At 41.2% G+C, this 72,089-nt stretch overlaps 1 long non-coding RNA gene across 1 annotated transcript; it reads left to right on the plus strand.

Moving 5' to 3' along the window:
* Positions 1–2,039: 2,039 nt before the first annotated feature.
* On the plus strand, positions 2,040–32,913 carry LOC123365231. The gene is made up of 3 exons (XR_006577486.1): positions 2,040–2,124; positions 29,972–30,062; positions 31,285–32,913. It is a non-coding gene; the product is annotated as an uncharacterized LOC123365231 (long non-coding RNA).
* The last annotated feature ends 39,176 nt before the right edge of the window (positions 32,914–72,089 follow it).

A 72,089-nucleotide genomic window follows, 5' to 3' on the forward strand; every position in this document is an offset into this window, starting at 1 on the left:
TCATTTCCTCCAGCTTAAAAAAATGACTCAGGTGATAATCAAGTAGTTTTCATTATCCATTGTGGAAAGATGGCATGTCACAAGGGACATAAATGTCTCACACTCATATGGGTGGAAGTACTCACAACCGAATGTGTGCATATCTCTCTTTCACAAATTGGGCATGATTTATTTCTGTGGTTATGAGAGATGTGGATGGATAAACCACTGGATTCTCTTCTTGCACATTTCCAGTCCTTGTTTGGATGCATCCACCTTAACCATTACCTCTTTTAAATATCATCCTGTACCAATATACCTCCCCTTGACAACTAGTTTCATTTTGGTGAAGACAGAATAATGATGACCATCCCATGGAAACTGAATGTTTTCTCAGGAGATCTCTTGTTTGTGTCAAAATTTCTACAAGGTGTAGTATAAACACGACAAGGTGTAGTATAAACATGACAAGGCTATTCCTCATATATTTCTAACTCAGCACAATACTCTGGTGGCCCCATCAGAGCGATTGCTGCCACTTTTCCAGCATCAGCTTTTATTTCTGTCCCTTAGAGAATATGAACAAAATACTTCAGTTGCTTGGAATAGGCATTTGTCCAGATTTAATCTGACTCCCTTTTCCACATGCTTTCGGAGCATGACATGTAGATTGGTTCATGTGTGCTGGGGGTGTTGCTGCCCCCTCCCCCTGGCTTAAAGTGGTTTCCATTAAATGCATAATTTACACTTTGGATCAATGGCTCTCAGCACCCCCACTATACAAATTGTTACAACACCACAGGATTGGCTTCATATTCTTTAACAGTAGCACCGACACCAATATATTTTCCACAATGGCCGCAACATCATGAAGCCTGTCATAGGTGATGTCCACTTTCTTTTGAAACACTAATTGGGCTGACTGAATACCACTGAGTACGTGGATGAATCTTTATCTCTTTTGGGTGTACTAAACCTGCTTCGCATTGAACCATTTTTATCTACCATATCTGGTATCCAGGATACTAAAAGTTTGGGCATTAGCCAATTTAATAATTTCATCCTCACACAGGTAATGCTCTCATTATATTGCTGTATTCAGATATCATGGACCTAAGCACAGTCCCAGCGCTGTTGGATGTGGTTTCCCAAATTGCGCCAAGTAGCTTTCCCACTCCATAGGACATCTGCATTTTTCAGGTTCGATACTTGTTTAGTCAATTAGTCTTACTGTGCAACTGAGATGTTCATAGGGTGTATTATGAGATCTATAGTGGTACTCACTTTAATCTTGTATTTCCCAGGAAACAGCTGTAATACACACAATGCATCCTTGTGCATTTTTCTTAGGTCAGATGTCTTAGTGGCAGTAGAATGGGGATGACTTGACCGACCCAATACATTTAAGCAGACTTTGATACCAAACACTGGTACTTATTTATTTATAATGTCCATTTTTTGTCCACTGTTTCGCATCCTCATTGTGCTTACACAAAACAGTGCATGTATCCTGCACAGCTAGCAGCTCAGCTCCTAAACTAAACAATTTCTGTGGTGGGTGTGAGACCTTCAGCTCTTCATGTGAAGTGTTTTGTACACCAGTGTACAATTTAAATTTGACTTAGTGATATTTCTCCTCCCCGGTAACCTCTCAAACACCTGTTGCTATTCCCACCCTTCCATGGGTGACTGCTTCCATTGAAATATCATCTGTGTTGTATTATGGCTGCTCATTCACCGAAAGCATTCTTTTGGATTTGTACATTTTGCATAAGAAAAGAGAAATTATATTTATGACAAATTGGTCCTATTTCTAGACACACCTCTGGCATGTGTGTTCTCCCACGTTTCCCATCGGCACGCTCCTTACTTACAAATCTGTAGCTTGCCTGCTTATGTGATTGCAAGGTATTGGTGAGGCTTTGCATCCTCTTCAGAATAATTACACAGGTGATCTAAGGGAGCAGATAAAAGCAGCAGCCAGCTGCCCCTGATCCAGTTGTGTGTGCCAGCTGTAGCATATGTAGGAGCTGTGGAATGCAATCTATGCCTGATTCCTTCCTGTAGTCCCTGATCACAAGGAGCTTAAGCCAGCTACCCACATCCAGACTCCAATCAAAATGGAAGGCTTGGGAGCAGTTAAAGGTAAGGACCTAATAGAAGAAAGGAGATTTTTAACACTTGGATGAGGTCAGAGGAGACAGAAAGTGTATTCAGAACTCATATTGAGGAATCCTTTGATTTTACAGAGAAGCTCCTGATTCGCTGGGGACTCTGGTTGGATCTAGGCTCTATTTAATCATAATTTGCTCATGGAGGAAAAGTAGCTGTATGAAAGCACTTTACTATTGTAGTCACCACTACAACCCCTCTATGTGCCTATAAAACACCAGAAAGCCCCAGAAAAATATCATGCAATGGTGTACAAGTAGTCATGCCACCATTATAACTGAGCAAGGCTAAGTACTATGGCATTCAACACTGTGTCATTCCTGCCATTGCAGTGCCAGTGAAGATAACAACCACTGACATAGAATCTGTACTGGTACTCCCAATGCAGTCTCATAATTCTCCTTCCCAAGCATCCAGGACAGCTTCAATGTCTCTGCCACCTGTCAAGCAACTCGCCTACTAACTGCATGCAGAATGATTCCAAATCAGGGGGATCCAAAGGTGTCTTACAGCCATCTCTGGACTTGCTTTAAGTGCTTCTTCAGTGGAGAATCGGGGCAATAGGCTGCACAAAGATTGACTGAATTAAAAGAGGATGCTAGTTGCTTTGTAAATCAGCAGAATAATTAGTGCACCGTCTTTTCAGACTGTGATATGAGGCTAGAAGCTGAAAGAAGTTTCTTCTGCTTAACCCTGATAACTTTGCATTTGCAATGTTTATAAGCAGCCATGTAGACTCTCCAGTTTCTGAAAGAAAATGATTTCGTACAACAGACGAGATCTTACACACAGCAAGTCCATCTGACAAGTCAGGGCCTAGTATTTGATCAAATTGTAGCTTTCTCCATTGCACAGTAACAGAAGTCATGGGGATGTTGATACAGGTTTTGTCATTTTAATGTCCGTGACCATTAAGTTAGCAATAGCTACCCTATTTTGAACAGCATGTGGGGTTTTAGAGTTGACAGTTTGGACTCTGGTGATAGTAATACTTTCTGAAGCAATTAATCTTTTAAACATAGCACTGGGCCCAAAAAGCACTTTAAAAAAAGTGAATGTAGTTCTCTCAACAGGTGGTGGAATAATAACCTTGAAGGCTAAAGTCCCCTCAAGTAAGTATAACATACACCTATATCAAATGCTTCAAAACTATGTGAAAAGACTATTAAGGTTGCAAAATCAAGCACTCAGATGTTAGGAAATGCCAGTATTTGCCTGCCTGTGCTACCAGTCCTGCCTATAATTAAAAAGAATAGCTGAGAGACAGGTAACAATTTGCTAGGTGCTAATCAGCACTCAGCTGAATCCTGAGCATTCCCATTTAGCTAATTTAAACATGTTGAAGGTTTGGCTCCTTAGCCAAGCAGCTGATCAGTGGTAGAATGCTTTCAAAGGCAGATGAGTGCTGGTTGAGCACTGTCACAGGTGGACTCCTACCTTCTTGTTTTTGCTGTGGTGCAGCCTTGTGTAGCACCCAAAATTTGCTAAGTAAGAACTTTCCAACTACAGAGGAAGACATAAGGCTAGATTCACAAGGTGGTGGGGGAGGGTTAGGAGCTTGCTTGCCTGTTTAGGTGCCTAAGTTCAATGTTTGTGTGACAGGGATTCACAAAACCACTGCTCAGCTGCCACCTAACCTTGAAGGGACCTGTTTTAAGTAATAAAGTCCCTCAGGTGCCTAAGCTGTGACACTGCCAAGCTGCTTGGTGCTTCACTCATGACTGAGCCCTAGTGGGATCCACTAATTAGGTGTTTCCTGCCTGTCTTGCTTGAGGTGTCAGCAGCAGAAGGAGCCACTACTTCCCTTGCCCTCTTGCTTTTTGCTCGCCCAGTGGTTACAGTACTCATCTAGGATGAGAGAGATGTGGCTTCAGATCCCTCCTCTGGATGATGTAGAGCAAGGACTGGAACCCAGCTCTCTGCCTCTCCCACAGGAACTAACCACTGGATTGCAGAGATGTGCTTGATCTCTTTCTGGCCCAACTGCACTTGGCAGTAGGGCGTCTGAAAGTTAGGTGGTGCAACATTGGATGCTGCAAGCAACGTTTAACTCCTGCTTATGAATCTTGCCCACAGTCTATCCCAGTCAGAGGATTTTTCAGGCATACTCCTTTCTGGCTGGCTGATAGTGGAAATCCCTGGACTGTGGGGATTAGTTACAGTCCACTTCTGTATTTTAGTGAAGAATGGCTACTAAGAGTGGGGTTAAAGCACATATTAATGTGAAACTGTAACAATGCAACATGTGTTTTAAAAAGCAAGTTAATGAAGCTGAAGGAATTGGTATACTGATCCTTCAGCTACCTGTATCTCTGTGTGCTGAAGGTATCACAAGTGATCTGATATGCCGGAGAGGGCTCAGGGTTCTATGGCTTTTGGGCTCTGCCAAGGGGCAGGCTCCCTAAATGTACCACCCTCACTAGGCTTTATCTCTGTGCACTTAAACAAAAATAACTTTCTGGTGCAGAAATGCACAGGCTGATTGAAGGCTCCATGTGGTTGAACTCTTCAATCAGTCCCTAATTTGGATAACCATATATTAACTAGTGATCAGCATGTAGCTAGCCAATGCAAACTATATAAAACTCTAGTTCAGCTTGGCATTGACTTTTTCCATCTGATATACAGTTGCAGTATAAGCATTTGCACACCACTGCACCAGGCTTTCTCAATACTGATTTATAGAGACATCACTAAAGGTAAAAGGGTCGATCAGCCTCCATTGGCAACATGTCTGAAACAAAACCCCAGTTCCCAACACTGGTCAACTTTGAGGGGGTTCAGATCCAAACTTTGTAGCTGGTTCTTATCTCTAAAATGGGCCAGGATGAAAACTCAAGATCTGAATGTTCCAGAACTATGAGAGACTTTGTATCTGGACCTGGATTTAACTGTACAGCACCTTGGTCTTTGACCTGTCTGTTAATACTGCCAAATAAGGTACAATTAACACTAATTATAGCAATAATGAAGTTTCCTTAAGGATCTGGAATGAGATGACCAGCTGTTGGTAACAACATAGAAAGTGTGGACCAGATTCTCTGGTCAATGCTGCATCCTTTATACCATTCTGAGTTCATTTCACCTGCTGCAGACTCCCTTGGTTTAGAGGAGTCCCTTGCAGGTACGGAGTAGAGCCAATTCATCCACCATTGTCCCTGTAGCTCTATGTGTAGGGACCTCTCATGTGCAGCCTGAGGGTACGTCTATACTTACCGTCCGGGTCGGCAGCTAGAGTTCGACTTCTCGGAGTTCGATATATCACGTCTAATCTAGACGCGATATATCGAACTCCGAACACGCTCCCGTCGACTCCGGAACTCCACCACTGCGAACGGCGGTGGCGGAGTCGACGGGGGAGCCGCGGACTTCGATCCCGCGGCGTCTGGACGGGTGAGTACTTCGAACTAAGGTAGTTCGAGTTCAGCTACGCTATTCGCGTAGCTGAACTTGCGTATCTTAGTTCGACCCCACCCCCTAGTGTAGACCAGGCCTGAGTGTGAGGTGCTGTGACTGCCCCCAGCTAGTGGTTTAAAACAACTCTAACTCCTCTCGGGCTGGGGTTGACATGTAGTTGGCTTTAGAAATTAGAAAGTCATAACTGGCTCTGTGACAGTCCCTCCTAACTTACCAAGAAAGTGAATAGACCTGATCTGCTTTAAGTGCTGCTCTTTTTTTTTTTTTTTGCTTCCAAATGCACAAAGCATTTTTTGTGACCAGTGTTGCTGTTTTGTGACTATGCAAGTGACTGTCTTCTATCTATTTTTGACTTCTGAAAGTCTGCACAGGGAAGGGAGTTGACAGCACAAATGTTTATATCCCATGCTGATAACACACCCACCCTGCTGCCTCGTAAAGCCACCTCTACAGTAAATGCATTTTATTGAAGAAGTTCCCTAGTCTTAGTCACACTGCCGTCTTTTATTATTATTATTATGTTACTGAGGCTGCAGTGACTTTTTTTTTTGCCTTATGGAGCCTGCAGCACAGTGTCCTTACTGATATCAGTGCTGACTTTCTTAGACTCTTCATTAGAAAGACTGAGCCTCAAAGCACAATACATAAAGCAGCTTCAATTCCATTTTTTTTATTTCTGCACAAGATGGATTATTTTTCTGAAAATAGGCTCATATGCTCCCCTCTTCTCCCAACTGTTACAGCAGAGGAATATACAGTAACTGTCAGCATTGGAAAGCTATAAATAGAATAAACTGGGAAGCAAAATAGGGAAAACTTCCCCTCCATTGAAATATACAGGAATAAGAAATTTCTGAAGACAGTGGAGGGGAAAAAAAGGGTATGTTTTTGCTAAAAATGACACAGTTGGTTTCTGTTAAATAAGGGTGGCTGCCATATAGTCAAGAGTATAACATGGTAACGGTGATGTAACAAACCACAGTGCTCCTTTCAAAGGCCCCAATCCTGGTAACTTTTACCCAGGAGCACTGAGTGGGATTACATGCATGCATTAAAAAGGGATCTGATTCTCTGGGGTGCTGAACATGTGCACTCCTATTGGAACAAATAGGAGCTTTGAGTTTGTAATCCACTGATGAGCATGTGTTCTCCTCTGTGTCCAATCCACAGGGGATGTGAGTCTGTTGAAGCTCTCGGGTATAGCCTGGCTCTTAAGTACAAGTCTTTTCAGCCTGAGCTAATCAGTCCCTGGTGCTGGCTAAGACAGCTGCTGATGTATGTGCTCGGTAGCTCTGAAATCTAGCCATTTATTTAGGTGCCTAACTTTAGGCACATACGTTTGAAAATGTCAAACCTAAGGGTATGTCTACACAGCAAAAGAAAAACTCATGCCTGGCCTGTGCCAGCCAACTTGGGCTCATAGGACTTGGGCTGTGGGGCTGTTTCATCGCTGCGTAGATTTCTGGGCTGGGGCCCAGGATCAAGGACCCTAGCAGCCCAAGCCCTATGAGCCCAAGTTGGCTGGCACAGACTAACTGCGGGTTTTTATTTGCTGTGTAGACATATCCTCAATTCTCTCTACTTCACTATCTATATTTGTACAATGAAGATTATTTTCCTACCTGACATTGTTGTGCAGCTAAATTAATTTGTTTCTTTTAAACTGTTTTGACACCATCTACAGAAGGTACCGTAGAAGTACAAATTATTTCTGAAAGTATTATCTATTGAGTTAAGGTCAGACCTGTTTAGGGTTTTTCTTTAATATTGCTTGATTACATAATGGTTTGGCCTATAAGATAAGAATATTACAAATGTTACAAAACAGAACTTTTTTTCCTTCAAGGAGCCTATACAATACATATTCAAGCGGTGGTCCATAGTGAATATTGTGAGGATGTGTGTACTGCTACTTTAAACTTTAGAATAAGAAATCAAGCATCAGAGTCTGGGGAAGGTTTGAGGCAATGGGGGAGATCCCTGCTCTGACTCCTTTATACAATGTAAAAGGCCAGACAAGCATAAAGGGAGCCCTAAAGGTGCCAGTTTTGACCACGGGAGGATTCTTTGATGCAGGCACTTGGGAGGAAGGGGAGGGGAAATAGCCATGAGACCTCTTCCTCTGACCCCTCCACAAGCGCTGGGGTAGGGAGTATACTGGAAGCTGGAGGGGCACATCCGGGGCAGGGCCACAGTACACAGCGCTGTGTAGATTCGGGGCAATGTTGCAGCCCATAGGGGCAGCTCTAGAATCCTGTCATAACAAGTCTCAAGAGGTTAAAGTTATTCCAGGGTCCCCAGAGCAATCCAGGATCAGGAGGGTGCAAAGGTGGTTTACAAGTAACTTAACATCCCTCTCTCTGGTATGCAAGTTCTGTGCTCCATGTCTTCCAGAAACTTATCCAGAATCTGTACAGTGAAGCAGAGAAACTGTACTGTTTTCCTTACTTTGATAAAGTTCCATGTCCAGTATTAGAAGACAGTTACTCTTTCTGTGATTCTTTACCATTGTCACATGGCATTTTGTTAGAAGTGAGATCATTCTGAGCTGGTATAAAAAAGAGGGGAAAAAATGCAAAATTTGAGGCATCTGCAAAGCTGTATAGTTTGGGATCTCCAAATGCAGTTGACTCAATGCAAAAAGTGCAGTCGCTACAAAGGCACTTTGAATAAAGAAATATTCCAAACACAAAACTGGACAGCTAACTTCAGACCGATACGATGCATGCTAGTTTTTGTCCTAAAATGTTCAACTTAAAACTAACCATTTTCTCCGTTATATAAAAGGTGTGACTGAGATTTGCCCTTTGGTCATTGGCTCAGTTGGATTTACCGTAGCTTAGCTGTTGGACTGCGTTCCTATGTTCAGACTCAGTGTATAGCAGATAACCAACAAAGCTTTACTGCACCTAGAAAAAAAAACTCTGCATCATTGGGCTGCCGCTGCACGCTGTCTTATTTAATGCACAACTTAATCGCTTTCATGGTGGGGCTGTGTTTGGTATACATGATTCCACTGCCTGTACTCTAACACACACTGCTTAAATTCTCCATTAGGCTTGACCAAAGCTGCTGCAGAATTGGTTCATCTGCAATATCTCATATATTTAGCCTGAATTATGGACAAGACTGACAAAAAGCCATCAGAGAATTTGGTCATCTGCAATACTTAATACATGTCATCTTTTAAATTAATGGCATTTCTATAATTGCTTCAAAACTACTGTGATGAGCTAAGTAGCACAACTCCTCAAAGTCTCCTGTGGCTATTGAATATGTAATGGTGCACAGTTACAGGCCTCAGTGGTAATGTTCTTCCACTAATGACTCTACTCTTTAAATGGGCAGCCTTTCTGGCTAACAGAGGACACCAAGTCTATCATCCATCTGAGTAACCATCAATACATTTACAAAGTATCATGGAAAAAGCATAAAAAACTGTCAGTAAATGTCAACCAATTGAATGTCAGTAAAATAGCATAATAATTTACAAAATTACTGCTGTCCAGTTGTTAGATCAGGGAACTGGGTGCCAGGACTGCTGGTTTTTATTGCTATATTTGCCACTGACTTGCTCTGTGACCATCAACAACTCATATCCCTTCATTGAGGTTCATTTTCCCCAACTGTATGATAATAGAGTCCCTTACATGGGGTATTGTAAACTTTCATCCTCTGCATATACAAGAAAACAAACTTGCAAGATTATGAACTTGTATTTTGAAGGCAAAGACTAGCAAGGTTAGATGGCTACCTGCATGTTTGCAGGAGCACAGGTTGGAGGAAGGAAGAGTTTTGGGAAAAGACACTACTAAGCCAGTCTGTGTGCACTGACAAGAATTCAATTGCACCTTGTTTGTAAATAGTTCCATTTTAGTTTTACAAGTATGGAGTTCTCTCACATTATGCAGAATGTGGTACATAAAACAACTCATATTCAGGTTACTTTGAATTCAATCTTCTATAAAAATTCTCACTGAAACAGTGATACTTCTATCTTGGGAAGATATGGCATTTCTCATAAAGTGTTTTCAGAAAATATTTGATAATGTACTAAGAAAGTTTGAAGCTTTTACAGAGTATTGGGAGTATTGAACATGTTGCATAGAGCCTAAAGTACTAAAGTCAAATGGACTAGAAGAATGAACTGTTCAAACTGTTAAAATATAGATTCCTATTTATGCACAAATTTGGTGGCTGCACATAAAATTGTTTGCAGGTATAACATAATTGCATATGCTAATACGCAAAAAAATTAATCTATGCACTAGAGGTGGACCTTAACCATTCCCCTGGTCAGAATACCTCCCAAACTTTAAGGAAGTTTTGGCTTTGGATTCAACATTCCATCTCAGGTCCATTTTTAATTTGCCAATATATCTATATATTTTTGTGGATACAGTTTAGGGACATATTTAAAAATTTGACCCAGTAACCCTATTTTATGAGAAACCAGGAGTGAAGCTTCTTGATCTTAGGAGATTAAAATTGGCCTTTGATAAAAATAAAGCATTAACACTCCTATGCCCCAGTAAGCAGCTTTATGGCCCACTCACACTTTTTTTTAAAGACAAGGCTCCACTTATTCCCTGCCACTGCCCACTCACTTCCTCCACTACTTCTTTCTTTTCTGCAATGGATGTGCCATGTTTTCTTTCCTGTCTGAAGCTGGAAGGGACTTTCTGTGCATGAAGTTGTTGCCTGATTTGGGGAGGGTTAGTAGGGACAGTGGAATTTATCCACTTAATTTGGTTGTATGTAATAATTAATTTTCTAATTAATTAGTAATGTTAGTAATAATTAATAAGTATTAATAATATGGGTATGGCTCGCCAATATGTGTGATCAGAAGATAAAAGTTCGTCTTGAATCAGGCTTCACAGAATTTAATACAAGGAGATTGGGTTATGTGACAGAAAAACTATACTGAGACAGAATTAGTCAAACAAGACCTTTTATTTAAAACCAATAAAACAAGAAGTAAATGTAAAATGTTAAAAGCAGTTTGATTACAAAGTTACAAAATATCACAGTTCTTTGAGATATGATATGATATGATATGATATCTAATGCACTTTGCAGCAAATAGTACTAGAGTGAATTTCACACCTCTGCTAGAGGAAGTATAGTTATAAAGAAACTGGTTATGAATTAAACCCTTCTTAGCATAGATGCTTTAGAGGTGAAGTAGAAATTAAGAATTATTTCATACTTACAGCTGTGAAAGGACAGAACACTACGACTTATCATTAGTTGACAGCTTTCGTAGGTGTAGGCAGGGTGAGGCGATGGAGAATAGAAGGATGGGTGTATCGCCTGCCCTAATGGTGGATTATCACACCTTTTATAGGGAGAAATCCTTCCTCTTACGCCCAAATTTGGCTTTCCCCATGGAAAGGTGAGGGTACCTGTTTTCATAGGCTGACCTTTGTATACGTATTAATGACAACTATCTACGTATCTTGTGGTGTACTTGTTAGGTCCTTTTGCACCTAACTAGGTGAAAGGTTAGCAGATATTCAGAAAGTCCCTAGACGATTTGCGTAGGTTTGTTTCCTATTATCACTTTTCTGAGTAAGGGTCTTAAAGGTTGCTTTCAGCATCACAGAGGAAATAGGCCAGGATGTCTGGTTTAGAAGCTTCTAGGTATCTTGCGTTTACAGCTATTGCAAATTCTATTAATCTATGCAGCCTACACACTTTTATCAAAAAGACATTTTATACAGACCAACAGATTAATCCTCAGGGCTACACGCCCCCCTTTGACGGGGTGGTTTACATAAAGAAACCCGTCACCTAGGACTTAACATCTGTGGGCCCTTTTTAGTTTCATACCTGGGCAAATTTTGGTAGGTATCAGGAATGGGCACCATATATATATATTCATCTTTATTCCCAGATGGTGCTCGTCTGTGCATTTGTTTAGGTGATTGTCTGGGTGTCTGTCTAGGTCTCTGCCTAGTTTTTGGCTTGGGTTTGTTGCGTTTATACAGCATATAACCTAATATAAGGAAATTAATCACAATTCCAATTCCTTGGATAATTATCCATACTTCTAATCCGAATTTTTCTTTAGAAGTTGTTGCAGGCTCATTCCCTTCATTCATTAATTGGGTAATAACTTGTTGGGCTTCATCCATATTATTAGTAATTTGAATGAGGTGAGTCTTTTTACGAGTCATTAAGGATTTCAGTTGCAACCCTAATGGTGGAATATAAGCCAGAAAAGTAGGTGTACTTTGAATAGTTAAATTCTGGTAATCAGGGTTAGACTGAATAATGGTAATGTTCTCAAAAATAGGAATAGGGGAAATAACTTGATTTCCTATTACCGTGGGTTGCTTTGGGGTAAAACAGAAATTTGGCTCTGTGACAGGACACTCCAAGGGACCATACTGGTACCTCTTTTGGTTGGTAACCACACAAAATTGGTTCCTTCCAGCATAGGTCACCCTCTCCATCGGAGTCTTCCATGTGGTCAGCCTCACCAGGCATGACGATGATGAATTCTGTGCTTTCTCTCCCTGTAGTCCACACAAAACAGTGTCTGTTTCAAACACATTACACCTACAGATATACTGGGGTCCTTTTTCAGAACAACAGGCCATCTGTGGTACCATCCAAGTCTGAGTTGGAGTGTGATAGACTACCAGGGGAGGTGCATTAACGCGTTCCCTGTAGATGTCATCTTCGAGGTGACCTATAGAATGGATAGCAGCCAATTGCCTGTACACATCTCTGTCTGGGTCAAACACTGGTAACGAGACCATGAATGAGACATACAAAGACCGTGCCATCATACAATCTTTTGTAAGAGAACAACTGTCTCGGTTGGGGTGAGGTGTCACAGATCCTATCTCTCTCATAGCACCCACTGACAAATGCTGGCATGTATCCAAACAAGTGGATCTTTCCTTTTCCAGCTTTTGAAAACATTTAGGACAATACCAACTCATTAGTTGTTCATCCTTAATTAAGTCAGGGACTTCTCCTAATTTTAAGGATCGTAATGCATCAGTAATTGTGCTTACAACATATTCCCCATATGCAGAACATATAATTTCTTTCCCCAAATGCTGATCTCTTTTCTGATCATTGTTTAAAGCAATTAACTTTAAAAGCAATTAACACATCTTTTTCCAACCACTAGAGGGTAGTTACTTCTACTAATTGATATTCAAAAATAACATCCTCCCCCCCGAATTCCCTTAACCTGTTGAATCGGGTTGTTGACCAATTCTGGATTAAGTATAATAGTCCGTTCCTTCTTTGTTGGTATGTTCTGTTGCTTGGGCTCAGACAACTGAGTGCGATCCGGTCGTCTGGTTTCCTGGGGTTGCAATAGTTCGGTTTCAGACTTAAGATTTTTGCATAGTCCTACCCTTAGAGCAACAATAAGGGTGTAATAAGTCAAAAATGTCAATGTCAATTTCATGGTTGCAAACTGCTGGGCTCCAATTGTTGCGATTTCGTCTGATCACTTAAGTCCTGAGGAGGAAGTTGCTCCTGCGACCTGGACGATCGATACAGCTTTAACTGGTTAGCATGATAAATTTTGTCTTTATCATGCTTTCCTCCTGTTATTCTGATTTTATATACTGCTGAACTGAGTTTATTAATGATTTGGAAAGGTCCAATTCATTGATTACACAACCCATGTTCTGGTGACTTATATGACAATAACATTACTTGATCTCCTACCTTCCAAGTATTCTCTCTTTGGTTTTTGTTAAAGTAAGCCTTTGCCTTACGTCTGGATTTTCCCAATTTAGCAGCTACCTGCAAGTGAATGTGATTTAAATGTTTTTGCAGATTTTGCAGGTAGGTATTCATTTTTATTCCCTCTAATTGAGTGCCACTAGCTTGCCAAATTAAATGTTTTGGTAATTGTCATCACTTCATAAGGTGTTTTATCAGTAGATGCAGCCGGTGTCGCCCTTAATGCCATTAAAATTAAAGGCATGAGGGTGTCCCAGTTACGTCCATTGGCATCAACCAGTTTCCTCAACATCACTTTTATAGTCCGATTGGTTCGTTCCACCATCCCAGATGACTGTGGTCTATATGGGATGTGTAGTCTCTGCGGGACTCCCATCAATTTAAGACAATCCCTAAAGAACTGTCCTGTAAAATGTGATCCCTGGTCTGATTCTACCTTTGCAGGGATCCCCCAGCGAGAGAAGACTTGTTCTACCAAGACCTTGGCAGTGGCTTTTGCAGTATTGGCTTTAAGAGGAAATGCCTCTGTCCACTTTGAGAAAGGATCGATAATCACCAATAGATATTTTGGCAAAGGACCTACAAAGTCAATCTGCAAAGCCATCCACGGACCTTTATACACCTGGGATTTTAGTGGCGCATTTCTTTTGGATGGAGTAGGATTAGCTTGGGCACATGCCAGACAATTTTCACAATATTGTTGCACATCCATCCTAAGAAGTGGCCACCACCCTACAGATGCAAGACGTTGGACAGTTTTGTCCACTCCCTGATGTCCTCCTGTAGGAGTGTCATGGACCATGTACATCATTTCCCTCCGTAGGTGAGCTGGAACTACCCACACAGGGAAAGGACCTCCTGTATACATGAGAACTCCATCTACGACTTGTAACTGCTGTTCATGTCGTTTGTACAAAGGGTCTATTGTTAGTGATCCCTCTTTGTCTAATTTGGAATGCTCTAGAATTACTTTTATTATGTCCTTATCCAATTTTTGCATGTCTTTTAGATCTGGTATTTTAGGTTGTACCAATTTAGTTGATATGACCTGGTTTAGGCGTCTGTAATCTATTGTGAGACGCCACGAACCATCCGGTTTCTTAACAGGCCAAATAGGTGAATTTGCAGTGGAAGTACATTTTCGTAGTACTCCCTGTGTCAGCAAGGACGTAATAGTCTTTTCTATGTATGGATTTGCTTGTTCTGGGTAAGGATACTGTTTTTGGGCTGAAATTTCTCCTCCTTCCACAACAATAGTGACGGCCATGCATCCACAGTCATGTTTGTGTTTAGCAAAGGCATCTGCATGTTTGTACAGTAATGCCTGTAACTCAGGTTGGTCTGCATGTTTAGCCACTATTTTGTCCAAATCATACCCTTCAGGTTCAAAGTCCTCCACTGGAGATACCATGCCACACTCAGGTATGACTACTGGAGAGTCATCCTTTTCCTGTTCTACTGAAAGACACAATAATTGGTTACACAAATCAAGAACACATCCCTGTTTGTATAAGAAATCAGTTCCCAATAAGGAATTCTTTGGGTCTGCTAACTTCATTAATGCAAAAGTATGATTCTTTCTTAGGTGACCTATTTGTACTTCAAGGGGTGTAGAAAGTGTGGTAGTAACCTGATTACTTGCAAAGGTTGCAAGTGTCTTGGTACATCCTGATGATAGAGGAGAGGATCTAGGATCCTCGACATGGAGAATACTGATTGCTGCTCCAGTATCTATAATGAGATTCCTGTCTAGTCCCTCTATCACTGCAGATATTGTGGGTCTTCCACTTGTATCTCTGCCTAAAGGGGTTATGACTACACTTGGGGTTGTTTGTAGTCATGCAGCATATGCTGTCAGATAATCTAAGGGTTCCTCCTCTATCTCCTCAGAGGCAGCCAATTCTGGAGGAGTGGCTGTCCACTGGGGAAAAGGGGATGGATCGACGGAGGCCACTGGACGGTTCAAGGTTGCTGAGCCTTGGCCTTCCATCATCATCAGCTCATTCACACGGGCATGAAGTTCTCGGATAGCCCGTCGTTGAGCCTCAAGCGTCTGTTGCACTGTTTTAAACATTTTCACAACTGAGTCCTCAGTTTTGTGCAAAGGCGGTGATTTAGGTCTCTGCAGACGTGAACTGTTCTGTGCAGCATCTGAAAAGAAAGGAACACGATCCCGGGCTCCTGCATAGGATCCAAACGCATAACCCTGTCGAGGGGCCTGGCCACTCGAAGGTCCAGGGTTATTACGTGGGTTAGGGTCATTTTGCCAACGTTGATACTTAGGGAATTTAGGAACTCCTCGTCCTAATCCTGGCTGAGGTTGAGGTCCCTCAATCCTCACCGTAGGATTAGTTTGTGGTTCCTGAAGTACTGCAACCGGGGCTCCACGCCGACCTAATTTAGAGCCTCCCTGTGCATGTGCTTTAGCCAGTAAGGCTAATGTTCTTTTTAAAGAAATATCATCAGTGATATGCATATTAACCATTTCTCTTAACTGAGGAAGGGAATTATTAACAAGCAGACTGATATATGGCAGTTCATCTGTTTCTTCTTTGATATGACTCCGCCAAGCTGCACTTAACCGCAAATGAAACTGATGTGGAGTTTCATTAGGTTTCTGCTTTAAGTTAGACAGAATTGCTACTCCAGCTTGCCCTGGGTGCTGATTATGTTCCAATAGGGCTACTGTCTCTTGAAAAGTTTTCTCTCCTACCCTAAACTTAAGTGGCAAAGTACTCCACAATGCTCGATTCACTGTGAGTTGTAAGATTTTAACCCAATCCTCCCTTGGTAAGCCAAACACTTTTGCTGTCTCCTGCACACGTTGTGCATGCATAGCAACTGAAGAATCCTCCATCATTCCTACTTGCTTAGCCACCAGGTCTAAGGTTTTAATATCTGTAACAACTGCTACAGGACAATCAGAATTGGAACCTGCAGTTCCTTCTTCTGGATCTGAATCTGAGCTTTCATCTGAGCTTTCATCTGAGCTTAAATCTACAATTTCTATTCCTTGCCTCCTTCTACCTGGATTCACATTTTCCTCGTCTGAACCATCAAAACTTTCCACTGGAGATAATCCTGGATATCTAGGATAATTTTCCATGAAATGTCTATGGCTTACATTCAAAGTGTCTCCACACTGACGCAGGACATCCCTTAGTCCACTAAAGTCTGGCGTGGTAGGGCGTTCTACCGATACACTAGGTGATACCAGCGTATACCACGGGGGTGCAGAGGACCCACGAAATTCCTGGAGTCTAGGCAATGTTGATTGCCCGAATGCCAATAAATGTCCACCCAAAGGGACTGGATTTTCTACTCTATATGGTGCTAATGTAACATTGGGTGGAGGAGCAGGAATTCTATTCCCTGCTTGTTGTTGTAGCTCTCTTTGTAACTTAGAGATCACTACATCACATGCATTAGCTACCTGTGTTACCTGTGATACAGCCTCTTCTAACCCTTGAACAATGACCGATTCTAAAGGTACACTCACAGAAGCTGTCTCTACAGAAGTAGAGATCTTTTCCTCTTTCTCTGCTTCTCTGTTTGTGTCACTAACTACTTCACTGACTGTGACACTTGTCTCCGCCTCCTGAACTGTCACTTCAGAACTTCCGTCCTCTACCAGCAGACTGTCAGTGACTGCTGCACTGCCAATTTCCTCTGACTCCACAGATTCAACTTGCAAATTCGCTTCTGAAGGTACTGTGTCTGCTTGAGCTAATTCTCTTGTTTTACTTCTAGTCACTGGTCCAATAGGATTTTCTACCTCTCTCGGATCCACCATACCAATAGGGATGGGAATCAATTCTTCAACCTCCTCTGCTCTATTTTCTCCCTTTTCTAGTTCTTTAATCTTTTCCAACAGCCAACCACGGTCTACTCTATAGGCTATCAGCATCTGCTGAACTTCCCTGAGTAACTCCATCTTTTTATCCAATTTCTTTCCCAATGAACTACAAGCTACAAGCAAGCATTCAACAGCTATTCCCTTCACCACCTTAGTTCTTTTCTTTTTCTGCTGTGTTTCATCCTCAAATACATTACTCACAAAACCCCATGGGTTTCTCTGCTCAGAAATCATTTCAATATTTCTCAGCTGCTCCAAACCTCCACCATGTTCTATCTTCACTTTTAACACTTTTACTACGAAATAGAGAATTTATCTCTTTCTTTTCCTAGTATATTCACTAGAATCTAGTATAGTCTAGTATATTCACTAGAATCTATCCTCTGTTGATTTACTTCTGATACACAAAAAGGCGTCCCTTTTACAGAAACAACAGGAATATAACCCCTTAACCACCGGTTTAAGCACTATATATCATAAAAGTCCCAAGTAAATAGAGGGAGTGGGGATACTCTCTTCTCTCTTCTCTCGATGGCTTATAGCAGATCGAGAGGTCTTTCCCCTCTGTCGGGACCTGCCAAATATTGGGGGAATACTGAGGCAGACGGATCAGAGGTGCAGTCCGGAAGAGTTAATGGGACTAAGATAAGGTATCTTTGAACTATTCAAGTTCTGACTGATTGCGGCCTTTCTGGCGGCTATGAATACCTTGCTTTATTAACTCCCCGCCACCACTAGTGTGGGTCATCGGATCCAGATGCGGCTGCTATTATTTTATTCGGTACCATTCATTAACTTCTTCAACATATAAAAACCCCTTTCTGTGCACATATATCACTTTTAAACTTTATTACTTTAATATTCAGTTAGCTAATACAGTTAAAATCCTTTAGGCAAAAGTGAAAGTAAAAACCTTTCGGATGTATAACCACAATACAAAACGGAAATACTGGGCGTGCTGCCAGCAGCAATAACCACAGTTGATTCTGACTCTGGTTTAAGAGTTTACTGAAATTAACTATTTACTTGCGTTTCACAGAAAAACGGTCCAGAAATATCTCTGGATTCCTGTCACACTCCTCAAATCTCCTCCTGGCTGGCTCGCCAGTCTGTTGCCTGATTTGGGGAGGGTTAGTAGGGACAGTGGAATTTATCCACTTAATTTGGTTGTATGTAATAATTAATTTTCTAATTAATTAGTAATGTTAGTAATAATTAATAAGTATTAATAATATGGGTATGGCTCGCCAATATGTGTGATCAGAAGATAAAAGTTCGTCTTGAATCAGGCTTCACAGAATTTAATACAAGGAGATTGGGTTATGTGACAGAAAAACTATACTGAGACAGAATTAGTCAAACAAGACCTTTTATTTAAAACCAATAAAACAAGAAGTAAATGTAAAATGTTAAAAGCAGTTTGATTACAAAGTTACAAAATATCACAGTTCTTTGAGATATGATATGATATGATATGATATCTAATGCACTTTGCAGCAAATAGTACTAGAGTGAATTTCACACCTCTGCTAGAGGAAGTATAGTTATAAAGAAACTGGTTATGAATTAAACCCTTCTTAGCATAGATGCTTTAGAGGTGAAGTAGAAATTAAGAATTATTTCATACTTACAGCTGTGAAAGGACAGAACACTACGACTTATCATTAGTTGACAGCTTTCGTAGGTGTAGGCAGGGTGAGGCGATGGAGAATAGAAGGATGGGTGTATCGCCTGCCCTAATGGTGGATTATCACACCTTTTATAGGGAGAAATCCTTCCTCTTACGCCCAAATTTGGCTTTCCCCATGGAAAGGTGAGGGTACCTGTTTTCATAGGCTGACCTTTGTATACGTATTAATGACAACTATCTACGTATCTTGTGGTGTACTTGTTAGGTCCTTTTGCACCTAACTAGGTGAAAGGTTAGCAGATATTCAGAAAGTCCCTAGACGATTTGCGTAGGTTTGTTTCCTATTATCACTTTTCTGAGTAAGGGTCTTAAAGGTTGCTTTCAGCATCACAGAGGAAATAGGCCAGGATGTCTGGTTTAGAAGCTTCTAGGTATCTTGCGTTTACAGCTATTGCAAATTCTATTAATCTATGCAGCCTACACACTTTTATCAAAAAGACATTTTATACAGACCAACAGATTAATCCTCAGGGCTACACAAGCAAGTGGCTCTGTTGGAGGAGAAGATTCTTAGATTGGAGGGGCAAGTAGAGATGCTACTGAGAAGTCGAGGAGATCCTATACAGACAGGTTCAGGATACATCAGTACGCCAGGTTCAAGGAAGAAAAGAGTTAGCCACCCAGGAACTGGAGATACATGAAGTCAAAGAGGAGGACTGGCAGCTCCTAACCACCAAAGGAAAAAGGTCATGATGGCATTTTACATGGCTGGAGACAGACAAGGATGACCAGGCTGTGGCCACCAGAGAGAAGAGGATCGGGAGGAATTCCAGACATCTAGATGTTTCCAATTGATACCAGGCCCTCAATGTGGAAGATACCTCTCAAGATCCAGCTGGTCCAAGGGAACTGAGAGATTTGTGGGACACACCTGTGGATGACAGCTTGGCCCAACCTGAACATAAGAATGGCCATACTGGGTCAGACCAAAGGTCCATCAAGCCTAGTATCCTGTCCTCTGACAGTGGCCAATGGCAATTGCCCCAAAGGGAATGAACAGACAGGTTATCAGCAAGTGATCCATGCCCTATCATCCAATCCCAGCTTCTGGCAAACAGAAACTAGGGACACCATTCCTGCCCATCCTGGCTAATAGCCATTGATGGACCTATCTTCCACGAATCTATCAACTCCCTTTTGAACCCCGTTATCGTATTGGCCTTCACAACACCCTCTGGCAAGGAGTTCCAGAGGTTGACAGTGTGTTGCATGAAAAAATTTGGTGGCTGTAAGAAAATCAAGCTGCCCACAAAGAGTTCTCCAAGGGTCTAAGAAGACAGATGCTTCTTATTGGATTCAATACTCAGAAGAATCGAAAGGACATTTTTTGCAAGGGACAGGAGGACAACAGGACAATATGCTGTCTTTCCAGAACCAAGACATGAGACATCACTCTAAGATGAGCTAGGCTTTTGAAGTTAACAGGAAAGGTTAATATTGGCACTAATGATGCCGCATCAGAGGATATCTCATAGATAGTAGATGACCTTAGCGAACTTGGAAGCATGCTTATGAAGAAGAAGGATGTCCAAGCAATCTGCTCTGAGATCCTTCCTGCACTTGAAATGAAGGAAATCAGAAGATTCTGGAAGTGAAGGGCTGGGTAGGTAGGTAAGTGGTGTAAGATGTAAGGCTCTGGTTTTCTGGAACATGGGCTCAACTTCCATGGGGAGATGGGCTGTATAGCTTGGTTCCCCGTCTACTGAAATGGAGGCCATCCAATCTCCTCAGGGACCAGATAGCTATAGTAGTCAGAAGGGCATTACACTAATGACAAAAAATAAGGATAAAAAGAGGGAAGATATGAGCACTCAGCATAAAATCAGATGAGAACAAAATTAATCAAAGAGCCAAAGGACATAAAGAGAAGACACTCGTCAAGTGCCTATACACTAATGTTAGGAGCCTGGGTAACAAACAAGAGGAATTGTAATTGCTCATTTAGGAACACATTTGATCTAGTCAGTATTATGGAAACCTGGTGGGATGATTGCCATGACTGGAATGTTAAAACTGATAGTTATAACCTATTTAGGAAGGATCAAGTTGGCAAAAGGGGAGGAAGAGTGGCACTCAATACCATTTTTGACATAACCTGTTTCAGAGTCATGAATAATTTGGAAGAAAATGAAGCACAAGGTGGGGTGTGAGCTGGTATCCGCTACAGACCATCAAAACACACTAAGGAACAGGATGACCAGCTCCTGGTCTCTCTACCTATACTATGCAGGGGGAAAAACTGTGTCATCATGGGAGACTTCAATTTGAGTGATACATGCTGGAGATCTCATGCAGTCAGTACTAAAATCATGCTTGGAATTTCTAACTATTCTAGTTGACAATTTCCTAACTCAAAAATTATTGCATCCAACATGGAACAATTCTATATTAGACTTCATCTTGACAGACTAAGAAAAATTGATCACAGATCTAAAAATTAATTGTAGCTTGGGTATGTGATCAAGAATTTAATCACATTTATAATGTGCAAACAGAATAATGTCCAGATATACCTGGTGCTTTAAAAGGGCCCATTTCACAAATCTGAAAACAGTTATGAGCCAAATCAGCTGGGAAGAAGAATTTTATCAGAAAAATGTGAATGTTAATTGGGAATTGTTTAAGAACACTTTATTAGATGCCCAAAAAGCCACAATCAAGGAAGACTGCTGTATTGGTTAAAAATCAACCTGGTTTAGAGGGAAAGTGAAGACAGCTATTATTCTTTTGGTTTTGGGTGGGGGAGGGTTTCGTAAGAAATGGAAGAAACAGGGAGTTGATCGCATGAATATAAATCAGAAGGTAAGCATTGTAAAAAATTGGTAAAGGAAGCAAAGGGACACAAGAAGACAGCTTCTCTCTGCTGGCCAATGGTCAATAAAGAGTTTCTGAAGTATATTAGGAACAAAAAGAATTCTAACATAGGTATTGGTCCATTACTAGATGGAAATGGTAGAATTATCAATAATCATGCAGAAAGGCAGAAGTGTTCAATAAATGTTTCTGGATTGCTTAGTAAAATGTGTGCAAGCAAACAATGTCTTGGGGTTTGTTTGTTTTTTAATATGGATAAATGTATACTGTGACAGGTACAGCAATATGCTGGCCAAACCTTACTGAATTAAATTTAGGTGTTTTAGAAGTCCATTGTAGTAAACATTTGCATTTTTATATACTACTGTGAGATTGTATGGAACTTCTTTAGGAGGAAAACAGCATCATGCAATCTCTGGGCCGTATTGTGAGTTTCAAAAGACTATGTTGAACAATGCAGCAATATGTGTGAAGTGGAGTTTCTGGGAAGTACTCAGAAGGAGGCGACTACAAACATGTCGCTCAGGGGTGTGAAAAAGCTTTCCCCCCCCAAGCAACATAAGTTACACAAACCTGAGCACCAGTGTGAACAGTGCTATGTCCTATGTCAGTGGGAGATATTACTGTAATATCTGAGTGCCCCACAATCGTTAATGTGTGGTGAGCAGAAATAGCCATGTGAGACAGGGGTAATAGTACTGCCCTACTTTACAAATGGGGAGCTGAGGCACAGAGAAGTTACATGATCTGCTTAAGATCCAGAATGTCTGGGGTAGAACAGGGATTTGAACCAGGATCCCAGGCAAGTTCCCTAACTATTGGACCATTCTTCCTCTCAACAAAATCAACATTCATTCATCTACAGCAGCCACAGGGCCAGCATATGTGACCAGTAAAGGGCTATGTAACTAACCGGTGAGTGTGTGTTATGAGTTATTACAGCCCCCCAGCTATAGAGGCTTGGCTCTTTAGCTCAAGCTGTAGCAGTTCATGCTTTCAGGTCTGGTGGTCAGATTCAGTTCTTGGTGCATTGACCAAGATGGTGGCCATCACCATCTGTGCAGGGAGAGGTGGAAGTGGTGGGTTGGGTGTCTGTGGGCCTCCTTGAGGGAGAAGGCATGTTTGTTGAGTTCTGTGCTCGTAGCATAGCATCTTGGCCTGTGCCCCAGCCAACATGGCCCTACAGCACAAAACATTTTTAGTGACAGCATAATTAATGCCAATCAATATGGCTTTGTCAGACAAACTTGATATTGATTTTTTTTTAATTCAATTAGAAGCTTGGTTGGCAAAGGTAACTGTGTTGACCTCATGTACTTGGAATTACATCTTTTGTGAGTAAGGCATTTGACTTAGTAAGGCACAAAATTCTGATTTAAAAAAAAGCTAGCAATATATCCTACAAATAGAGCACATAGTTTTTCATCCATTTAATAACTGATAGATCTCAAAGTAATTGTACATGGGGACTTATTGTCCATTGGGAGCGATTCTATTGGAATCCTACAGGGATCTGCCAATTCTGGGCCAATCCTATTGAATATTGGCATCAATAATTTGGAGAAAACACAAAAGGATTGTTGGTAAAGTTTACAGATGAGACAAAAACTTTGAATGGATCACAGGGTAAACTGGGTTCAGTTGAACAACGTATTTTAATACAGCTCAATAAAAGGTCTTACATCTAGAAGCCAAGAATGTAGGTCACACTTATGGGATGAGGGACTGTGTTTTGTAAAGCAGTAATTTAGAAAAAGGACTTTTAGATCCTGAAGGACAATTGACTGAACCTCAGCTCCCAGTGCAATGCTGTAGCTAAGAGGACAAATGCAATCTTTGGGGATGTATATAAGCAGGGGAATATCAGCAAGACTAGGGAGGTGGATTTACCTCTTTATACAGCATGAGTGAGACCATTATTAGAATTACTGAAATACAGTGTCCAGTTCTAGTGTCAAGACTTCAGAAAGGATGGATCTTTTTCTGAACCCTTTCCAGTTTTTCTACAAGAATAAACTGACAGCTGGAACGTTTGCCTTATAGCGACAGACTTAAGAACTCAAACTACTTAGCTTAGAAAAGAGATGTTAAGTAGTGACTTAATCATGGTCTAGAAGTACCTACATGGGGATAAGATTGCTCATATAGAAAGCTCTTTAATTCATCAGATGAAGGCATAACAAGATCTAATAACTGGAAACTGAAGTTACAGAAATTCAGAATAGAAATAGCAATTTTTTTTTTACAACGAGGGTAATTAGCTATTACAAAACTTCAACCAATGGAGAATCCACCACATCCCTAGGTAAGGTTTTCCAATCAAAATTGGATTTCTTTCCAAGAGATGTACTATAGCTCAACCAGACAGTATGGACTTGATGCAGGAACCACTATTGCCTGTGTTGTGCAGGAGTTCACACTAGAAGATCAAAATGGTCCCTTCTGACCTTAAATATACACACCGAACAAGAGGATTGACATAATGGAACTTTGCAGAACCCTCAGGGAAGATGAGCAATTGCACAATGCCACTGTTTGGGATCTTTCAGACTGAAAAAATTAAACCACAGGAGAATAGTTCTGTCCCCTCCTGCCAGATTCTGCAGGTGCATAAACAATAGCTCATGTTCAGTAGCAGCTGATTGAAAAACATGAGTATAGATGGCTCATAATGTAATCTGTGTGTATGGCTTCTTCACAAATGGAAAAATTGCAATCATTTGTGGACAACCTATGAACAGGAAGAGGTGAAAATCACTGAATAAATTATTTGCTCAGCTGTCACTGCAGATGGAAAATAGAGGGGCAAGAAGGTTGCAGGGGTTATTTTTCTTTAAATCCTTTTTACAAGTGGTTAAAGAGGAGATCTTTAATGTTTCAGAGGATTATTTTAAAGTTCAGAACCAGTGTGAATACTTTCCCAAGTTCTAGGGTGGGGGGAACCCATACACCCTTTTCCTCTTTATGTGACAAAGGCAAATAGCCTCTGAGAAAACAGAGCTGCTTTTGAACATTTAAAAATGTCATACTGTAAAGGATTGACAGCAGCTACTGCTGTGCAAAGGGGAAGGATGGGGTGTATTTCTGAAGCCAAATGAAGGCGCAGGAGCATTCATTACACAGAAAAAGTTCAGATGAGGGTTCAGGAGAGGGGGGGCTGTGTGTGAGAGAGAAATTGTCACCAAGATTGGCAAAAATCTCTAAAGATGCTGCAACATGAGCTGTACCAAACCAGAAAATATTTCTAATAATTGTCTCACTAATAGAATGTCTTTGCCATTAAAATGTGAATGCTGTTTATGGTTAAAATCAGCAGGGTTCTAATTACCCTTTCTTCCAAATATCAATGTGTTGATGCAACTCCTAAAAAGCCTGAAGACATTTTCTTTCCGAAGGCTGCATGAACTAGCTGGTCAGCAATAACATCGATCAGGCTGACTCACAGATGTTACCTCTGCTTATGTGCCTGCAGCATAGATGCTTGACTAGTATTTACTCTTACTAATTTATCCTTTTAAAGAAAGGTCAGTAGTAACATGTTCCATTGAGTATTACATTCTGTACACAACTAGGGACCATAAAATTGTCCATTTTGATAACAATGCACCATGGGCCTGATTAAAAGCCCATTCAGGTCAGTGGGAGGCTTTTCATTGACTTTTGTGAGCGTTGGATCAGGCTGCATGAGACTTTCAGAAGATGTTTGTGATATTTGATGTTAATTCACAGAACCATATACAAGTGCAATCTGTTTTGGAAAGTAGTCCTGAATATCTATAGGACACAAAAGCATCTAAGTACCTTAAAGTTCTGTAACAAAAAAGCGTTCTTTTTTTTAAAATGCTCTTCTTATATTTGTAGGGTTTTTTTGGACACGTTTTAATCAGTAGCCACACACCATTAGAATGTGTGAACAATTTCCAAATGTTTAAATATTGTTGTGCTCTTGAATTGCCATTCCTAACTGCAATTAATTTTTTTATGATGTGTTAAACAATTAAGCTCCAAAAGTGGGATGCTGGGAATCAATCTGAAGCTTATATACTCTACAGTGTATCGCCATTCTTCATTTTTAATACAAGTACTTTACTCCTAAGACAGTCCTTTCTTATCTTTTGAGATTTTGTCTTTGCTGACTTCATCTGGAATTGGAAACAGATCCTCACTTTCCAACTCATCATCCAAGTTTGCTTCATATCTGAATTCTTCCCTGATGTACAGCTAGCCCTCCCAGCCATCTCTAACTCCTCTTAGTTCCTGCATTCATGGCCATTACCCTACTTCTTTGCAGTAGTGAAATATTTTAGACACATTAACTACTTTGTATTTTTTATTTCTATTCATATATTCCAGGGCTGGAAGGTACCATTATGATAATCTAATCTGACCTCCTGCATAACACAGGCCAAAGAACCTCACCCAATAATTTCTGCATCAGGCCCATAACTTCTGTTTGAGCTATAGCATATTTTTTTAGAAAGACACTGAGTTTGGAATTGAAGACTTCAAGTGATGGAGAATCTACCAAATCCCTAGCTAAATTGTTCTGATGACTAATTACCCTCACTATTTAAAAAATGCACCTTATTTCTAGTCTGAATTTGTCTATCTTCAAGTTCCAATCCTTAGAGCTCATTATTCCTTTTTCTACTAGATTAAAAAGCCATCTGCCATTAGAAATATTTTCTGTAGATAGATGGTGATCAAGTCACCTTTTAATCTTCTTTTTGAATAAATTAAATAAACTGAAAGTAATCTGTTTCTCAATATAATGCTTGTAGTGCCACTGTTGTTCATGGAGGTTTACATACACACTTTAAAAGTTGAGTTCCCTGCTCTGAGGATCTTATAATCTAAATTAAAAAGGCAACTATCCTAATATAATGAACAATTGCATCAGACTAAGGAGATTCAGGGAAAAGAGAACACCTTGTGAGGTGCTTCATTTAAAAAGTGTCTGTCAGTTCCTGTCATCTGATTCTGTTTTGTATTTTTCTCAGGTTGTTTGCATGTTATGTTAAAGTTTTATGTTTCGCTTCCCATTTTATTTTAGTATTAAATCAGTTTGGGCAAAGGCGCTGACAGTGACATAAAACAAGACAAAGGAAGTGAATTTTTAAGAAGGATTTGAAGGAATTGTCTATTCCTCTACCCCACACATCTTTTATAGCCCTCAGAGTTGCTCCTGAAATCATACCATTTTGTTGCAGGCTCCCAGTCACAATGAAGAAACCTAGGATCTACTACCCGAGATCAAACCAATCATTTATCTAGCTCCAGTATATTCTCTCTAACAGTGGCCTGTACCAAAGCTTTAGAAGGAAGGCAAGAAATACCAAATGGTTAATTATGAAATAAAATGTTAGCAAAAGAAGAGTCCCATGGATCACTGGAGTGCTGAATCAAAGCCTTAACGTGTATTAGAAAGGCAGGCATTTTAGTCCCATTCTGTCATGCCCTAGAGGGCCCCCTATGCCTGATGGTCAGAGCAGGTGGTGTATAGTTGGCTATGCAGCAGGGGTGTAAAGAGGACTTACAGAAGGGCAGAGTTACATCCACGTGCTCTTATGCTGTCATTCATTGTGGTCGAACTATTTTTGCTTTTAAGTGGCTTGCATTAGTGTATACCTGAAATACATGAAGGGTCCTCACCTTCTTTGACACACACTCTAATACTGCAACGTGTTCCCCAGCTCAGCCATGCTCAGTGCAGCCTAGGGCCTCAGGGTTGTTATCCTTTTTTTCTTCTGAGATAGTTCTTGCTCTTAAGAAGGTTTTGCTCATTTCTATCCCCTGATATATGGGAGGAAATGTCTGCAGTGACTGAACAACTGAAATGATTTGCCACAGACTGAATACATAACTCTTCTGAATTCAACTTTTAGATCATAAGATGGCATAACAGAGTCCTGTTAGCAACTAAGCTCAATAGATGAAATCCATAAACATGATATGTGGCAGCATTGTGGTATCATCACTGGATGACATAAGACCAAGATTTTCAAAATAGATTAGGGTTTGGGTGTCCAGCCAGAGACATCTGGAAGGGGGCTGATTTTTCAGATCGTGCTGAACACTTAATTACTGAAAATCACCCCTTTTAAATGTGTATATTGAGTAACTGAAATCTCATGCACCCAAAAATACTTTTCATTTTTGAAAATCTTGGCCTAAGATTTTTATCTCCATTATTCTTTGGCATTTTTTAAATGTGAAGTCCTCTCTAGAACACATTTTCTCTCAAACAAATTTCTAAAATTCTCTTTTAGATAAGTTGACATTCTTGGACAGATCACATACAGGCATATGGTGACACACACTAATGGGGAATAAATAAAGGCTGACAGTGAATCACAGAGCTATTTTGCCACCAACAGCGTTTTCAGGACACAAGTATCAGTAGACTAATGTTTAAATTGTCATTCACCACAGGAAGCTAATTCACTGTAGATAAAAAAATGCAAACACATGAAGTTTGATTACATCTCTTTCACTGGTTCTATATTCTGGCAGGATCAAGCCTTGTAAACGTGTTTGCTTAGCATTCAGCCTACTTAAGCAGCTCTTCAGAATCTTGTTGTGTTATATCAATGGTAACACAGTTGAGGTTTGGTTTAGTGTTTTTTTTTATTAGTGAATCTTAATTATTGAAATATTTGTGTGTAGTTGGCTACTGACCCAGCCTACAGAACAAGTTGATGTAATTTCTTTCTGAACACTCTATAGCAATTCAATAAAACTGAACTTTTCAAGTCCATCAGATGTTGACAAAAATATGGTGACACTGCCATGAAGCAAACCACATTGTTGCCAAGTGTTTTTCTCAATATGATTCAATATTTTTTTCTTGGCTATACAAACTTTTTAATTTTTTTTTAAAGTGGAAGAAATGGAGCCCTCCACTTCTACAATTTTAGTTAAAAATAATCCAAAAACTTTAAGTCCAGAAGTCCATTATAATTACCTTCTGTGGTGATATGTAAAGTGAGTTGATGGTGCAGAAATCCTCTCTCTCTTAAGTGACTCTAGGTACCCCTGTATTCACACCCTACATTCTACTGCAATAATATTTGTACAATATATGCCCTATCAGGTACCAAATGAAAGTTAATAACATGCTGGTTATTAAGATCATTTAAAATGCATGTGTTAACATTATTTGTGAAGTCATGAATTCCCTTTGTATGATGTTACAAGAACATGTTTAAGACCAGACAAACCACCTAAATAAAGGTGATAAACAGGTGTGTCCTGGACAAAGGAATGTGTGGTTACTTCAATGTACATCAGAATTAAACATTCTGCTGTTATCTTGTATACAGTAAAAATATACACAGACTACCATTCTCATATAATCATAGTGGTAAAGGACAGAAGGGACCACCCGAACATTTACTCTGACCTCCTAATGCCAACACCTGCACACTAAATCCAACAACCAAAAATTAGAACTAAGTATTACAGGACACAGGAGACTCAATGATCATATGTCATAGGCGGAGAATAGGGGAGACCAAGGAGCAACAGTGCACAAGGCAACTAAAATGGCAGGGAAATGATTCAGTGAGATATACCCAGATAAGCCTAGCAAGTGACCTGCACTCACATGTTCCAGAGGAAGGCAAAAAAAACAACACCCCAAAATCACTGCCAATCTGACCCAGGGGGAAATTCCTTCCCAACCCCACATTGGGTGATCAGTTGGACCTGGGCAACTGAGCAAGAACCAGCCAGCCAAGCATCTGAGAAAGAGAATGCTTTGTGCCAGCTTAAAGCACTGGCCTTCCCTGTCCTATGTCCCATCTCCAGCTGTGCCCATCTCTGATATTTCATATACATGTATGAATATATATTTACATGTACCCACAATACATTTGGGGCAGGGAGGACATCCTCTGTAGGTGATCAGCAGAAACTCTGAAGCTTTTAGCAACATAAACCAGGAGTTAAGCCCTGTACCCAATCATCACAAGCAACCCAGTCATCAAATTGCACCCATAAATTTGTCCAGCGAACTCCTATTGGCAGGTTGTTGCAGAACCTCACCCCTCTGATGCTTAGAAACCTCCTAAATTCAAGCCTGCACTTCCATTTGCTGTTAGCCTTGAAATAGAAGTGAGTATTGTGTCACATGTAACCACTCAGAGGAATCTAGGAAGATGAATGTGTCATGAAAAGCACCAAGCCCTTCAGAGAAGTTAAATTATGCCTTTGAAAATAAGATAAAGAGGGAGGTGACAAATCTCCTCTGGGGGGGTGTTGGGTATGGGCTCATGTATTGGACTTCAGTATCAAGTTGATTCTAATTGCAGTTACTGTTACAGGGCCTACTCCAGTATGAACTGAAGTTAATGAGACTCTTTCCATTTACTTTAATGGGCTTTGGATTAGGCCTTTTGGGAGGAATCCAGACAGGTAAGAGAACTTGAGCTGGGTCAAGGAATAAGCCAAAGGAAGCCACAGCAAAAATGAGTTGTTGGGAGACAGGGGACAACATTATGGAATGAGGGATAGACTAGAGGAGGGAGCCGGTGCTAGAAGGAGTAAATGAGACATGTCAGGGATGGGGAAGGGTGGCAGAATGCACCCAATGGAGTGGATGGAGCTGTCTGGGGCCAAGGATGGGCCGGCAGGAGGGAGCAACAATAAGCAGGAAACCAGTGCTGGGGTTAGATAAGGTGGCAGTAGGCAGGCTGGGCACAAGTAGGGACCGGGTTATAAAGCTGTGACATATTTCAAGTGACTGTTACTATTTTAAAATGGTCACTGCCATGTGGCAACATCCATGCTTTTGAGGTATCTGTTACCTGACTTTGTTTTCTAAAAAAGTGTGTTATGAATACATATTCTCCCAAATGGCCAGCTCAGCATACAAACCAAAGCTCCTGCCAGCACCATTACATGACTGTACCTTGGCTGATAGTGGATAAGGTAATGCATAGGAAGTGAATACTGTGAAGCTGCAAGCTGTAAGCACGTGTTTCATATTTCAGTGTCCGTTCTACTTTACACACCTTTCAAAGACATGCTTTCTTTGAAATCACAACCAAACCTGAATGTAATGCTCCCGAAAGGCATTTCATTGGCAGCCCTGATGACCAAAGTCCTCTGTTTATCCAAGCTGAAATTAGGCTTCTTTGCAGAGGGCCTAGCTGCCACTTATGTCACACTTAAAGCCCTATTTTGAGGATGTAAGAAGTGCTGCACAAGCCTTGCAGCATCATTCTGTGCAGCAGTGAATTTTAATACTGCCATCCAAGCATGCCCTTGGTTAGTTTAATTCATCTGTCACTGAATCCTTCAGTCTCCTTCAGGAGAGTGACCAGTGTTTCTAACACTCATTTATGTTATTTGCTTCAATGACCTTACTTAACAACTTACTCCATGTGTTTACTGCTGTTTGAATGAAGTAGTTCTGCCTGAATTCAGGTGCAGTTAAGCAATGATAATATTGCTGCTGTGTTTTATGAGGCAATAATCTGGTTCAACTGAGTTGTTTATCCCAATAAGGGAACTAGAATATTGCCATGTAAAATGGTATGATGGCACTGATATAGCTCTTAGGTTAAAAATCATACTTTGTACCCAAACAGTTTAAAGAATGTGTAGCTTATTGCAGGCTCTGATTTCTATGCAGTTCTGCGGTGGGGGTGTTATGGAGCCACCTCACAGCAGAGGGAGCACTGGGAGTGAGGATGCTTCAGTGAGCTCTCTGATACCAAGCAGGACTGTGCAGGATGCCGTGTCAGTTGGGACAGTGCAACCTGCTCTCCTTGATGTGCCAGATTATCTCAGAAAGACTGTTCAGAAGAAGAGGGAGGTGGCGTCACCTCTCTGGAATGACATGTCTTGGGGATTGGAGGAGGCATGTGCAGGGGACTGTAATTGTGACTGGCCTTAGCATGGAGCATGCAAGTGGGAAGGCAGCTCCTGGCACATTCTCTTAACTCCTCTCCTAGGTTAAGATCACAAGCAAGACAGGAGAGGAGTGACGTGGAAGCAAATAAGCCTGTATGAGAGCTCTAACTCAGTGTGTGTGGTGACTACTTATGAGCAGTTACTACTGATAGCCCACACTGTACACATGGCTGATTATCAGAGGAAATACACTAGCTCTGAATTATAAGTGAAAAATATACTGCCTTATTTATATAGACTAAAACAGCCTTTTAAGATTCTTTGTTTTACAGGTCAAACCGTTTAAACTTGTATGTTACTCACAAAAGCATGTTAAAAAAGAAGCCTTGAGTATGTTAGAAGACAGGAGGGGCAGTACTGATCTCAGTTACACCGTGTAAATCTGGAGTAACTTCACTGAAATCAGAGATCAGAATCTACCCAAGAAACTCACAATGAAGTGTAAGGCCGAAGTTCTTCTGAGCCACCCTGCAGTTGATCCCAGCACGATTGTCTCAAATGAAATTAGCAATTTGGGCACAGACTTTTTACACATCATTGAGAATAAAATGCAAATCATAGAGCATTGACAGAAATTTCAATGCAAATATACTTGTTAATTCTGAGGAAACGGACACCATGAGCCTAATACCAGTCCCACTGAAGTCAATGGAAATTTTACTCCATAACCCTGGGAATCTATACTCACAGGACATTGTTTTTGTTTAGAAGTTTATACTGATAAATCTAGTTTGACACCAACAAGTATTTTACTAAGCGGACAGGAAATAAAAATCAATAGCGATAACTCTGCTAACACATCCTCTGATCATTTTTATTTAAACCCCAATTGTTCTAACTATTATGGATTATGAACTTTTGAAATGTGACAGTAACCATTTTAGTTTGTGTAGTGTACTTAGTTAGAAAAGCAGCAAAAAGCAGCAGAAAAGAAATTATAAAACCTTTGGTCATCTGTAGAACTTCACACCAATTCATTATGGCATCCAAACCCACACAGAACTAACTTGGTTGTGTGTTTCATTATAAAATCAAAACCCAGACTATGTTCATAATTGTCATAAAACTTTTGAAGTAAACCTGGACTGACATATGGTTTTGCATTTGAGCCAGCAACCATTCATCCAAGTGCTATGACTGAAGGTGCCAAAAGGTGCTGATAGATCCAATAGTGTCACCACAGAGTTCCACCCTCTGTCAATGACGATAAGAAGATCGTCCAGCAGTGCTACTAGAGCCAAATCCATGCCATGTGCCAGACTAAATTCTTAGTATGCGGGGTCCAGGATATTGGTAGAGATCAGTTTCTCAATACTAGTTTTTCAGTGACATTGCCCAAGAAAAGGACATTGAAGACAGACTGAGAGACAAAGTCAACACTATCAGGTTTTGTTTTGAGGTTGTTGTTTTTTTTAAAATGAATGAGTCAAATTCAATCATCCTGGTTGTAAATTTACTGAATATGGTCCCTTACCACTGTAATTTTCACTATGTATAGCTCTCTTTATATTGTTCCCATCATTTTAAAAATAGAGATTCAAATACATTATTTAAATTGTTCTTTATATTCTGTATATAACTGTTGTATATCAGCATTGTCTCTGCTTTTATTGTGTGGTATATGTAAATGTGATAATCTTTGATTAAAAATAATATTGTCAAATAAACTCACAGAAGATATTAAACTGAGAGCTGCTGCAAACCTCAGAGAGGACAGAAAAATAATACAAAGGGACCTAAAGAAATTAAATATAGGCAGTAAATAAAAGAAATGAGATTTAACCTGGAAAAGAAATGCTAATGCATCTGGGGTGGAAATAATTCAAACAGCACATATTTATTTGATGGAGAAAGTAGTAATGCCATAAAAGACCTATACTCATAGCAGACAGCAAGTTCCATATGATCATTACAATGTATTATGCTGGGAAAAAATATCCACAGAGATTTTGAGCTGTGAATGCAGAGGCATCTATTGATGGGGAAAGGTGGTAATGGTCATTTTTTAATAAGAGCATAGTGAGAATATGCCTGGAAGATTGAATACACTTCTATGCACTTCAAAAATAAAATGTTAATGAATTGGAGTGAGCACAAAGAGAAGAGTCTCAGAAACGAGTAATAGGCTGGAGTGGCTTATCTATGATGAAGGATTAAGGGACCAAAATATGTAGGGCTATGCTAAATGACAATTAATGTTGGTATAAATTGATGTGTTTAAGGACAACACCAAGGAAGAATTAGGTGGCTTGGTACCAGAGTGTAAATCTAGGAAGAACTGAATATAATTACACAAAGGAAAACGTAGGGTAAGTAGAAGGAATGTTTCCTAACGCTGAAATCTACTAAGTGTAGGGGTCTTAGAAGGAGAAGTGCCATAGCCAAAACTACATTGGACAAGCCTATTGAGAATATATTGTGAGGGGCAATCAGTATCTGTAAGTATATAGACAAGATGACCTACCACTCTCTTCTGTTCTGTCTCTAATTTCTGTGCAGCATCCCTGTTCAGTGTGTGTGGTTAGTTGGTTGTGGACCGCATTCTTTATTTTAAATTAACCTCTAGTTCAAACGATCCCATCCATAAACCCTAAAATATTGTGTGCTTCCTTCCTATTTCCTTAGCCTTCTAATCCCCATGCAAAACTTTTAACAACTCAGAACTCATCGTTTTGTGATGCTCGTACTGTGCTGCATCAACATCCCTCTCTTCACTTCTCTGATCTGCCCAGCACATGGTTGAAAGACCCTCCCTTAGGCCATATGGCACACCATCAGCGGTTTAATACATGCTGCCTCCCTCCCTGCCCTCCACGCCCATCTGCCTAATTTGTTTTCTCCAAATAAATGTAGCCTCACTGGTGTCAAAGGGACTATTTGTGCAGTAAGAGTATTGTGATCTGTCTGTCAGCTAGTAAGCCTTGGGAAGTCCACCCATTTGGCTAGTGCTAGCAATTTTCAGAAGCTACAACTTAAAGGTAAATAGCTGGAATTGAGAAAATGATTAGCCATAATGCTGAAAAAAAGCAAATATATTCTACCTACCTTCTCTTTTGAGGGTAGAAGAAAAGGTTTTTAAGATTTTGTAGGACGCTAGGATTGTACCCTTTACCCTAAACTACTGACTCATCTCTACTACATCAGTATGTCATAATGCTCGGCATTAAACTGCAGTTGTAACAGCTCAGGAGCTCGAATTACTTGCTTTAATTCCATGATAAGCAAAGCTCAGTTGTGTTCTTTCAGACTACAAGACTGAATTAATCAGCTTCATGTTAAAATGGCACAGTGCTCTCAGCATATGACTAGAGAAGTGCCAGTAGTGCAGTACAGACTTCCTAGTTTACATGAAGGGACATGTCAATCAGCAGGGAAATATGTTTCAGTTGTGCATAACTGTCTACCTACCATGCTTTGTCTGTACTTTGGAATAGCAAAACATTCCAAACTGGAAAGCGTTGCAAGTGCTTTGGAGGATAGGATTAAAATTCAAAATGATCTAGAAAAACTGGAGAAATGGTCTGAAGTAAATAGGATGAAATTCAGTAAGGACAAATACAAAGTATTCCTCTTAGGAAGCAACAATTAATTGCACACATACAAATTGGAAGTGGCTGCCTGGAAAGAATTACTGTGGAAAAGGATTTGGGACTTATAGTGGATCACAAGCCAAATATGAGTCAACAGTGTAACACTGTTGGAATAAAAATGAACAGCATTCTGGGATGTATTAGCAAGAGTGTTGTAAGCAAGACATGAAAAGTAATTCTTCCGCTCTACTCCGTGCTGATAAGGTTTCAGCTGGAGTATTGTGTCTGGTTTTGGGAGACACTTTTCAGGAACGATTTGGAGAAAGTCCAGAAGAAAGTAACAAAAATGATTAAAGGTCTAGAAAATATGACCTATGAGGAAAGATTGGGGAAAAAATGAGTTTTAGTGTGCAGAAGAGAAGACCGAGAGGAGACATGATAACAGTTTTCAATACATAAAAGGTTGTTACAAGCAGGAGGGTAAAAAATTGTTCTCCTTAACCTCTCAGGATAGGACAAGAAGCAATGGGCTTAAAATTGCAGGAAAGGAGGTTTAGGTTCGACATTAGGAAAAATTTCCTAACTGTCAGGGCTTGGCTACACTGGAGAGTTGCAGCACTGGTGGAGGCTTTACAGCGCTGCAACTTAGTAACTGTCCACTCCTGCAAGGCACATCCAGCGCTGCAACTCCCCGGCTGCAGCGCTGGCTGTACACGTGGTCTGCTTGGGGTATAACGAGTGCAGCGCTGGTGATGCAGCGCTGCTTGTCAAGTGTGGCCACACACCCGTGCTGTTATTGGCCTCCAGGGTATTAGGAGATATCCCAGAATGCTTTTAACTAAATTAGTCTCTTTGTTTTGTTATGATGCCTCTCTTTGTTTTGTTGTGAACTCGGTACTCCGGGAGCTGCTTATCTAAAAAACAAACACAGCTCCTGTTTGCTGTGATCAATCTATAACTGACTGTGAACAATCAATTGAGATAACCCACTACCTTGCTGTGAATGAGGCAGGCAGGGGGATGAGTGTTTGCTTGAGGAGAGAAACAGTGGGGGGAGGGGGAGAAAGGGAGTCCGTTGTAGCAGCTGCTTATCTGGTCTGCAGGCTATTTGCAGTTAAGAGCAAATGAGGGGTCGAGGAAATTTTCAAATTTTGCAAGGCAGGGAGCTGACACAGAATTTGCAAGGCAGGGAGCTGACACACAGTGTCGGCTCCAAAAATCCACTCTCTCTCTCTCTCTCCCCCGCTCCCTGTCACACTCCACCCCACCCCCCTCTTTTGAAAAGCACGTTGCTGCCACTTGAATGCTGGGATAGCTGCCCATAATGCACCGCTCCCAACAGCGCTGCAAATGCTGCAAATGTGGCCACACTGCAGCGCTGGTAGCTGTGAGTGTGGCCACACACCAGCGCTTTCCCTACACAGCTGTACGAACACAGCTGTAACTCCCAGCGCTGCACATCTGCAAGTGTAGCCAAGCCCTCAGGGTAGTAAAGTACTAGGGAGATTGTGGAATTTCTGTCATTGGAGATTTTTAAGAACAGGTTAGTTACATCAGGAATAGTCTAATTATTATTTAGTACTGCCTTGAATGAAAGGGACTGGACTAGATGACATATTGAGGTCCCTTCCAATCCTACACTTCTGTAGCAGTGCAGTCATATTTTTGTATGTAGTTTGGATGTTACATTGCTTCACACATCAATACAAGATTTCCCCTTCAATATGCCTTTATTTATATATATATATATATAATGTATATATATAGGAAATTATATGTGTGTACCTCCAAGAAAGAAGTTTGTCAGTTGGCTACATATGTTTCAGTTCTAATTATGTAGGCTTTTCACCTTTACCAATTGAGTCTGTGTCCTTTCACACAGTTCTAGTGGACAGATGTGTATTTCTATTTTCTAAAGTCCTTAAATATTTAACAGGTCTTTTTTGCATAATTGAAAAGTTCTTGGAAACCTTTCCTGGCATAGTGATCTTTAGCAAGATGATTATAAAGAATGGATCCCATTTTTGTTAGACTGGTAAATGTATTCAAAGTTGCAGCATCTTCAAGGTAAAGGTCCCTGCTCTATCCTAGTATCTGACATCATTGGACCATCAATTCACCAAATAAATGGTGGGGGGGTTGCCAGCAGGGGGTTGCGAACTAAATTGAAATATGCTGTATGCATTAGGGATGTCCAAATATCCAGAACAGTATGATATTCATTTGTAATTTGACTTTATATTATTTGGAGGATAATTAGAAACTTCTTGATTTGAGATTTGGAAAAATTTATCAGGGAAATAACAGGTTCACAACATGAACTCTAATGGCAAGAGACTATGAGCAGCTTTAAAACATAAGAGCAGAAAAAGAGATGGGATAATCAGATTTTTTTGTTTAAGTTTAAAGGATTATTTTTAAATTATAAGTGTCCATAGGAAAGATGCAGGCAGCATTGGGAAGCCAGGGCTCAGGGTCAGCAGCAAAAAGGTGTTGATGATGGGGCATTATTGGGTAGTGGGCAGAAGGAAGTCGGCACATGCAGCAACAGAAGCAAATGGGAATGGCTAGAAGATGGGTAGCAGCATAACAAGAGGAAGCAATTATGAAAATAGCTATTCAAGGAAATCTAGTGAGATTTGTTGTGTGGAAGTTTCACAACAATGCTATTTCAGGACTGAAAGACATTTGTTTCCAGACAGCACCAAAAAGACTGAGCAATAACTTCCAAATAGCTTAAGTGTGTAGTTATGTGGCTACGAGACAAATTTTGCACTCGGGTACACTGCTACCCTATGGTAAATCCAAAGGAACTTCATTGGCTGGAATGCTTTCATGACATTTGGAAATCTCAAGTCAACCCTCCAGGGGCGGCTCTAGGTTTTTGGCCGCCCCAAGCAGTCATGCCCGGGAGGCGCCCCCGAGCCGCGGGAGCAGCGGACCTCCCGCGGGCATGACTGCAGAGGGTCCACTGGTCGCGCGGCTCGGCTGGACCTCCCGCAGCTGCGGGCGGTTCGCAGGTCTGGCGGCTCCGGTTGAGCTGCCGCAGTCATGCCTGCGGGAGGTCCACCGGAGCCCCGGGAGCAGCGGACCTGCCGCAGGCATGCCTGCGGGAGGTCCAGCCGAGCCGCGGGACCAGCGAACCGTCCGCAGTCATGCCTGCGGGAGGTCCACTGGAGCCGCCGGCCGAGCGTCCCCTCCGCAGTCATGCCTGCGGCAGGTCCGCTGCTCCCGGGGCTCCGGTGGACCTCCCGCAGGCATGACTGCGGCAGGTCCGCCGGCCCAGCCTGCCGCCCCCCCGGGAAAGGGCCGCCCCAGGCGGGTGCTTGCCCCGCTGGGCTCTGGAGCCGGCCCTGCAACCCTCATTCCTTGAGTCAGCACAAAGATATCCAGCAGCCGAATATTTTTGATTGGATAACTGTAAACCCTAGTGTCATTAATAGGGAGGATGTTTGTGCTGTTTGGGAATTTACTATTCCTTTAAACTATCCATAATATCAACAGTGTCCCATTTTCTAACTGAGTTCCTGGATGTTATTTTTTTCACATCCCAGTCAGAAATTTCTGTCTTTATATATCACAATCACCAGCAAACATACTGACACATTCAAAGGTCATATAGTCTCCTGCAGCTGGTCTGAGCATTTTTCCCGTTTATTTATTTTTTAAAAAAAGTTAATTTAGCATTTATGAAAGTTGTTAGATTGACATGACAAGTTTCAAGGAGAATGTGACAATCTGTGTGGAGACCTAAATCTTGTAAGTAACCAGAGGCCAGGTAGAGTACTAGGAATAATTAAGAAGACACAACAGCTAACATCTTACTGATCCTGATATTTGCTTTTAGCACCTCAATGCTTGTGCATTCATTTGACCTCCAGCCAATGAACAACGAGAGAGGACGGAAGGTTCTAGATTCATATGCTCTGCTGTTCTTAGTGGGCAGAGTGAAATATTTGTCACAAAAACATTTTCTGTTGAAACTTGCCTGCATTTGAATTTGCACAGTTTCTGAACTTTTCTTTACGTTTTTCACATTTGCATCAAAAATTTTAACCAAGCTTTGTGGGGAAATTTCTCAGTATTAAGCTTACTCCAGAAGTCTTGGCAACTACTGGCTGTATGGTTTGGACCATGACTGTTTGTGATCAGTCATATAAATTATATGGTATTGCTTCTAGATCTCTGTTTAGTAGAAGAATATGTTTCTTTGGCCTATATTTATCTTTCTATATTTATCTATCTTTCTTTCTTTATTTATCTATCTTTTCAAGACAGTATACATAAAATTAGTCTGTGCTGGTTTTTTGTATTAACCATCAAAATACCACTTATTATAGGCTATTTATTTGTTTTACTACCTATATTTGGTTTTCATCTCCTTTATGTAGTACTCCATCTGCTTGTGGTCCTTCCTAGGCCATTATTTCAGGACTTTGTCTTGACCATATGAGACCAAACTGCTGGTGGCAGAATAATAATTAGCACCTTGCTCTCATAGTGCTTTTCACCCAATGCTCTCGAGACATCAAAAATATTATTATCCCCTTATTGGAGACAGGGAAACTGAGGCTATCTCTACACTTTGGGTACTACAGTGGCACAGTTACGGTGCCATAGCTATGCTTCTGTAATCCTATAGTGTAGATGCAGACTATAGCAATGGAAGGATTTTATATTTCCATTACTGTAGGAACGTCACCTCCCCAAGCAATGGTAGTGAGGTTGATTGATGCATTCTTCCATCAACCTAGCTGTATCTATACCGGGGTTAAGTTGACATAGCATTTTTCACACCCCTAGGCACTGTAGCTATGTCGACTGAAGTTTTCAGTGTAAACAAGGCCCGAGACCCAAAAATCCTAAATTCTTAGGCTGGTAGGAGAGATCAGAATAGAATGCAGGTTTCCCATCTCTCAGTCCTGAGCTCACAACTGCTAGATCGTTCTTTGTACTGTTTACATTTAAGCCACTGCGCCTTTCTGTCTTTGACACTTATTTGCTGCACACTTCATATTTATTTTACATCACATTTACAAAATACACTATCTGTGTGTGTTTCCTTATCCTAAGGGCAACTGCTCTCCTACTTTGATTCCTTTCCATTCCATTTTTCAGGCTGCACTCAGATACATGTTATTTTAAACCACCTAGCCTTTTTTGTATCCCCCTGAACAAGCCAGGGATCAGACAGGAGTCTCTTGTCTAGATTTCTCTTGGTTGATTCCTCTGTTAGGCAAGAAACTGACTGCATATTCCTATCTGATATTTATTTTCTGTACGCTTTATTTTTCATCACATTTACAGTGTATATTATCCAGGAGCATATCACCTTGTTCTAAGGCCAAATGCCTTCTACCTTTCATATTACACATTTATTGCCATTGAATTCATATTTACCTGCATCTGTCTCCTGTCTGCATTAGATATAATATACACTGTAGTCTCACATGGTGTAAATTGGTATAGCTCCATTGAAGTTAATAAGCTACATCCATGGGGGGAGGAATAGCTCAGTGGTTTGAGCATTGGCCTGCTAAACCCAGGCTTGTGAGTTCAATCCTTGAGGGGGCTGCTTAGGGATCTGGGGCAAAAATCAGTACTTGGTCCTGCTAGTGAAGGCAGGGGGCTGGACTTGATGACCTTTCAAGGTCCCTTCCAGTTCTAGGAAATAGGTATATTTCCAATTATTATATTATTATCCAGGTACAGCAGCTGAAAAGCTGGTGCTGTGTCCTTAGTGCAGCTGTCTTCTGAGGTCTATCCTGGTCATTTGAAACATCTGCACAAAATGAAGAGGAGCAGGGCAGCAGCATTGTCATTCTTGGGAACCATCCAATACAGAAATAACTGCAACAAACAGGCACTAAGAACTTGCCTGGGGGACGAGGCTTCACCCTCTTCAGACCAGACATTAGGGGTTTGGTGGTCCACACACAAGGTAATTCTGATGGTGTAATTGTTGCCAAATACAAAGATGGGGGGTTCATCTGGGTAGAACAAAATAATTAGAAGTCTGAAGGCTTTGTTGTATATGGAGAAGGATCAATTTCAATGGTACTGAATGAATTCTGGGTATCTCTGTAAATGGGAAATCATTGATTTGAGGTCTGAGAATAGTTGTGGACCCTATGCTGACTGGTGGGATGCTGCTAATAAAAATAGATGTTGCACAAGGTCCATTGGGTCCCGTAGAGGGAGAAGGCAGGAGTATGTGACCAGCAGGGCCGGCTCCAGAGCCCAGCGGGGCAAGCACCCGCCTGGGGCGGCCCTTTCCCGGGGGAGCGGCAGGCTGGGCCGGCGGACCTGCCGCAGTCATGCCTGCGGGAGGTCCACCGGAGCCCCGGGAGCAGCGGACCTGCCGCAGGCATGACTGCAGAGGGAACGCTGGTCCCGCGGCTCGGCTGGACCTCCCGCAGGCATGCCTGCGGCAGCTCAACCGGAGCCGCCGGACCAGCGAACCGCCCACAGCTGCGGGAGGTCCAGCCGAGCCGCGCGACCAGCGGACCCTCCGCAGTCATGCCTGCGGCAGGTCCGCTGCTCCCGGGGCTCCGGTGGACCTCCCGCAGGCATGACTGCGGCAGGTCCGCCGGCCCAGCCTGCCGCCCCCCCGGGAAAGGGCCGCCCCAGGCGGGTGCTTGCCCCGCTGGGCTCTGGAGCCGGCCCTGTATGTGACTTAGTTTACACAGTAGAGAGCTTGAGCCAAAAGTACCCACTGGTGCTGCCTCTTCAATTACCCTTGTGGGAGACCATAGCACAGACTGAACATTTGGTGTTTTTGACACCATATCAATTAAAGCGTCTGTAAAACAGAAAGAACAAAAGTACATTCTAGTTACAAGGAATAGCAACCCAACTGAAACAATGTAACCTTCCCCTAAATGTTTCTCAGCCCAGATTTGGAGGGGTTCAGTTGAGCCAAAATAGTTAGGTGACTAAAAAATGATATATAAATACATGTTTAGGCAACTACATAAATGCATGCACAATTTCCACTGAAGTCAAGGGGACAAGGGGGTGCCCAGCACCTCTGAAGATTAGCCTACTTATTTTGGTGTCGTTGTAGACATTTAGGTACATCACTTTTAGGTAACCAAATTTGAACATTTTGGCCCTATGTTTTAATTATGTGCTATATAGTCATACCCAATATCTTTTCAAAATTCTGATCAGTCTATTTTGGTTCTTTGAGTGAATGAGAAAGGGAGTGCAAATTCTTCCTCTATTGTATACGCTTTCCTGGAGCAATGGAGCTGTACAGTCAGGGGGTGTTTTTTGACTTTATTACTTTTCAGAGTAGACCAGGCCTCAGTTTCCATAGCTGTAAATGAGGATAATGAACTCATATCTTCTGTAAATGGCTTTGAGAGCTATAGATACAAAGCATTAAATAAAAGCAAGGTAGTAGAATTAGTAGTAAAACTTCTCACCAATGAAATAACACAATTAAAACTCACCTTTTTAAAAAAAAATATTTTACAGGAGTCAACACAGCTATTTTTAACTGCATCAACTGTATGTAGTAAGTAGAAATACAACTAGCAAGTCTGGTAGAAATATGGCTAGCTTTAATGTCTCTCTTAAACAAACTTTTTTGTTTCAAAACCACTTTAAAATAATTTGAAAATTAGAGACACATCACTTATTAGTTCTTGACCAGTTGAACAAAACTTGCAATGCCTTATAAGGCATGAAAATGCATTTTTAACTTTCCATTTCTATTTGTCATGTTAATTTTTAACAACAGCTAACAAATCTCTGACCTATCAGATTAACTTAGCTGCAGAACTTGCAAGGTTATTCTGAAAGTGATGGTGGCATTCAGTCGTCATCACAAAGAGAACAGTATTGCGGAACGTGGGGATGCCTTTAGAGTTGGATTTTCAAAAGCACTTGACATTGTCTTAACTCCGCTCTCATTGCATTCAATGGGCAATTTACGATTGACTTCAATGGGAGGAATGTTGGGCCAACACTGAGTGCTTTTGAACATCCCACCATGAAGCTTTACATTTCAGCAATGCATATTGACAGACCGCATGTGTCATACTGGGGTTGATCGATTGTTAGGCATGAATTCAAATGCTGAGTGTTGCAACCATGTGGGAAGTGGTAACATACGGGTTTAACATATACCTTGAAGTGACATATTAGGATTAGAATACAGCTATGGTGCAGATAGCTATTAAGTCTGTGGTTGGAGGGCGGTGAGGGAGAGAATAGAAAAATTGTAAAAGCCATTGTAATAATTACAGATGGGCATGACCTGAAATACTAAATTTGACCTCTGGCCCCTAGGGCTTTGTGACATTTGTATTTGGATCAAGATCTAAAGTTTGCAACTTGAACCTGCCTCTGATATTTGTTTGTTAGACTAATAGTAAGCTATTGCACTTTCCCTTCATTTTATGAATCCCTGCATTTATGGCAATTTTTTTGTATCACTGTCAGTTTCATAAAATCTAGATTTTACCTTCAAGCATTCTTGTTAGAAAGGCCAAAAAGGCACAGATAACTCTCAAGGTGCATCTTGCTGGCAACAATTTTGCCTTTTTAAAACTTCCTTTTTTCCCCATCGGACCTTCCAGTTATATATTATGTATCTCAGAGGCGGTTCACATGGAACTCAACCTAAGTCCTCCAATGACTTTCCCGCGAGACAGCTGAATCAGGAGTAATGTACAACTCCCAATTCACCATTTATCTGAAATTAAATGAAAAAAATAAAATCCTCTTATTGCAGACAGCAGGAGAGGAAGGGCTAAGCCTGGCTGAGAAGGAGGGGAAAAAAGATAAGGGAAACAGGGAGTGGGTGACAAGGAAATGAACTGAAGGCCTGGAGAAGAATGAGAAAGGGAAAGTTAGTGCATGTAGTTATATCTTTGTTTTACATTTTAAAACCCTATATTTTGATTGATCAATAGCTACTGCGTGTGGAGGTTCATTGATATTATTGGTGACATGGTTCAGCAAACAGAAAAGTAACTCTGACACCATCTGTTGTGCTAAGCTAGGGTTATGGAGAAAACCAGCCAGTTGGAATACAGGATTTCCTAGTGCAATTTTGTATTGAGAGGCCTTTGCAGTCTTCTTTATGTATATGCTTGTAAGTATAATTGTGTTACCAGCAATGCAACCAGACATATTGCCTATGGTGCATAATACACACCTTCACTGATGACCTAAGAAGCCAGTTGCTTAGCTCAAACCACTCAGGTTGAAATAGTTCTGGTAAAAACAGTAAACTTCCATCTCAGCTTAGCCATGTCTCAACCTCAGTGCATCTCAATTTCACCATCCCTAAAATGGGTGTATGGATGGGCATAACATACCCACCTCACAGGAATGTGAGAAGGTTTAATTAATGTTTCTAAAGCACTCTGACATCCGAGCATGGAAGTGTAAAACATTGTTTTAACAGGAGTCACCAGGTAGTGGTGTTTTAAAGTTCTTTTATTTGTTCAAAAGTTCTTGGCTTGCAAGCTGTGTTCAGTTTTTGAGAAAATATGGTACTGTTATTAATTTTGTGATGTTGAGGGAGCTGTTGGAGGTACAGGAGAGTTTGCTTTCTGCCTTAATCTTTCTGTCTATAGTAAAGTCTTTGGGCAGAATTGTTCCCTGAGAATCAGGCATTGTGTTGGGCAGAAATGCCTGAAAGAGGGGATTGTCTGCATGGTGATTACCTCTGTTCTAGGACTGGTGTGTGTTTCATACAATATAGAAATAAAAAAATACACTAAGAAGTATCCAAGCTCCTTGTCTCTGATTATTTTTTCAATGGGAAACAGACCTCCAAGGCCTCAACATCTACTACCACAGCGAAGGAGCAGTACTGATACTATAAAAGGCAAAATTGTGGCTCTGTCTTGTGTAGGTGCAAGGCACCCTGTGTTTCTGTTCTCCATGCAGAGAAAAAGCTATACATGCAGTCTCTGCTTCTGCTTAAAAGCAGGTAGTGCTCCTTGCTAGGGTTGTAACCACCTCAAAATAGTTGGGAATGGACAGGATGTATGTGGGGACAGCTCCCCAAGCTTCTCTCCACGTGGTCCTAAAGACCTGGCAACCTACACAGGGGAGTATATGCTACATCCCTAAAAGGGTGTCATAGCAAGCACACTCTCTACTTACGATTTGGAGCTCTGGGAAGAACGGTGCATTCCAGAGACAATGCATCTGAGCACAGGAGTGAAGAAACTCCATGTGTTCCTCAACAGAGGACTATCCTGAATACCACATCAGAGCCCTGAGCTCTCTCAGACAACTTCTTACATGATGGGAGCTTTGCTTCCCTAATTAACATCAATGGAAGTGTTGCCAAGTAAGATCTTCGCTGATCTGGATCGCTGCTAGCAAGCAACAGCTATCAGGAACTCCTGCATTGCACTTCGATTAATTTGGCTGTCTCAGTTAACTTCCCCTTCAAGCTGTGCACTGGGAAAGCCTAAAACCAATGAAAGATACACAGTGATAATTTCTCCTTTTTGTGTGTCTTCGTTTTATATTATATTTATATTTACTATTCATATTTTCAGCTCTCTCTTTCAGAGTATATCAGTCTTACAAGGATTTACGGCTAAGAACTTCATATCAGGAGAAATAATCTTCCTGAGAAATCAGCTCTTCTTTTTCTTGTTCTATTCCATGCTTCATCACAGTTTAAATGTTACATGGCTCTGATCAAGAAGGAATCTTTGGGGTTGTCAAGCAAATATACATTGAAAACATTTACGAGCACTTACAAATGTGTCTGGGGTTTCAGCTGATATTTTTTAACCAGGCATGATTTCTGCCTCCTTTATCCTCCCCCACGCCCAGCCTTCCCACCACCTTTGCAATGCATGTTTGAAGCTAACATTACAAGACTGTATGGGACATGTGAACTTTTACAGCAAGCTTTTTCTTGGTCTGATTTCAAGGGAACAGAAGACTCACTCTGACTTGTAAGAAGCCTGTGAGCTTCTGTAGGGAATGACTGATCAGTTGGGCACTATACTCTGAATGCTCCTGTAAAAATTAGGGGGAGGGTCAGACAATAGGGGAGTTGGACAATTATTATTTAATGACAGTAGACGTTCAGCTTCAAAATGTTAAAGTTTATAAACCAATGAAACACAAATGGCCAACTTCACATGTCAAAATATATAAAGTAAATAGTCTTTATATATTAAATCAGACTCATAGTTCCCAAGCAGCGTTTTTCTTTCTTTGCCCATCTGTAAAGTTCGATTCTTATCAAGGAAATATTTTTTATCAGATTGTGTGTGTGTGTGTGTGCTGAAACTGACATTTACCAGTAATAATCTAATCCTTCCAGGCCTAGATATATGTATTATAAGTAAGTGCAGCATTTCCATCTATCTTAGGTACTTATATGGCCCCACTTCATAATCTTTTTATGTATTTGTGATGCTGGTAAACTGGGTGCCAGCTCTTGCCTAGGCAGCAGGTGTTAGCTCAGAACTGACAACCTCATCGCTGGAGCTCTATGTTAGTTTAGTTCAAAACAGGTGTTAGTTTTATAAGAATGTAGGTAGTATTTTAGACTCTATGAAATGCTTGTAAATGGCTGAACACATTAATCTCACTTCTAATATCGATATTCCATGCTAAAAGCAAAACTTGGCTATTTCCTTAACAATTTAGAAAATGTTGGCTCTGAACTTTTGTGAACCCAGGAACCAGGGCCGGCTCCAGACCCCAGCACGCCAAGCGCGTGCTTCGGGCGGCATGCCGCGGGGAGTGCTCTGCCTGTCACCGGGAGGGTGGCAGGTGGCTCCGGTGGACCTCCCGCAGGCGTGCCTGCGGAGGGTCTGCTGGTCCCACATCTCCGGTGGGCCTCCCGCAGGCGTGCCTGCGGAGGGTCCGCTGGTCCCGCGGCTCCGGTGGACCCTCCACAGGCACGTCTGCAGGAGGTCCACCCGGAGCCGCGGGACCGGCGACCGCCAGAGCGCCCCCCGCGGTGTGCCGCCATGCTTGGGGCGGCGAAATTCCTAGAGCCGCCCCTGCCAGGAACAGAAATTGTTGTTCTCTATATCACCCCCCTTGCCCATCCAGAAGGATGATCAAAATCAGATGGGCCATCAAGGAACTTCGAAATACGAAGGCTTTGTTAATGGCCCTATGGCACCTTGGAAATGCTACATGCGAGGAAGCTTGTCCAGTGCACTTGGAAGCTGAATGAAGGAAATAAACAAAGACACAGGAAAATTTTCCATGTCTCCCTTCACTCCTTGAACTATGATAGGGCCACATACTCTAAATTGAGGCCATGTCTACACTACAAAGTTAAGTTGACTTATATTACATTGACATACAGCTACCACTGTAATTAAACCACTGTTGCATGTCCACACTGTGCTACTTGTGTCGGGAGAGTGCATACCCAATGCAGGCTCTTGCATTGACATAGAGAGCAGTGCACCATGGGTAGCTATCTCACTGTGCAAATGGCCAGAGGGTATTTTGGGAAGGGTTTGCAAAGCCTCCTGGGAGCAGGTTCAGCTCACATGATGTAGGTTTCTCAATTCCATCATTTCATGGGCACCCTGCTAGGTTTAGAGCCACTTTTCAACTGCCCTGGTAACCTGGGAGCCAGCTAGCTCTGTCAGAAAGCATGGATCCTGCACTGCTCTTCAGTATTGTGCTGTGGGTTATGAACACAAGGCTATAAGAGGAGATCAGGGCTATTCCGCTGAGGGGGGCCTTGAAGGAGCATTTTAACACAGAGACATAGTAATGTGTACTAAGCCTGGCATTGTTTGTTTGCACCATGCTATGAACCTTGTAATGATTGCTGTGGGTGCCTGAAAAATAACACATTTTAAATCACTTTTCAAAGTAGTACTCCTTAATATAACCAAACTGACATGGCTGAACAGTAACACAAGAAGTCCACAAGTGAGTGTGTGAGAGAGAGAGATGGTGTGTGTGTTGGGGGAGTGTGTGTGCCTGAGAGAGTTTGTCAGCATGCTGTCAGCCATGCAGCCCGCCCTACCTGCCTGCTTCTGCAATCCTTGCGGTGGGGAGAGCAGGAGTCAGTGTTAATATTTTGATCCTGTGATTCCATCTGTGTTCTCATTAACACAGATTTCCTAGAGCCCTATATACCTGCTGCTGTCATTGTGTTTAATTTCCCAGGAGGTGGAGTGCTTTCGGTAGTGCTATGGCCCCAGAAGATACATGGAATCAAAAGGGGGATGTAGGGAGGTTCTTGTGACTCTCGCCTCCTGCCTCCCTACAGTGATTTCTCCCCACAGGTCCAGCCACAGAGCCACAGCCTTCTCTCCCCACAGACCCAGGAGATCCACACCCTCCCAAGTAGTTCAGGCAGGAGTGTGTTTGCTGCCTGGAGCAGGCCTGCTCAGCTTCACAGTTGCTATGTGAGCTCTTCGGCTGAGCAAACAGGAAGAGCAATTTCAAAACTTCATGGGACTTTGAAAGGGGAGGAGTGAATGGCTTTGTAACTGGCTGCAGGACAATGGAGTTTAAAACAGTGACCAGATTAGTCACGGTGAGCATTATGGGATACCTCCTGGAGGCCAGTTGCAGTGATGTAAGCAACACAGTGTCTATACTGACATTGTGTCACTCTAACTTTGTCACAAAAAGCGCTATGCCTCTCATGGAGGCGGTTGTATTATGTCGGCATCAAGGATAAGTTAAATTGGTGGGAGGAGCACTGCAGTTTGTACACCTCCAGTGTTTTGTCAACAAAAGCATGTAGTGTAGACAAGGCCTGAAGCAAAGATTCCCCTAGGTTCACCGAGAAAGACACTTTGAATTGACAGTTGACTATAACTCTGTCACTCTTAGGATTTAGATGATAACTCATTTGTGTATATATGTTTGCTTGCTTTAACCTGTAAATAACTCTTATTTCTTTTTCCTAATTAAGAAACCTTTAGATAGTTTATTACAGGATTGGCTACTGAGGTTGTTTTTGGTGTAGGATCTAGGGTACCAGTTGGTTCGGCATAAGTGACTGGTTTCTCAGAACTGGAAGTAACCTGAACATTGTGTGATTTTTTTTCAGTGTACATGACCATTTGTCATGAAATGCAGTTTGTCCGGTTGGCAATATAGACTGGACAGTCTAAGGGGACTCTGTGTGACTCCACGGTAAGACTGTCATAGTGATCCAGGAGTTCAAATTTGTTACTGGCTTGGTGAAATCTACTTATAGAACACACCACCACTTTGCCCTGTTTTTGACAGGCTGCCCTGAGTTAGGTACTCCAGACAGTGTGACAGCATTCTCACAACACCCCTTTGATGTAAGGAAGTACCATTATCCCTGCTTTACAGATGGGGAAGTCATTCCCAGCAAGACTACAAATAACATTTCCAAAAGGGCCTAAATTTCACTGAAAGTCTTTTGAAAATGGGATTATGGCACTTTTGAAAATATTATCCTACATGACTTGCCCATGGTCATGCAGCAAGCCTATGGCAGAGTTGGGAATTGAACCAGGTCTCTTAAGTCCTAGGCTAGCACCTGAACCACTGAGCCTTCTTTCCTCTATAAGTTTAAACGCGCTAGTTTTTAGCTCAGTGAGTATATCTGGAACAATCTGGTCACTTTATAAAGACGTAGGGGCCTGACACTCAGTTATTTGGGGGCAGGAAGGGAGCCTTTACATGGAGATAAAGGTAGCTGTAAGCCACATTTGCTGTTCCCATATTCTGGGGCTTTGCCAGACCCCCAAAGGGTACAGGGAGCATCAGAGAGTAGGTGGTGTAAGGGATCTCCTTTCCTCACCCTGTGTCAGCCAGCAACACTGGTCCAGCCACATTAAGGCAATATACTGCACAGAGGGTATAGCAATGTGCACTCTCCCCTTGTGTACCACGGATCTCTGGCTCTGGAACGCATTCTGGCTCTTTGCAGCAAGATGCTTCTGACGTTCTCTCTATCTTGGTGCAAACATGCACCACTTTCAATGCCAGGCTGTGATTTGAAATGATGTAATCTAGCCTGTGAGTCATTTCTGACACCAGGCCTAGGGCCAAATGCTCATCCATCACACAATGGGCCTTATACCAGGCAGTATACCAGTATGTGGAGCTTGTTATGATGGACACCTCTCTCAGCACAGTGGCAGCTCATGGCAAGATGACAGAGTTTGCACCCAATAGCAAGAACAGTGTACTGCAGTGGATTTCTACAGGGTTGAAGACACTATGCTGTTGTGCCACAATACAGGGCTTTTGATTCCTGAAGACATTAATTATACCCTTGTGCCTTCCTCCCCCAATGACCTATTGGAAATCCACTGAAAGAAACTGCTCTGTGACACAGGGTACTGAAACTCTGCCATCTCTCCATAACTGCTTTGCCCCATGCAATGGAAGCGCACTGTCTGTGTTGCATTTGGGACTTGTACGACCATGGTGGGGGGAGAGGGGAGCAGCATTTGGCTTTCCTACTGGGTGCTCAGAAGGAAAGTATCCAGTAAGTCTTAAAAGAAACGAGTTGATCAATTTTAAAACATTCTGACCAAGCCCATTTTTGCTTTGCTCAGAGTTTAAATTCACGATCATAAGAAATAGAGAAACGAAAGCTCCACCAAATGAAAGCTCGTTTGTATTGGTAATTTCATAGTCAGAGTTAATAAAGACCCATAGGAAACTTTTGACGAAACCATAGAATCACACTAGATTTCCATTGCCTTTGCTTATAATCCTACTCCATGTCAATAATAAACATGGGCCTGAAAAGAAACTCTGGACCTGAACGTCTGATCTAGATCTCCCTTTGGATCTGAGTTCATAGCTTTAAAATCTCTCTATTAGTCTGGCCAGATCATCAGAGGTGGACCACCCAAATTTAGGAAAGTTCAGATTCAGATATTTATATTTATTTTGTGGAGATGTTTTGAGCTGTATTTTTTTAAGCATTGTTTAATTTAAATATATGAAACTATCATCTTTCAATATTTTGAATGAATAGCACCAGATGACTAGCAGGCCATAGAAGGTATAGCATTTGCACACACACACACACAAAAAAAGGACCCAATAATAGATGACTGTGTGCAGATGATTGTCACCAAATTTATCCATAAGGCCACCACATAGTTGAAGGGATGGAAAATAAAGCAGTGTTTTAAAAGAAAAAACAAGCTTCCAGATTAGAAAATAATGATTCCTGCAATCCTTTGTTCTGAGTGCCATACTCTGTGTACTGAAAGCACTGTTACTTTAATGAGTTTCAGGAGTTTCAAAGGGAGGTATTTAAAACTGAAGTCAACATATGGGGGAGGCAGGTGGTCATTTTCCTCAATAATGAGATATGATATGAGTTCATTTAGCACACTAAATTGAATAGCAGTAGGTTCCAAAATACAGAAGCAAAACAAGCAAAGCCTTTTCCATGTTTTAAATGATATTATAAGAGCTGTTTCATAGCTGTGGCTGTCAATGGGGTTATATTAACTATTTCACCAGAATTGAGGCTGGCAAAGCAAGGTCTTTGTTGCCACATTTCAGAAGCAGATCCACATGGAAAAACCCAAGTTCTGTATCCACTTTACTGATTGACAAGCAATAGGGGAAGAATTAATGATAATTTTCAGACACCAGTCTCCATCTCAGAGTATGTATTCTCGGCAGGAAATGAACTACATTATCTAGAGAATTTTCTCATCCACTGTATCAGAAAAGTTAGGGTAATTGTGCAGAAAAATTTAGGAAGATAGCAGAAACACTAAAATACTGCATGATTTATAGTCTTCTAAATTTTTTATATACTCCAGTATGGAGGTTGCTATAGTGAACACTAGAATAAAGATTCCATATGGTACTAAATTCCATTATAACCTTTGATCTAGTCATTCTTAACTTTCTGTCTCCGGGGATGATTCCCATCATTTACCTCAGAAGACTATGCTACCCTGTCATCGCACGCACTGAACCAAATGCTTCCCACTTGTAGAAAACCCATGGAAAGGAAAAAAACTATTCCATTCAAAGGGTCCAGTCCTCTGTACATGCACTACATGGTATAAGCCTCAATTCAGAAAAGCACCCCATTCAGGATGAAACTTAAGTATATGCTTAATTCTAAGCACGGGACTTAAACACAATGTAATAGTTAACAGTATTGCAACTCATCACTACATACAGGAAGCAAGAAGCGTAGACCTGTAACCAAATAGGGACCATGGAGCTATTGGCAAATCCAGGTCTAGCCTCCCAGATTGTGGGGGATAAGGACTGCCATGCTAGAAGGCTGTCTCCCTTGTCTTACAGTCCCTGACATTGGCTCACTCATAACTCATGCTGTCATTGATGTCTCAGCTGTGTCTACATGATATCTTTTCTAAGGATGGGTGAGGGAGGAGTATAAACTGCTGAGCTGAAGCCATTACCACTTTGAAAAAATCCACCAATTTGCCACAATGGGCCAAAGTGAACATCTGCTTCCTTGTCCCTTATACTCTCTGTCCAGCTCTGGCGCTCCAAAACTGCACGGACTGTATGGTGCTCCCATGGAAAGACTTCAAGGAGTCCAGTTGTGTAGGTTTTCTCTCTCTCTCCTCTCATCAGTAAGATTTTCCTCATCTCCAGCAGTAACTTTTTAGTCAGATTGTTCATTAGTTTATTATGTTTTTTTGCTCACCAGTAACTAAAAAAATGGACAGAGGCTCAGATAACGTGACCTCCGCCAGGAAAGTCTCTTTGCAAAATTTTTTTTGTTAATTTAAAAAGAGAAGGACAACTAATTACATATGTTTCTGCAACACATGCTCAGTAGCTAATTGTAATAACTATCCGCCCACTTTCGCCTTATCTGTTCAGATAACATCAAAGCCTGTGATGGAGTGGTCTCTGTCCTACCTGTCTGCATGCCCAGGCAAGGGGAGTGATGTTATCAGTGTGAAAATAGTAATAGGGAAAAGGCCTGTGGTTGGGAGAGCACCCCCAGATATGGCAGCAGAGGAGGTTAACTGGCCTAAGGAGACTCCTCACTTGGGACCACATGCTTTTAGGAAAAGGTATGGGGCAGAGTGTTTCCTCATTGTGTTTGCCCAGAAGGTGCCCCCAAGCTTCAGCTGGTTTTGTTTAGCTCCAAAATTACAATAGGCAGAGAAGAAGATTCTTGGTTGTGCATGAGGGAAGGGGTCAAGATGGAGAGGGGAAAAGGACACAACTGGAAAACTAACATGGGTTGAACTTTGGAGCCCACAAATACTGAAGACAAAGGGAAATCATGGATTCAGTGTTCAGAAGGATTTTCTTTCTTACATGTAGGTCCACCCACAAGGAGTTTGTTTTGGCATTGAGGTCATAATGGCTAGGAACATAAGAGTTGCCAGACTGGATCAGATCTGAGCTCCATCTAGTTTAATATCCTGTTTCTGACAATGGTCAGCACCAGGTGCGTCAGAGGAAGGTGTAAGACTCTAACAGTAGGCAACTGTGAAAAAATCTTCCTCCCACATTAGGTCTCCTATTAATCCCTAATATTTAGAGATTAGTTTAAACCCTAAAGCGTGATATATAGTATCTCTGCCAGAATTTTTGTTCCCAATAGTAACTCTGGATGTTCTTGCTATAAAATTTGTATTAAAATGAGTGTCCCTTCTACACAAATGGATGGTGCCATTATTGAAGGGTTAGTGTGAAGTACCAATAAATACAGTATTTAATCCAATGCCTGGGATTAGCAGAGTAGAACACGATTACAGCGGATTGTAATTTCACAATAAGGGGTCACTATAAAAGGAATAAACTTACTCATAGATTCACAGTGTTTAAGGCCAGAAGGGACCATTATGATCCTCTAGTCTAGCTTCCTGCATAACAGATGCCATGAAACCTCACCCAGTACTTTCTGCATTAAACTCATTATTCCTGATTGAGCTATATCTTTTAGAAAATGTCTAGTCTTGATTTAAGACTTACATGATATGAAGTTACCTGGTTACTCTCACTATTAAAAATGTGCACCTTATGCAGTCTGATTAGTGATTTGTCTACCTTCAGCATCCACCTATGGGACTTTGTTATGCCTACTTCTGTTAACATGCGTGAGCTATGCTATGGTTCCATTAACCAGCTCTGAAGCAATTCTAGCCTTTCACACCTCAGATTCAGAATCCTATTTTTAAATTTCCTCCCCTGTGTCAATAACAGCACCTCAAATGACTGAAATGGAAGGATTTTGAACAAACTCTTTTTTTTCCCCCGTTCACCGCTGACTCACTCTGTCAGTCGTGTAATGAGGGAGCAGCTTGCTGTTTCGTTGCCATATGGGAGAAGAAAATTTCAGGATGACCTAATTCCTTCACTTAGTGAAGGCTGGATGTACAGCAAAGTGAAGGGGAAGGCATGAAGAGCATGTTGTGCCCTGCCCTGCCTGCTGTTGGCATACAGATGTGGCATCTGGGCAAAATGAAATAGAGAAAGAAATCCAATGTTTAAAAAAATAGTCAAGATCAAACATTTCTGCAAAGGACATGGAACAGAGCTGTACAATACTTGCTGCATGGCTCCTACTCATTTAAAGAAGCCTTTTCCTTAGTATTGTTTTGAGCTTCTTCACTCCCTTTGGACTGTGCTTTAAGTTTCAGCTTTATTTGACCCTATCGGGTGAAGATGAAATTCAAAAAATACAAATCTTCATTGCATGTGGTTTTGTGATGGTTAGTGCCTATTAAGAATAACTCCACTAAGGGTACATCTACACTGCATCTGCGAGCATGCTTCCCAGCTCTGGGAGCCAACCATGTCCTAACTCTGCTCAAGCTCGAGTGCTAAAAGTAGCAGTGTAGCTGAGGGTAATAGGGCCACCCAAGTACATTCCCAGGGGCTCCAGGCATGTTTGTATTCAGGTGGCTAGCCAGAGCTGGCATCCCTGACTACGCTGTTTTTAGCACTGTAATTCAAGCAAAACTAATGTGTCTTTCTATCCAAACTGTGAAGCAAACACTCCGCTTCAATGTAGACATATCCCAAGATTGACCGTGTGACTGTCACACATCTCATTACAAAACCAAAATAAAAGTGTGATAGATAGTCTTGAAAAGTCCATTCTTCTGGATGGACAGTAAAAAAAAAATTGCTTGGCATTTCTAACTTTGTAAACCCTCAAAATTTAGCACCCAACTTAGCAACTTTTGTTTCCATATTCAAACCTTGAGCCAGCCCTGTATTTCATGGCTTGGGGTTTTGTTGTGCAAAGTGTGCCTGGCTCAAACAGAGAACAGGTCTCCATAAAGCTGAATTGCAACATGCTGGAGGGAAAGTAATGTTTTACAAGTCTATTTCAGTTGGCTTTTTTGATTAATAACTCTCCACTGTTCCCTGAGGAATAAGACTGCAGGCATGATCTTGCATGATGCATTCACTCCACATGTATAACAACTGTCATTACACAGGGACTTGATCCTGCAAAGTGCTCGGCACTTTGACCCAATCCAGTGAAGCATTTAAGCATGTACAGACCCCCTTGACACTGTTCATTATCTTCCAGGATCAAGCCCTAGAAGACTACTACAAAACTTTTTCAGCAAGAGGAAAAACAGTAAACAGATCAGATCGTGCACTGTGAAGTTGCAATAGCCATAAACGTGAGTGGTCCCACAATGTGCAGAGCTAGTCTAGCAAGCCTCTATGCTACACCTCCTTTGTCCTCCTAACTCTTATGGCTGGGGGAAAGGGACAGGCACAAGACTTCCTCACAATCCCACAGTCCCTGGCTGCCATATCAATCCCTTGGGACTGTTGGCAGCCAGGTCCAGAGCTTCAAATCAGTGGAGTTAGGCACCTAAATATCTTTGAGGATTTGAGCTCCAGTCTAATTTAGAGCAGCCACCTGCTCTAAATCATGCTCAGGGACTAGCCAAGGGTACAAGAAGCCAGGAACAAGGGAGCACACAGGCCACTTTTGAAACCCCTTCCTGAGCCACACTGTACACTCCTTTAGGGGTAGGCAAAGATCTGAGACATTATGTTTGGGGCAATTTTGTGTGAAGTGCAATATGTTGTGGTTTCACTTGGGATATTAACACACGAGGCAGTTTTTGAAAGGAAAACAAGACCCAAAGAGGTAGGAGAAGAGTGCCAAGGAAAAGAAGATCTTAGACTGTTTGGCTAACTGTGCAGACTAATCAGGCCTTTTCCAAGCTAAAGATCAAACCATGCAAGCATTTGTGCATGTGCCTAACCTTAAACATAGGGTGAGGTACTATCTTTTATTGGACCAACTTCTGCTGGTGAGAGAGACACGCTTTCAACCTACACAGAGCTCTTCTTCAGGTCTGGGAAAGGTACTCCAACCATCACAGCTAAATGCAGGGTGGAACAGATTAAGCATAAGTAGTTAGTACATACCTGTCCCAGACCTGAAGAAAGGCTCGGTGTGGCTCAAAATCTTGTCTCTCTTACCAACAGAAGTTGGTCCAATAAAATATATTTCCTGACCACCTTGTCTCTCTAATATGCTGGGAAAGACACAGCTACAACTGCACTGCATATACCTTTAAACATTTGAGTAGTCCCATTCAGTAGGACTGTTCATGCAGTAAGAATTAAATGTGTCTGCAGTGTTGGGGCCTAAATCAGCAAGTTGTAAGGTTCATCCATCAGTGATTAATGCTGCATATAACAAAAGACAGCTGTGTGCTATGTGTTATCCAGTAGGTATTAAGTGGCCATTTCACAAGTCATGCTGCCTGGCAGCTACAATTCTCCATATTGGTTACCTACAGGTGCATTAGCTTTTAACTTTGACTTGGGTTTTCATTAAAAAGAGAGAGAGAGAGAAAGAGAGAGAGAGTGCTAACTTAGCAGAATTACACATTCCCAGTTGAGCTTTTATTAATAAAAAGGAGAAAATTAAGGGCTGCTGCAGGTACAGGTGAGCGTTATGGAATGTCATGCTCAGGCATCAGTTACCATTTTCAAAGCAATTATAGGTAGGCAAAAAGTGGAGTACCAAGGGGTTGCTTCTGCTGATTATCATACTCTGGAAAATGCAAACTATGCACAGTAACTGCACAAAGCATGGATTAAATTGACTTTGATACACTAATGTTCTGGTGTGATGTGATGCTTCTGTTTGTGTGTGTTGGTATAATCTGTAGGAGGCAACTCTATCCTTGAAATTACTGAGCTAGACAGATTTTAAGGCAAAACAGACTTCACTGGTGACAACTTCAGCATCTGAAAAGATGACAATTAGCAATTATCCAAGAGCTAACTCCTAGCCACCCAGTTCAAACAAAACTAACAAGACCCACTGCAACAGCTCCATCTAGTGGCTTCCCTTAGTGGTGCATAAATAAATTTAGCATATTTTGCCATTGTCAATGTCAATTGTAAACATCACCTTGTTAATTTCAAGAAGTTACTAAGAATTTCTTCTGATAAGATTATGATTCTCTCACAACTAGCATCTTTTGGATTTTATACCAATGTGATTTATATACTGTATGTCTGGGTTCTTGCATCAGGGGAAAATTGATGATTTTCTTTAAAAACTTTTTAGAAAATGTCTTGTCCGTCATGCCTGGGAATGGAAATACTGTTATTGCTAATCACAGGTCAATGCTGATTAAGATGGACTCACTAGGGAAAGCCTAATTTGTCTTCCCCAATGTCCAACTTGTGTAGCTATCAGGTTTTCCTGCTGTGGACAGGTCTGGGTAGGAAGAGGAATCCACAAAGGAAGTGGAAAAGAGTGCAGGATAGGGAGCCATCAGGGAAACTGAAAATGGGTATGGAAAATAGTAGGATAAATAGGCTTTCTATAACATGAATCTTTCATGGTCAGTTTGGTTTACAAAAGATGAATTTTGTCTGGGTCTTGAAATTTGTTTGAATAACACACATCCATTGTAAGTGGAACTGACTGTATCTGGAGTTTCTTTTCAGCTGCAAATGGAGCTTACCACAAATGAGGTATTGGAACAATTTCTGAAAGCCTTGTTACAATTTTGGAAAGTAAATACAATTGTCTTCTCCCAGCATGTTTTCCTTCTGAATTTGTTTACATGTTGTAAGAGATTAGTTTGCAATATCTCTTTTGAATAGTAATAGAAGGGTTCATTATATTACTACAGGGGTTAATTATCCAAAGAACAGATATATTCAATGTAAATAAATTAAATCTTAGGAAATAATGAGTTTTACTGAGTGAGTTCATTTTTGTAATTTAATAAAATTCTATCCAATGTATAAAATATTGGATGTTCTTTGCCTATGTAAAGATCATTAATTGTATACCTTCTGACATGGTGGGCACAGGTGAAATCCAATAAGTTTGTGTAGTGCTGAGGAAAATTACATTCTGAAAAGCACATAGCAAGAGCTTCAACTTCTAACCTGAAATAATTCTAGCACAAGAGCACCTACTACATATTCTATTAATTTGCTAGTACATTAAACTTTATGGAAACCACATGACATTTGAGTTCATAGATCACACTTTATAGCAAATGTAAGGGAAGTTACTTTTCCAAAGATGCTTGCAGCAGCACAACTTTCAACTCCCAGTGCTGTGTAAGAGAGAAGGATGAAGAGTTGCCAAGAAACTACGCTGCCCAGCTCCCTGTCTCCCCCCTGGGTGAGGGGGCTGGCTGCCTGGTTCTCTGAACTGTCTGGCTCCCTGGACTCCCCAGCTGGCTGGCTTGCCGACTCCCCAGTTGCCTGCCTGGTAAAGGAGTAAGCTGGCAGTCTCTCTGGGCTGACTGGCTGGCCAGTTTTCTGGCTCCCTGTTTGCCTGTTGGGTGGTTGGCCTGCCAGGTAACCAGGGAGCTGGCAAGCCCACCATCCAGCTCCCCAAAAGCTGGAAACAGTTTCAAACTTATCAAAATGAAATAGTCTAATAAGGTCAAAATGAAGTGTTGTCATTTTGACTTTTCTGACTCTTCCATCCATAACCAGTGTCCCACTAGAGCCTTCTTGTCAGTATTCATTCAGACAAGAAGAGAATTCTTAGACCACACACTACCCTTAATAATGATCCAGGTGCAGTTGCTGTAGCATGACTTTGAGGAGCAGCCCTTGGAAAAGACCTCAGTGTTTTAACTTTCTCTGTGTAGAGTTTCATATTGAATACCTTCACCAATGCTTCATAACTTATATTACAATAACACCTTTGTATATTATTATTATGATTTGTTTTTTGCTCAACCAGCAGGCTCGATCCACCAGCTAGCAAATGTTTTAATTTTACTCAGCCACAGCATTTACTCTTCTTTGTAATTAGATTTCATATTAATAGTCATAGATTTTTAAAGACAGAAGGAATCATTATGATCATCTAGCCTAACCTCATGCATAATACAGGCTCTAGATTTCATCTAGTGATTTCTGCACCTATCCCTACAGCCTCTGGTTGAGCTAGAGCCTATCTTTTAGAAAGACATCCAATCTTGAAGTAAAGACTCCAGCTGACGGAGAATTCCACATCACTTGGCAAACTATTCCAATGGTTAATTACCCTCATGGTTAAAAATACGCATATTGTAAGTTGAAAAAGTTTATATAAAAATGGAGTTTTCCTGCAAGTGGCTTTGAGAATTTTTAAGAAGTCTAAAGTTCCTTGAGAATTTTCAGATATTTCTTCTCTTTGAAGAGGCAGTGAAAATATTTCTGCAAGTAAAGAACTGTTCAAAGTTGCCAATCTGAGGGGAGACAGGTGCCCTTTAAAATATTCATAGATCTCTGGTGGCTGCCCATCTTCTAGGCAATTTTTTCTTTCTCCCTCCTGGACTTAATGCCATTACTGCACTCCAAACTCCATGAATAGATATGGGAAATGTAAACGTAAAACTTTAACTGGTAGCAGACTAGAAAGTCTGATCTGGTTTAATAGATTTTCCGTGGCTTTGTCAGTGGCTGCTATCGTGGATTGTTAAAGTGCTTTATATATATAAAATGTCAAAGCTCTTATTGATGTCCAAGTCTCTTTGTGACAACAACCAAGAACTGTTTTGGATGGCAGATCAGTTGCCTGAACCAGTTAAATGGCGTTTTATATGCTTTTTGCTCCATCATTTGAAAAAAAAATCACTTTAAAAAAAAACAGACTTGCTAAGTAGGCATCTTAATTAACTTTACCTTGTCATCCATTAGTGTTAGAAGTCATGAAACTACTCCACACTCACTTTTTTTCTCTTTGTTTTAAAGCATTTATTTTAGTTGTCATTTCTGGTTTTCTTAGATAAAAACTGAGGACCATTGTACGGCAGTTTATACATTTTGCACTCTAGTCTTCAGACTAGACTTTAAGCACAAGTATATTTCAAAATCCTTTTTCTCTTTTTTCTTTCTACATTCATTGTTTATCCTTCAACTTTTTTATCTGTTAAACCTCCATGCATTCAGTCAAAGAGATGGATTAACCTGCAATATAATAGGCAGGATTCAAAAACATCTGATGTCAAGTTTTAAATGAGAGTGAAGAAGTCAATTTATATTCAAAAAATAGAAGCCCTTGAAAAGAGGAAATCTCAGTTGAGAGAGAGGATGATGTCATCTCTAGATAGCATTTAATCCAAATGCTGTGCAGTCATGGGTATAAGTGAGAAGAAAAGACTTGTAAGAAAGAGGTGCTGTATAAGACCATGTATTTTGAAATAGCTAGATGAAATAAAAGTCTTAACTAATCTGTGTCAGCAGGATTCCTGATTTTGAACTACAGATGTTAAGGTTCATGTTGATTTTAAATTAGCAATGAACCTCAAAATATTCAGGGGATGCAGAATTCCATAAGATCAAGCTTTTGGTTCAGAAAAGCACTAGAAAAACGTGAATACTTAAGTCTTGTGTCTGTAAAACTGGAAAGGGAATCTTGTGAGAACAAGCTTTCTCATAAGATGTCTGCCACAAGAAGAGACTCAGGCCCAAACTACAGGAAGACAAGTTGTTCTTCCTCTATTGGCTTCCACATCTACCCAGAACCATTAGCAGAGATCTCTCTGCATCACAACGATCCTCCTGGGCTGGATTCACCAGTTGTATGATCAGATTCTGTCAAGGGTACAGTGGAAAGCATCAGCACTTCATGCAGGAATCTGTCCCAGTGTGTTTTCTGTGCCACTTAATGGTATTCCATGAAGATGTCATTAATTTTGCCTATCAGCCCCTCCCCCAGCACTTCCCCCAAAAGTGTATGATCCTCTAACTTCTTGTTATGTATGAAGAGAAATCTTTCATCTTATCTGTACCTTAGCCTTGCTATACCATGTCAGCCTTCAGAATATATATCCTTCAAGGAGACAATGGCTTTCCCCTGCCAATATACAATAAATTCCCTCTGCTATCAACCCTATGGCTAGTACTGTAGTGGATGTTCCATGTTTTTACTTTTATCTTTGCACTTCAAATCTCAGAATCCTGGCAGTGATTAAACTCAGTCACATGCCATAAATCCCCACTGACCAGAGCTACAGTCTGTCCCCTCCACTCTTTCTCCAAAATGATGTTAGTATCTAGCTTTATGAGCAGTAGAGGATATCTTTGGGATCCAACGCACAAGTTGGGGGGAAATTTTAAAACTTTTTTTTTAAAGTTAAAGTATTCTAAGGAGCAGTTCTATCATGAGTGAATGGAATAATTCAGAGGCTATTAGGACATGGCAGTAAGGCTACGTCTATACTACCTGCCCGGGTCGGCGGGTAGCGTTCGACTTCTCGGAGTTCGATATATCGCGTCTCATCTAGACGCGATATATCAAACTCCGAACGCACTCCCGTCGACTCTGGAACTCCACCACCGCAAACGGTGGTGGCGGAGTCGACGGGGGAGCCGCGGACTTCAATCCCGCGGCGTCTGGACGGGTGAGTAGTTCGAACTAAGATAGTTCGAGTTCAGCTACGCTATTCGCGTAGCTGAACTTGCGTACCTTAGTTCGACCCCCCCCCCCCAGTGTAGACCAGGCCTAAGTGTAATTAGCAGGCCATTCTGATACAAAATCCATTCTATTTTGCACCATATGTATTTTAGGTTTTTCTCAACAGCTTGTATTAAATATAAATGTTGTAAAGACCTTTTGGCTCTTCCGCGCACTATTGCATTCAATCCTGTGAGATACTTAAAACTGAGCTGTTAAAACTTTCAAAATTACCTACAGTCTCAGGCTTAAATCTTTTGAATAACCAGCTCCTCTCTTATATGGTTATGGACTACAAAGTCCGCCTACCCTGCTAAGGCCAAATGTATTTAAATATAGCAAAACATGGTCTCAAGTTTGAGGCAATGGACTAATATTCAAGAAATCTGGGTCTGGCACAGGCTTCCTATATGGTTATAGTCAAAGTCACTTAATATTTCTGTGCCTCCATTTTTTTCACCTGTAAAAATGGGAATAAAAGTGCTTCCTTTCTGCCATCTGTCTTGTCTGCTTAGTCTCTTAAACTCTTCAAGGCAGGGACTGTGTCTTACTGTATGTTTGTACAGATCCTAGCACAACTGGCCCCTGAGCTCAAGGGGGAATTGTAGTCGTTACTATCGTAGAAATAATAATTAATATAGTATTAGAAGCTATGTGTTATCATGGCAAACAGTCAATGCCTCAACAATGTTTCTTATTGGTATTGGGCCAGATTTCTAACATTGGTGACATAGAATTGTGTGTACCTATGGGATGCTATACAAAACCCACACTGGGCAACAAGGGGTTAAGGACCTGCTCTGGGCTCATCCAGCCCCACCCTGCCACACCAGCAAGAGATGCACAGACTGGCGGAGGAATTAAAAGGGAGCAGAACAACTTATTTGTGGGCAGGCCAGGGAAGTGAAAGGACCTGTACCTTGCAGCTCCTGATAAAAGGATTGAGAGAAGGTAAGATCTCTTCCTCAATAACTGACTGAAGTTTCCTCCCTGAGAGAAGGGAGGACCTCCTTCTGTTATACCTGGAGAGGGAGACATTTCCCCTCTCACCTACTAACCCAGTTTATTTGTGTTTTGTTTTGTTTATGGACTACCCCTGAATGGAGAAAGACTTGGAAATGATCTGGCTGAAGGGCCAAGACATGTAGGGTGACCAGACAGCAAGTGTGAAAAATCGGGACAGAGGGTGGGGGGTAATAGGAGCCTATATAAGAAAAAGACCCAAAAATCAGGAATGTCCCTATAAAATTGGGACATCTGGTCACCCTAAAGACATGAGAAGAGGCAGCTGCTTCCCCAAGAGGCAGGAATTTACCATGCCTGGCTATGAAGAGATGCCAAGTGGTGAGCTGATCCCCTTCACAGCCTACTCTGATAGACTCTGACTTTTGGACCATAGTGGGGTGGTAGGCAGTGGTCCAAGGAGGGAAGCCTTAAGGTACTTCTGTGTATCAGACCCTTGTGTTGCCCTCACAGGGCTAGAGCTAGATGAAATGGGATGGCTCGGACTTCCCTATCAACCCCCCCCCACCCCTCTGAATGTTGAATGCCCTAAGCTCTGACCACCAGACAATGCTCCTCGCAAGCAAAGATCATAACCACCTAATATATACTTGTTAATACCCTATGTATACATTAAAGTCATCTATTTGTACTTAAGTTAGTTACCTATCTGTGCACAAATACTTCATTTCCACCTGTTAATAGTGGTATCTGCTACACTGTGGTGTTCCTGAATGAAAATCTACTCTCATATATTAGGTACTGCTTGATATGCCTTTTCCCGGATACAATTTACATTGTCTAGTGGCTGGCTTAAAAGAATGTCATACATGTTTTAGTAGTACACTAAAGGACATTTTTGTCTTAGTTCAAGTGGTGGAAACATGTATTTAGAAGCCAAATTAATGAGTTCAGCTGTGCAGAAATGTTGTTACAAAACCTGAAACTAGGTAAATTCATATTCAACACAAGGCAGGTTGTTCTAAAGGTTTTCTAAACTTCACATACCTTTTGAAGCTAATCTAGGTTGGTTTTATAGTTTCATGTAGACTCTTTTTAATACTTGACTGCTAGGAACAGAGTTTCACTTTGAGTTTTGGGTTCTCTCAAATCTAAAACTCAAAGTGGATCATGGAAGCAAAGGGAATGGTAAAACCATGCAAACTGAAACATTCATAGTTCTCATAATGAGTTCTACTCCCAATGTCAAGTGCAGCACCTATGACAGTGATTTCTCTGTGTATATCCTGTCATAGACTGAGACAATATGTCCTATAACTTTTAAACAATGACACTTTGATGTTGTGAACTTGTAAAGATACTATATTCCCTATAACTATCTCATCGTGTCTCTCATTTTCCAGGGAAGCAGAGTTATTTTCCTCTTCTGGCTCTGAAGAGTCTAATTAGTTGGTAAAAAGAAAGCTTTGTTCTTTTCCCTTCCTACGTCACTGACAAACAAAACAAAAGATAATCCCCAAACCAACAAAAAAACGCAAACCTACGGTTCTCTTAAAATCAAAACAAGTTTCCTCTTATATGACTGATTTTTAGCTAAAGGAAGAAGACAACTTGATTTTCACAAACCCCTTGAAGCTGGAGACTTTTAACGAGAGTTGTGACAGCCTGTTTCTAAACCAATTTAGACAGGAAAGCAATACAAACAAAAGATTTGTTTGCCAGCATCCATGGCAGTTAAGAACTTGCTTGGGTTCAATCTGAAGCATTCACTTCAACTTCAACTCCCATCATTACAATTTTGTACTGTATCTTTATGTTTTAATTGCAGAAGCACTGGTGACAAAAGGCTGGGAAAAGCCACCCTTAGATTGATCTATGAACAATACAGGAATTCCAAATTACTGTCTGTTACAGAATCGTACGTCTTGTCTATGTTGGGATTTACTCCAGTTACAGCTATTGGTGACCAACCACTAGTGTAGCTATATTTAAAAAAATGCCTGCTGTAAACAACATAAAGCTGCTATAAGCTGAGATTCACATTCTTGCAGTTTTCCTTTTTCAAGGGTACCTTATGTGACCAGCTACCTGAGACAGACCACACTGAGAATGCCACATTCAGGGCAGACTGCAAGAAATAAGGCAGGCAATTCCCAAAAACTGGCGGCTTACTCTATAATTAGATTAATCAAGCCAGTAACAAAAGTGCTTCTGCAGTACCACACTGGTTAGCCAGAAGCCAAACATCGAACCCTTTAGGCATTCCAGCCCTTGGCTCCCATCCAGACAAATAGGTCTAATCTAGTGAGAGGTTACTGAAAACCCAAATCACCATATGTGAGGTTCTTACTAATCCCAAAGGATCAGACACCTATCCTCGGGTCAACATGAATCTCGGATCTTACCCAAATATCAGTGTCAGCCAATCCATAGTAAACTAACTAAAGGTTTGTTAATTCAAGAAAAGAATAGAATTATTAATGGATAATAGATAATATACATACAAATGATTGCAAAGTCCTTATATCAGGTTTGTAGCAGTGATGGAATAGACAGCTGGCTTGTAAAGTCTCTCTGCTAATTTACAAAAGATTGGAAGGTCCTCAGTTCAAAATACTCCCAGATCCACAGTCCAGAGAATTAGAGCAGAAAACAAGCAAAATTGAGGTGTCTCTTATATCCTTTGCCATGTGCATGGAAATTTACTGTCCCAAACAAAGCCCCCAGCCTAGGTGCTTGGAAAGTTACTGGCCCAAGATGGAGTCCAGAGTCACATGTCTTTATCACATGTCTTTACATGCTTTGCTGACTCACAGGGACAGCCATTGCCCATATTCTTTCTGAGGTGTCCACAGGAAAGGCTTACTGAGTGGAATGAATTTCTTCAATGGCCCATTGTGAGATGAGTGTCCTTAATGGATCATCAACACATAGCTGTAATGTAAATCTGTTTGGGGGAGTGTCACCCAGGAATATAACATATGTTTAAGATACAAGTACATAGCCAATATTTATAACTTCAGGTACAAAGATGATACATGCATATAAACAGGATAATCAAACTTTGGAAATTATAACTTCTCCATTGATCCCTTACATGACATACTTTGTACTAGACATTTGGAAACTGTAATAGTGATAACAGTGATATAAATTGTCATCTTCAATCATATAGCACCACATCCTGTTTTACTGATGCAAAATGTAGTTGATAGCTGTTCTGCCTTGTTTTCAGTAAAGGTTTCCACCAGTACAGCTATACCCATGGCTGGACACCAATGGCTGAATTCCCCAGTGTAAGCAAAGTCTTAGGCCCTCAATCCTCGGCTCTGACCAAGATGTGCTAACTGATCTGGCTACACGGCTGTTTATAGGCTTCACTGGTAACAGTATTTAAAAATTGTTGTAGGTCTGTTCTAATGGGGTGAAAGTCAGGGCGTGGGTATATATGAATACATATGAGAGCCAAAGGGCATACATCTCATCATGTTATATTCAAGAATTTGTTCTGAATTATTATGGGCAGATAGCTGAATCTAATCAGTACTACTGCTTTGCAAAACTGTAGTATTTTTGTAACTTATGATTTACAGGAAATATTTCGCCTTTATTTCACACCTGGACATTTTGATTATTCATAAAATTTGATTCATCTGTTTAACAAAAAACATTCAAAATAATGGAATTTTGCCCTATTCTTGCAATCAAAATAACCAACTCTGTTCAGAGGAGATCTAAACAAAACAATCCCCCACACCTATGGGCTAAAAAGTGGGCTCTGTCTGATGCAACTGAGGCAAAATGCTGTTTTCCACTGCCCTAGTTAGCCTGATATTCATCTCAGAAGTCCCCTCCACTAGATTATTTTTGTGGATTTTATGCCATTCTATTTCTAAATTCAGATTATTCCTGAATGCTAATAACCCATGTACAGCACATCCCTAATGACTCTTAGCTAAGGCCTTAATATTGGAAATGGAAAGCAGAGAAACTGGGCAAAATCCACCTTGGCAAGTGAGCCTGTTTCAATTATTCAAACAAGTCCTCCAAACCTGCTAGGTCAGCAAAGCCTACAAAGAGATTAATTGAAAGGAAATTCAAAATTAAGTACTTGAAAGTAGTTTATCATGAGTTCATGAAATCCATTATCTGTGATTATTGGTTTATTCTGGGAGCAGAGGGGTTTTCAAAAGAGACAGGGAATGTGAGTGCTCTGTTTTGGATGCGCTAGGTCTTTTCAAAGGAACAGTACAGGAGTTCTGAAAATCCAGGATGCCTGAACTGCCTGCATGCCCTAATTCCAACCACTGAGATTTTCAAAAGGCAGCTTTACCAGTAGTTGATGGGACTGAGATATTGCTCTGAGTGCAGGACACTAAATGCTTGTGAGATCTTCTGATGTTCTGGATCTCAAGCACTGAGTAGGAAAGCAGACAGTCAATAGAAGGAATATTATATGAGGAATAATAGGAAGATCCCACATAGGTCCTGCAAATAAGCAGGACTTCACAGAGGCAAATACTGATCAAATGCATAGAAAAAAAATCTACCCCATTGCACATACCATGTCTGCTCAGGCTAGCTACAAGAGAAAGCGTTCAGAAAAAGAACATAATCAAGATAAAGGGCAACACCCGCATATTTTCACCTCAAAATTATATGTTTCTAATAATAACAATTTCAATGTAACCCACGTGCTTTCATGGTACCGTTCAGTCGTTCAAATATGGGAGGATAGTGGAGGGATGACATGGATTCCTCCTCCTCCCCGCTTTTGTTAGTTTGGAGTACTCTGTCTCTGCAGATGTGGGCAGCAGCATCTAGACTCTCGGTGTGGCAGTCCCTAGCATGTTCAGCTATTCTGAGGCTATGTAGGAAGCTTTCATTGTGGACAAATCACCTGACAAGATATACCCATAGTCACCATCTGAGGGCTGAGCCAATTACCAGTAGTGCTCAGTAAGGAAGTGGAGATGGCCTGGGAGAGCTCAGCAGCAGAATCATGCAGGGATGAGAGGTATCTGCTGTGAGGTGCGTGTCTCAAAGACTGTGAAACTCCATCTGGATCCAGATGATGTACTGAAAGGAGAGTGGGTATGTCTACACTGGAAATGGAAACCTGCAGCAGTGAGTCTCAGAGCCTGAGTCGATTGACTTATGCTTGCAATATTTGGGCTGCAGGGTTAAAAATAGCAGTATCAGTGTTTGGGCTCGGGTTGGAGTCTGGGTTCTGAGATCCTGCTAGGGGAGAAGGTCTTAGATCCTGGGCTCCCTCCTGAGCCTGAACATCAACACCTACCTTTAGCCCTGCAGCCAGACCCCTGTGAGCCCAAATCAACTGATCTGGGCTCTGAGACTCACTGTCATAGGTCATTTATTGCAGTGTAGACACACCTTTAAACTAACTACTGGATGTTAGAATTTGACTGTTGTTGTCAAAGAGATATGAAGGTGTTAGGGCGAGACTATGGAATAGCCACCCTGCCATAGCTGTAAGAAACTCAAAGAAGATACATGTACTACACTTTGACTTACACACGCTGCAAGGAAAGACTGAGGACTCACCCCCTGAGAAAGTTGGAGGGAAGTGTATGCATATAGGTGAGTACAATGTATATGATTTTTTTTAATAGCAACTAGTGTGGAAGTCTGGATGAGAAACACTAGAGCTATAATAGTGGTTTTAATAAATTGTCACAATCAATTCAGATATTCGTCTTGGGGATATTCTGCCCCTAAAAATTATGCGCACAATATTTTAAAATTCTGCAAATTTTGTCAAAATAATGCTATATAATCATGCCAGTTTCAATTATTTTGGTAATTTATTTCAAAATACCTATCAGCAAGTATGTCTGTAACTATAAAGATACACAAAAATCCCCCCCTGGAGTAGAGAGTGAAAGAAATCCCTATGACAACCTAGTTACTGTTTCTCTGCCCCCTTCCCTCCAGAGCCCACCTGTGCCCCCCCCCCAAACCCCTTATCCCCAGAGTCCAACCACACACCCACAGCCGAGATTTCCACACCTCATCCCCTCCAGAGCTCAGCTGCAGGGCCCTCCTTTGCCCAGACATGCCTCCTGCCGCAGAACCAGGGATCCAGAGGGAGAAATGGCCTGACACTTGGTTCCAGGATTCAGCAGAGTTTCCTGTGCGCCGCCCTCTCCTTCCTTCGGGGCATGCTGGGAACTGAAGCTGCCAGGAATCTCTAACTCCTTCTCCCTGCTCCCAGCAGTGTTCTCTGTGGAGTCCAGTGGTCCCTAGTGGTGGCTAGTAGCACTGCAGCCCATTTCTGTTGGTGAAAGGAAATTCTGCGTGCACAACATTAATTTCTGTAAAAATCTGCATTGCGCAGTGGTGCAGAATTCTCCCCGGAGTAAGATATTGCTAGTAGACTATTTATACTTATTAAATGTTGTTCTTTAAGAAACTGTCGTGCTCTTCCTGTCAAAGTCAATTCTGTGCAATGTTAAATCTCCATCCTATCCTTCAGCAGAGGAATAGGCTCAAGAGCAGGAAAGGGGAAGTAATCATATATATTATATCTCAGTCCCCTTACACCTTAAGCTATACAAGGCCATTTTAGGAATCATCCGTTGTGCAGAGTAATCTACTCAGAAAACACCATAGTGATCAGGAAACAGGCACGTTAGGGTAAGTCCTGATCTGTGATCTGCATAAAGGACATGAGACAGGAGGGGAAGCTCTCTGAAGTCAGCAGGTCCTCAAGACATCCCCTCCCCTAAGTTGTTGCAGAAACAACAATCAGGGACACCACATGCAGAGATTTCTACTCAGCATTCCTCTGTCCACTGTCTACTATGCACCATGTGGCTTTCAACCTTTCCAAACTACTGTACTACTTTCAGGAGGCTGATTTGTCCTAGTTTCACCTCACTTAAAAAACTACTTGCTTACAAAATCAGATATAACAATACAAAATTGTCACAGCAGACCATTGCTGAAAAATGACTTATGGTCTCATTTTTCCTTATAATTATAAAATTAATCAATTGGAATATAAACATTGTATTTATATTTCAGTGTATAGTATATAGAGCAGTATAAACAAGTCATTGTCTGTATGAAATTTTAGTTTGTACCGACTTCACTAGTGCTTTTCATGTAGTCTGTTATAAAACTAGGCAAATATCTATATGAGTTGATGTACCCCCTGGAAGATTTCTGTGTACCCTCAGAGGTACGTGTACCCCTGGCTGAGAGCCACTGTTAGACAACTCACTAGCTAGCTTTGCCATTCAGTGGTTTAATAGGATGATACCCACCTACATCAGGGTATAATATTACAAGCAGCATTCAAGCTTATGCAGGGTGTGGGGAAGGAGGTCTCATCTTGATGCAGTGAAAGATCTGCTGGCCACATGGATATACCAGAAATGTGCTGCTCTCACCACAGTTCTGGGATAATAGTAGAAAGATCAAAAGCTTTCTGAAAAAAATAAATACTCCAGTTAAACTCCTTCTATTTAAGCAATATCGCACTCACAGGCACAGAGTAGTACCTGCCAAGAGAATATGGTGCAGCAAAGCCACGACTGGCTTAATTCCTGTGGGGAATGGAAGTGAACCGCCTGCTGTAACCTGATCAACATGCTCCTATTCCTGACTCAAGTCGCTTTTTGAGATGCCCGGGAGAGCTGCATCTGTGTCGCAGCTGCATTTGTGAATATCCCTGTGCAACCATTGTCTGGTTAGTCAATTATATTTAAAAAATCCTTAAGGATAGAACCACCTTGGGGCTGGACTTTGCTTTTTTGCAGGATTCAAATGTACTGAACTTCATGGTAGGGCTTATGTGTTGTATTGTACTCGTAAGAAGCACTCCGCTTCTTGCTGTCAAAGGGCCTCTTATAAGTTAATGCAAGGTGTGTTAAAGATCTGATATACAAGCAGGTAAGAGACTGGTCTTTCTATCCATGTTCCAGTCATATGGCATGGATCAGGGTTACTCCAGTGAAAACTGTTACAGAAGGCTGCTTTATAGTAGAACTGGACAGGACATTTCTGGTAAAATGAAATTTCATTCCAATGTGGAACAAAAACAAATTTCAAATCCTCAAAAATGGCTGTGAAATGAAATTGTTTTCCTCTAGTTAGCTCTACTTTATAGGCACTTATCCATATAATTAACTGATCATTCTTTCATTTTCTAAAAGCTTTTACAACATTTGTTCCAGTAGCTATTTTCCTGGCATTGCAAAGCAGTTTATACTTACCTTCCAGGACTAAAGTAGCAAAGTTTACTGTAGCCCACACACCCGGTGCAAACTTGCAAACCGTTCTCTGCTGCCTTTCTGCATAAACTGTTGTTTCTTTGTAAGGTAACATAGCATTTTACTTTCAAACCTGTCCTCAGTAAATGGGATGAGGAATCACTTTGTGGAAGTATAATCAGTTTGTGACAGTGTTTATCTACTGTAGTCAATAATTCTTAAAAAAAAAAAAGGCTCTCCAAAAGTAATGATTTCAATTCATATGTTAAACAAGGTCTTTATGCTTTTACTCTTTGTACAACTAGAATCCAGAAGACAATGCAAAGTGTACAGTCAACTCTGTCATGTAAAACTAAGTTAACAACATTAATGCAAAAGGAGGCACAAAATAAATCACCCAATTAAAATCTAAAACACTTGTTGTTTATACATGCATTGATTTTTTTCCCTCTCTAATCTTGTCTAGCTCCTTCAATCATCAGTCTCTTGACTGCCCCCTACAACCTAGAAAGAAACTATTAGACTTCACCTAAACAATAGGTGCAATTTATAGGAGGGACAAGGAGAGCCTTTATCCACCGAAGAGACTCCTTCCCACTTAAAGGGCAAACAGTTTGGATGGTTTTCAGACCCTACCCAAAAATCAGCACAAAGATAACATTTTTCTTCTGAACTGCTAATGAAGCAACCAGAGTGCTACCAGAGATTTCATATTCTTTATTTATTTCCTAGTGCAATTAAATCCAGGGCAGAGTAGCTGGGACACAGGCCAGGAGGCTGTCGTCTTATCACAGACCACAGCAGATGTGTTCCTCAGATCACCCTGCCTCAGGCAGACTGGCATCCTCCTCCTCCACCTCCACTTCACAATACAGGAAAATAACCATATTCCTCCTTTCTTTTCATAATGCAGGAAGCTGTCACTCTTAACCAGTCCTGAATACTGGTGGGT

Source organism: Mauremys mutica, chromosome 2, assembly GCF_020497125.1.
Source record: "Mauremys mutica isolate MM-2020 ecotype Southern chromosome 2, ASM2049712v1, whole genome shotgun sequence".
NCBI classification, from domain to species: domain Eukaryota; kingdom Metazoa; phylum Chordata; order Testudines; family Geoemydidae; genus Mauremys; species Mauremys mutica.